The sequence below is a fragment of the Fistularia commersonii genome, chromosome 1 (genome assembly GCF_037954325.1).
Source record: "Fistularia commersonii isolate RoL2024-O1a breed Wild chromosome 1, RoL_Fcom_v1.0, whole genome shotgun sequence".
In the NCBI taxonomy this organism is placed as follows: domain Eukaryota; kingdom Metazoa; phylum Chordata; class Actinopteri; order Syngnathiformes; family Fistulariidae; genus Fistularia; species Fistularia commersonii.
In genome coordinates this window covers 22,204,834-22,276,922 of record NC_141284.1, presented here as the reverse complement: position 1 = coordinate 22,276,922, position 72,089 = coordinate 22,204,834, and the positions used below count along the sequence as shown (strand labels likewise).

Here is a 72,089-nt window from a genome sequence, read left to right as displayed (position 1 = left end):
GTATTACAGTCTGTGAATGCAAATGTGCCGAAGGTTATTTTAGGAACATGACTCCTGTGAAATTCTGAGCCTGGATAAAAAAAAAAAAACAACTTTGACTTGTAGTCTATTTAGAATATTCTGGTTTGTCTAATGTCAACTTTGAATGCCACGAAACGCCTCATTGAAGTCCAACTGTCCAGAATATTCCATGGTACAATACACTCTGGTGACGGGGCACACAGGATTTATATTCTAATCCAAATATAGAATATCAGAACCTACCCTTTTTCACAGACCAGCATTTTAATGCATATCATGCTTGTTATTATGCAGAATAATGAGAGCCGTCTCAACAAGACCAATGTTACTTGTGATGGGAGGGCTGTGGTTTTAACTGTTAGCGTCATGTTCAATGTCAAGTACATCTGACCTTGATGTGGAACTTTGTATTCAATTCCACATCCTTCCTGATATATATAAAAAAAAAACCATCATGAAGAGTGTACTCAGAGGACAACAGCTTCTTCATGTGACCCCACCCCTCCAGTTTTTTTCAAGTGAATCCAGAGATTTCTTAGCAGCCTCCTGACCTGCTATCTGAATATCATATACACACATTCAGCCATTCACTCTTACTCACACACCTGGGCAATTCAGGGTCTCCCATGAAACTCATGCAGACACATGGAAAAACATGCTGACCAAACAAAGAAAGACCCCTGTCGGAAGCGCTAACCGCTGTGTCACGGTGCTGCCCGATCCAATAAATGCTCCAAAGTAGCTAATAATCCTTACAAATAAACAAACAAAGACTTGTCGAGCTTTATATCTGATGGCCGATACTGTCAAATCTGATCATGGCAACTATACAAAGTCCAGTTACCACAGTAGGATTTGACAATGAGCCATATACTATTGCACTTGCTTTTATGTCGTATTATTCACAAGCGTCCTTTTTTTTTTAGCCAATTCAGCTGTGGTCTTTTTCACAGCCATATGTCCATAGGATCTATTCCCATCTATAGTGTAAGAATATAGTGTCATATGGCTGTTAATGCCCTGAAACCAGGGAGCAGAACAAATTCTCACACACTCAATTCATGTTCCTGCCAGCACCTACCCCCCTTTCTGTGTGTTTCAAATGGTCATGCAAGTGTTCTGTGTTGTCAATACACCTGAAGACACCTGAGTTAAATCAACTGGCGGCCAATCATTGCATGCTGTCTTCTTTCAAGGCAGACACAACAAGTCGGCGGGGTGGCAGATGTGCAGCATCCCAAATAGGAAATGCTGATGACTATTTGTGTGGTCGCATGTTTTATGCCTCTCATTGCCCCTTTTACTTTATAAATGTAACTGTATCTTCTTTTCCAGAACTTCCATCAAATAGTTTTTGTTAACGACCGATTACATCTGGTTCTATGTTGCCTCTCTGAGCTGAGACATAACAGTTTATTTGAAGATAAAGACCAGGATAAATTTTAAAGACATAACAGACTTATTTAAAGTCTTTTCTTTGACTTTCTTTTTGAGAAACGACCATTTCCTGATTAAGAGGAAGGAATACATACTTGTGCAACTTTAAGTTGTTCAAAGGTTTGTGGACAAGAAAGGCTTTGGCTACAAGTCAAAGTCAACTTTATTGTCAGTACTGCCATATGTTCACGCATACAGAGCATTGAAATAGCATTACTCTAAGTGGTAGAAAGGTACAAAAGTACAAAAAAAAAGCTATTATTTCTCACAGAGAATGAGTTATGCTGAAGAAGCGTATGAAAAAAATCTATGTTGATTTTAACAAATAGCGAATATTGACATTTTGTAATATGCCCAGACAAAGAGATTCACCAGCGGCTAAAGCATACATCCTTAGAGACAAGGAGGAAACCAAGATTCAGACTGAATTTAAGTTATGGCTCATCTCGCTCTGTTTCCCACAGAGTCTGCAGTCTCTGCCAAACCGCCTTGTCAAATGTCTATGGGTGTGCAGAATGATCTATAAATGCATTTTATATTTTCATCAAGAAATTACCACCGGTTTAATTTGTTCCGATCTGTTGACATAAGTGGAGACAACAGTGCGTTGATAGGTGGTCATATCAGATCCTCTGTGGTGATGTCTGGTCCTCCTGTAGATGGCACTAACTTTCCTCCTGAAGTACTGACCAGACAAAACATAAAGTAGAGGGTTCACGGTGCTGTTGAGGAAGGCCAGATATACTGCAAACTGGTGTCCAATGTCCAGTGTGTCGTTACATAGTGTGTCCTCCAACAGTGGGATGTCACAGAGCGTATCGATACAGGTGAGGACCTGGAATGGACCCCAACAAATCAAGAATGCCAGTGTGACAGCGTACAGTAGGGCTGAGGCCTTTGTGTTCGTCGCATGTGGCAAACCCACACGTTGCTTCCTCTGAGCTAAAACCCTGATTATACTAACAGCGCTGAAAACAATCACCAAGCTGGGAAGGAGAAACCCGAAAGAGTTCATCATGATCTGATGGGCCCATTTCCAAGGGCTGCCATGGCTGTAATCCAACATACACACTGTGAGATTTGAGTACTCATATAACTTTACCTTTCTGTTAACAATGGCAGGTGTGCTCAGGAGAATTCCCAGAATCCACAAGATGAAACAGATAACCCTGGCAGGCACCGTTCGTCTCAGCCACCGGGCTTTCATGGGTTGCACGATGGCCAGATAGCGGTCGACACTGATTGTGACCAGGGTGTAAACACTGGTATAGTAATTGACAAGTATGATGGAGTTGATTATTTTGCACAGGGCGTCACCGTAGCGCCAGTGGAAGTGGTTGAGGATGTTCATCGCCCAGAAAGGGAGGCAGCACAGAAGGGTGAAGTCTGCCAGCGCCAAGTTACTCAGATAGATCTCCGCTGCCGTCATCCGATCCTTTTGGGAGAGGAAAACTCCCAGGACAAAGATGTTTAAGAGGAGACCCAGCAGGGAGATGGTGAAGATGTACGGCGGAATGATGGCGTGGACGAGATCCCATTGAGTTGAGGCCAGGGGCTCGGACGAACTCGATGCACTGCAGTTTTCGGTCAGCGGTAATGCCGCACATGCATCCGTGGGCTCCATTGGCTACACGACAAAGGAATTAGTAACTCATCTAACTGTGTTTGAAATTGTTTCATCAAGTTCAGCATGTGAAGGTGCTTCTGTATTTGCACTTTAGAAAGACAAGAACAAGAACATGTCAACAATTATTGGATGATAAAATTCACAACATTATGAAAATTGGTATTTCATTATGGGGTCAAAGACCTGGAATTAGCAGTAACTGTTATTCATTTCTTTTTGTCAACTTTTACATTTGCACTAGCAAAATGCTTACATATGGTTTGAATTCACAAGCTAACTTACAGACCAGGGAAAGGACACTCGTCCACAATGTTGTGGCCGAGTACCTCAATATGCCAGCTTTAACCAAATTAGATGTAAGACTAATGATCTTGAATAGTTAAATTAAAAGCTAAAGCTTCTGTCAATTTCAATTTTAACTTTTGCCTAAAAGGATCAAGAAATTTAAACGTTTTGGTATCTTCTGCCTTGGCAATTGAAAACCTCTTAATGTCCAGTTTACATAACATAGGTTAGCCTACACAGATTTACAAGCTTACACAAAGAATATGAACAAATTAAGAAAATGTAACTGTTTGACAAACGTTACTTCTTCAGATAGAGGAGGGACTGATGATAAATGGGGAGGATAATCTGTGCGCAGCGCTCACCCTCACCCTAATCCCATTTTATAGAGGTCTGCATTTCTGTTTCGCCAAAGTCTGAATCTGTGTGTCAGAGGGAAAACCTGCTTTTTGCTTTTTGTATGTATTCCCACACATATTTCCCAGAATCTAACACATTCAGTTTTAAAGATTTTTAGATTTAAAGTTACCTGATGAAGGGAATATGTTATATTTTAATTCCAGTTCACATTTCAACTCTGTCAGCTAACAACACCAACTGAGAAATAGATGAAATGCTCCTTTAGGACTTTCTAGTTTATTAATTCTTGTACTTGTTTATGTACTGAACATTTATAGTCACAACCTTATCACCCAGTCCATTATACACAGAAAAAAGTATAAAATGTGCAAGATCCTTACCGTATGCGTGGTATAGAAATATCCCTCAAAAGATCAGACTGCTATGGATGAGACATATCACTGTACACTGAGCTCCTCGCAAACATACACAGTATGGAGAGAAGTGAGTTTTGTATATAGAACCGCATTCCTTCGCACACCCTCAGCGAAAGGAATTCAGTGTCTCCCCTTGTATATGAAAGGGCCAAGTTTGGTATATAAATCACCACTCCTCCATAAATGGATTGGAGAAAAGCTTTTATTTTTTAGAGTTGACGAAAAGTGCTGACGATTTCCTAAGGCGTGTGAAGTTGCTAGAGTTCAATGACATATGTTCAGAATTTACTGATATCCGGTCGACTCGACACGCACCACTTGTACCTGTAAGTGCCTTCAGGAGCCACTGATGTTTTCATCTTCCAAAAAGTCTGATACTCCTCTCGATGCACTGATCCATGCCTCTCCACCTCAAAAGACTCAACAGTGCTTTATTTGGGGCAGTTGAAGCTCAGTAGGTACAGCTGGCATCCCTCCTATTAGAAGGCTGGTTGTTCAGTTCCTGGCTCTTCCTTTGCATGTTGAGAGGTCCAAGGGCAAGACGCTGAGCCCCAAGTTACTCCCTTGCATGACAGCTCTGCCGCCTCTTGCGTGTGTGCGTGTGCATGTGCGTGTGTGTGTGTGTGTGTGTGTCTGTGTGTGTGTGTGAGTGTGTGTGTGTGTGTGTGTGTGTAATTTAGTGTAAAGTGCTTAGAAACTGCAAGGTGTGAAAGCAATATATGAGTAGAGACCACTTACCATTTTTTGTGATTTGGCAAAATGCGTGACTTAATGTTCCGATACTTATAGCGAAAGCTTTCGTTCTAATGTCAAAGTTATAACAGAATCCTTATTATTTGTCCGGTTAAGATATTTACGCAACTCCTGCAAAAATAACCATTGTCAGACAGCATTTATAACTGATAATGTTTTTTATGGTATTAGTCTTCTTCAGTCAGAATGTTTACATGAGCATGATGGCAAATTTCTTCAATTCACATCATTGAATTTTTGGTTCATAATATGTTGTACTATGTCATATCAGTGGAGAAATGTCAGCTTTGTCAGCAGATCCCTCAGTTTTAACGATAAACAGACAGGAATATAAAGAGGCACAGTAACACATAACCAAAGGACAGTATGTGTGTGTGTGTGTGTGTGTGTGTGTGTGTGTGTGTGTGTGTGTGTGTGTGTGTGTGTGTGTGTGCGTGCATGCAAAAGTGCCCACACACAGATATGAATATGACACATTTCTATTGGTGAAAAGTGTGACAAAAAGTTCCAATCACACAGTTTCACATAACTGTCACCTTTAATTGTTAGCTTTGTTTTTTTTTTAGGTTGCTTGCTAATCATGTGAACTGAAGATACACATGAATGTTGATCGACTATAAGACATGACGCTTAACTTGTGGCGGTCTGTGAGAAATAATCATTAGGTGAAGGTTAAACTTTTGTACTCCCGGTTTGCTTTGTCGAGTTGACATGAGCGGCGGAGGATCTGGACTTTCCCCACTGTTTATTCTTCCTGCACAGCACAATTCTGATAACCTCCCCTGCTCTCTGCCTGAAACGTTTTCCTGCAATCACATAGAGGAAAGGATTCAGCGAACTGTTGCTAAAGCCGAGGTACGTAGCTAACTGGTTTCCAATGTCCAGCACGTATCCCCATGTACATCCAGAGATAAATTCGTAATAATCCAAAGTGTCCAAGAAGACCAGTATCTGGTAGGGCAGCCAGCAGGAAATAAAGACAGCCAGTACACAGAGCACAAGGAAAGATGCCCTCCTTTCAACGATCCCCCTGCTGCTTTTCCTTATTTTCCTGCTGCTTCGAAGGACTTTTGTGATGCGGTAACAGCAGAAGGATATGATGGGGACAGGGATGAGGAAGCAAACAATGCTCACGGTCATGTTGTAGCGCACTCTCCAGCCTTCGTGAGGATACGCGAGGTAACACGCATGAATGCCCAGATTGGGGAAGAACTTTACCGAGCGAAAGAGGACGGCAGGAAGGCTTAGCAAGATTCCGACAATCCAGATACAGAAGCAAATACCGTGGGCCCAAACCACTTGTCTCTTCCGTCCTTGGGACAAAGGTCTGGTGAGAGCGAGGTATCTGTCCAGGCTAACAAGTGTAAGGAACAGCACGCTACAATAATAATTCATACCGATCACAATGTTTACAAGTTGGCACATAGCCTCTCCGAACGTCCAGTGGAACTCCTTCGTAACAGTTGCAACCCAGAATGGCAAGCAGGAAACCATGAGTAGGTCAGCTGCTGCCAGGTTACCGAGGTAGATGTCGGCCACAGAGCTGCGTCGCCTCTCGAGACAGAACACGCAAAGTACGAAGGAGTTTCCGATTAATCCGAGAACGCAGATGGTGGTCATGAAAGCGGGCTGCATGGCGTAGACCCAGCTCCACACGTCGGTGTTGTTACAGTCCAGCTCTGCGCTCGCTGTGCTCTCCATGAGTGCCCGAGTTGGAGATGGCCGTTCACCACATACACCGAATTTGAAAGGAGGACAAGAGCGTTCTTACAAAGGGGCGGCGGACACATATCAGTTGACCCTTTTAACTGTGTACACATGTTTTTTTTAATGTATTTGTCATAACCTTTCACATCTGATTTGCATTGTATGTGTCAAAGAACTGATCCAACAGAGGGTGTATAATGGAGCTACAATACACACATACCACCGTCAAGACAGGACATCATAGCAACACCGGGGGGACGCATGCGAATGGCAGTTTAAATGCGCACACAGTTGACAGATAAGTGGATACTGAGGCAGAAAAAAATAAAAGTAAATAGAATAACTGGAAATCCCTGCTGAGAAACAATGAAGAAACTTGCATTTAGAGGATTTAAAGTTACTCATTGAGGTAATTCGATCTGCATGAAAGTCATTTGTTTCTGACTCTGAACAGAAATTTCCCGTTTGGCACTGCGTGCCTTCATTTTGATGACGACCTGCAGTGCGCCTCCGACCACAGCCTACTGAGTTGACATCGGCCAATTTAATTGTGGTGCAAGGAAAAATATAGAACCAGACAAGCAACGGCTACACGGCCAAGAAAAGCGAGTATGTTTGTGTGTCACCACTGGAAACTTTTTGTAAGAGGGACTTTTTTTGTAACACAGACAATGAGTCAGAAATACCAAAAAACACCAAGCAAGCACTTGTTGGGGCTCTATTGCTCAACTAAACATGTGCTATATGATAGAATAGAACAGGACAGAGATGCGACAGACCATCGAACTCCTATTTACATAAATCCGTTCGCGGTGATTGTCAACATGGACGTTTCACTTACTGACATTTGCCATTGTTCCATTCCGGAGGTGGGCAAATTAAGGCCCACAGGACGCATTTTGCCGGTGGCATTGTTTTACCCAGCCCGGCAGGCATTTACATCAGTGACAATCCCATCATATATTTATCAATGTAGCGCTCGTTGCAGTTTTCCCTGCAGTATGAAACTGATACCACCAGATGGCACTACATCGGGCATTTTTCCGACATCAAGTCTCTTTCCTTCTCTTGATCCGATCTCCACGTGCGCATAGGTGATATTGCAGGTTGGCCAGCAAAGATGTTTGCCCAGCACGGTTCACAGCATCTGATTGAAAATCCCACAAAACACTAAAAACTTGCTTTGCGGTTTGATAAGGCATTTTTTCTGTCCCGCTACATTGCAAATATGTCCTTTGCAAAAGGTGAATAGGCAGATAAATCATTTACACACTTTCCAGGCAAAAAGTGCCTTTTATGACCTTCAAGCTGTGGTCTTCAGTGTGGAGGAACTGTTTGAGCGTGGCGAATCAGGAGTCACAATTCTAATGAGGCCGCAATCCTTTAATACTTCCCAAACTTTTTTCCGGAAGTTCCTCCCTACAATGACATACAGGATGGGATTGAGAACGCTGTTGAAGAAGGCCAAGTAGGTGAAGATTTGGTTGCAGATTTCCAGGGCTGTATTGAGCTGACACCCGCCCAAGACCTCAGCTCTCAGGAGCACATCCAGGATAGTGACAAAGTGAAAGGGAACCCAGCAGATCAGAAAGGCCAGGAGCACTACCATCATAAGAGTGGTGGCCTTATGCTCGGTTTTCTCTGCGTTGAGCCTCTCTATCGACTGCTTCGTCAAGGCTTGAAGGATCTTGACGGTGCAGAATGTGATAATTGAAATCGGGATGGCGAAACTAAAAACAATCAAAATCCCATCGCAGAAAAGCTCCAGAGGCTGATTGTAGTAGTCCAAAAAGCATGCATTGATATCATACTCGGGGAAGTATTTCACTTTCCTAAAGATGAGCGTGGGTATACACATGCACAAGCCCAAGCCCCACATCAGCAGGCAACCCATTTTGGCGTACTTTGGTCTCCGCATCCTGCCATGAGACATGGTGTGCACCAGAGCCACATACCGATCGATGCTAATCAGAACAAGGAAATAAATGCTGCAATAAGCGTTCATCTTGATGCCCAGGTTTACAGCTGTGCACAAAAACTGACCAAAGGGCCAGTTGAATTCATTGGCGATGTTGACAGCCCAGAAGGGTAAACAAGACACCAGGATGAGGTCAGCCGCAGCCAGGTTGCTCAAATAGATCTCGGCCACAGTGCAGCCCTTCTTGTGGAGGCAGAAAACCAACAGGACAAACACATTGAAGAGAATTCCCAACACAGTTATGATGAGGATATACACAGGCTGACTGCTGTGAAGCCAATCCCAAGCATCTGTATCGATGCAGTCACTGCCATTGGTGTAATTTTGGTCTCCATTTATAGCTGTGGGGCTCAAGTCGGGAAGTCTGCGGAAAGACACACAGAATATTAAACAATTCTTCAACTTTGAGTTTAAAAAAAGTAGTCGAGACTGCACGCTGAAAGGTAAATATTCGCATTTTGGCTTGGGACAATCAGATACAGACATTTGTAGAATTAGCAGATTATAAAACGGGACGCAGGACGAAGAGAGACTGATCCCTAAAAGGCCTCATCTTGACTGGTCAAACACCCACCAAAGGGTCTTCTCACACCATGACGCTTCTTGCGCACACAAAAATTCCACCCTACATGTTTTCAATCTTATATGAAGCACAAGATGTTTCAACGAGTCAAGAATAAGTCCTGACTCGGCCAGTCATACTCAACACTGTAAAAGGCAACTCGATCATTCGACAAGCACAAACTTCTGGCGGTAGATGCTTTTACCTGATTTTTACTTGTTTTGATGTCACTAAGGATGCATCGGTTGAGGACTTGAGACTTTTATCTCTTTTCCTGTCTACTAATTCCACACGTGTGATGTTGTTTTGACGTTGTTGTTGCTAATGTTGTCACCTTTTGGCTTTTGCTGCCTCCTGCCTTGGCAAGGACACTCTCATGGAAGCATGTCATTGGGCATGACGTTCCACACTCTGCTAAAGCTGCAGGAGAAGTCACTATGAGCATCCCGTTATACTGTGGGTGAGCTCAGTGCTTCTCTGACTCCTGAAAGTGAGTTGCCATCAGACATGAGTGGACTTAAACTCCTGCTATCCGCCCCGCTAAACCTTCACTGTGCCACATCGCCTACTTGCAAAGCAAGGGCAAGCCAAGTTGTAACATGATTTGCTTTTGGTTATGTTTGGGTGTGCCTCCACCCACTTGGGAATTTCTTTTTTTTCTTAATCACAGACTCTACCCCTGGCTGTGCCTCCATGTTTCCCAAGGGAGCAAAAGAATCAGAATTTGAGAAGCTCATTACTGCCATTCACTGAATTACTAATCACAACCTACAAGCCTGTGCACTTGTTGCCAAGATCCTGTTTCCTATCTGGTACATGTACATGTGGTCAGATGCTGCTTTGCTTCATTGATGCTTCCTTTGATTCCAGAAAAATGCAGTAGTTATACATTTTGAAACTGCTGAAATGGACATATATGTTAAATTATAATATAATATAATATAATATAATATAATATAATATAATATAATATAATATAATATAATATAATATAATATAATATAATATAATATAATAAATACTTGTCTAAGAGCTTTTCAGCAGTATATTCATTTCCTTTCATATATTAGAAACATGCCTAGATCTGCTCTCTCAAGAGTTTGCTCTGCATCAATTATACGTCCTTATTACTTATCCAACAATCCATGTTGCGCCCGACAGATATAGCACATTATATAAATGAGTATTACAACTCTTTCTTCATATGTAAAAAAAGGGAATTGTTCAAATAGTTAAAAATCATCCGCCAATGTCAAGCCAGATACAAATGTCAACATAAATATGCACTTTGGAGATTCTCACATTTTTAAGCAACAGTTATCAGGCAAAGGGCAAATCAACAGTAGTTGCAACCAAGTCCACTTTCCTTTGACTCCACTTATACTGAAAAGAAAGGACTGCTGAATGTATCTTCCCTTGTTGTGAGAAGATGCCAATTCTGTATCATCGCCCAAACTGAGTGCTGCTGTCCAAAAATATAACTTAAATGTCTGCCGGTGCTGCCAGCTGGCACTCTATACTAATGATGTTTCCAAGTCCCAGGGTATATAGCTTTAAAAATAAAACAAAAGTTTGGAAAATATATAAAATACAATAACAGCAGCAGCTTTTGACACACATATCTTTACATTGTGGTAAAGCACCTACACAATCATAAGGACTTTAAAGCTCAGAACTATAACTATACTGCTCACTGAAAATTCCATTAATGAAATGAATTATTAACCTGGTAGATGGGAGAGCCATTCCTGCTGAGTAAGTCACCACGTAAAATGTCCAACTTGTACTCTTGAAAGTATCCTCTCCCCTTACGTCGACTTGCTCTCTTAGAGGAAACCGTCAGCTCTGTGTCGGCGTCAGTCTCCCTCTCTCTTTCTCTCTCTCTTTCTCTCTCTTGTTCTCTTATTCGTTCTCTCTCCCTCCCTCTCTGTCTGTCCTCCAGTACATTGTACTTTTCTGCACCGTTAAAATTCCTGCACCGCAATATTTTGTGTTGGACATTTGTGGGTAACTGGTGTAGATATTATATTGTAGAGTCACCAGTCACTTCCCAAGTCCAGCTTTTGAGCAGAGACATGAGTTCCTTTCAGTATACACTAAATTGTGTTTGGTATTTTCAGAACGCCACAAGCATTTGAAATGGATTGTTTCTGTTGCTACAATTCAAACCACAAATCACCAGTCACCTATCGAGTGTGAAAACAATATCAATAATTTGGGCTTTGTGGCGTCTGAATGAGTAGGTAGCATCTATAGGTGGTAAATCACTGACTATATCATGAAAAACATTAATATATATATATATATGCCAAAGAAGAAAATTATGGGTGCTCACATTTATATGCAGCATTTTCTCAAAAAACATTTGTTTACTCACCTAAAAAAAAACTACTTTGAGACACTGCTGGGGCCAACATGAAATGTTGTTCTTAATGCTGGCAGACTCACAACTGTTTGAAATTGATAAATTGATGAAAAAAAATATTTTCCCACAACTTTATATTTTCATACAAATTATATTTCACCACAGGATCAAACTTTGGTGTACTGCTAATTGCATATCATATGCAAGGATTTATATCTGCCCTGCTTTTTTATGTCACTTCTGAACAATAGGTGAATCAAAAAGACACATAAGGATGGATTGCCTGTGCCGTCATTCTTTATGTGCGCTTGCAGGGAAAGTCTCAATTAATCTCTTGAGATAATACTGAGAGAAACAAACAAGACAGTATTCATAGCATTAGACAAGAAAGCACTCATGTTAAGAGCCATTTGACCATTAATGGACAAGGGAGCGCCTCACAAAAGTCATAACCACATGCACATGGAGAGTGCATGTCATATGAGTGAGTGTCATATTAACAGTGCAGTAAATTCACAACCATGAGGAAATAGTGATTCAAAACCATCTGTTTCCCCATGGTCTGTTTAGGCTTGGAAACATTCGTGATAAGTACCTGGTCTGTTTTGCAACTCATTGAATACATGATTTAAGGTCACATCCATATGAGGCACTTTGCGTTCTCACAGATTTCCCGGTGGTGCTGAAGCCAGTATTTTGTCAGTGTGAGTGAAGGTATTTGGTGTGAGAGAGGAGGATACAGAGAATAGGGTTGGATGGAGAAGGTGAAGATGGTGACCCCTGAACGGAAAAGCCGAAAGGAGAAGAAGAACAAGCAGAAGCTGAAGCCAGTATTTTGCCACTCTCAGGTCTGCCATACAGTCCATTGACAGCAACATAAAGGATGGGTTATTTCCACCCCCTCCCATTCACTTATTGCTCATTGTTTTGGGAGTGATAAGAATCACAATCAGATTTCACAACAGTTGTGTTTTTCATCAAATGATTCAATGCTATGCATTACACTTACTTCCCCTGTGCTTTATAAAAATACTTGAAACATAAACACACACACACACACACACACACACACACACACACACACACCCATGAAGTTTCTTCAGAGTTTGATGCATGCAAAGGGGAACTGGAAATCCGACAAAAGAAAAAGAGCTGTTACAAAACAAGTGGAAAATTACACAGGGCCATCTCGCAGCTCGAGAGGCAATCCGAGATCTTATTTTTACTGATTTGTATATCTTCGATGTTCGACTGGTGAGTTTAAGGACAAGAAACATGAGTTACAAATGGTTCATAATCTGCCCCCTTGAAGTTTTGCAAAGTTGATCCAAAGACCGTTCTGCCAAACTTGACAAACAAGACATCACTTACAAAACAGACTTAATTCTCAATAAACAAATTGAAATCAGACAAAGCGGGAAAAAATGTGATGAAAAGAAAGCACTAGCTCATGTATCAAAGTTTATATTTCGGCACTTGAGAGCACAAACGCCTCCCTTATGTTGATCTTAAAGTTGAAAATTAGCAATATTCCGGACAACCGCCATCCATGTCAGATCACGTTTATCAAGGGAAAAATTCAAAACCAAACATGTGAGCCTTGTGCGACACTAATGCTCAGCTCGCCTGATAGACAAGCTTATTTAAAATCAAAAGTCGTTTACTTTTGATTTGATTGAGTGATGCTCACCCGTGAATTATATTGCTGACTTGAGACCAGTTGCATCATGAGACGAAAGTGTTGACAGTAAATGCTCCACCATGGCCAGTTTTGCAGACATGATTTATGTAACGATCTTCCCGCTCCCATGACTTTCACCACTTCGAAGTGACAACAGAAGTTTCACGTATTCATCCGCAACAAGAAATAAAACTGTGACGGTAACAAGGGGGCAAACTTCTTTGTTTAAATATTAAAATACACAATGACTATAAGAGCTGTAACATCACCTTTGTTATTTAAACTCAGATGTATGGCCTTAATGATAATATATATATTCTGACGCCAGATTTATTTATCACAGACAATTGAGAGGCGGCTGAAGAATATGAAACAGAGTCTGTCTGCAGTTGTGGTAATGTCTCTGTGGTGTTTAATGAGGTATATAACAAATGTCTGGACACGGGGGCGGCGAGGCCTCAACTCACTCATTCACGCACTCAGCTCATTTCCTGTCTCGCTCTTTGTGTCTCTTAATATATTTTTTATTTTCCACCCAGTGGGCTTCAGCTCTCATTCCACCCATGCGGCTTCTGTAACGTGTGACACACGGCCTCGTACGTCGTGTTTTTTTTACAGCAGTCCCGTGGAATCGAGGCTCTGGCAGGCGCGAGGTGAGCGCCCATTACAGATGGAATGAAACCAACCCGGGGGTTTGGCTCAGGGTGGGGCTGCAGGCTTCAGAAACCACAAATGCTTTTGCGCCGAGCGCTATGAGATTCCCCCAATGTAGCCGGGAACGATACAAAAAATCCATCACCGTCGGCCAATTCTTTTTGTGGTCCGTGTGTGTGTGTGCGTTTGTGTGTGTCCCCAGAAAAATCCTCCTAGCTGGAGACGCATCGACAGCCACGGTGACCATGTCTTGCTGCTTTTTTCTGCGAGTCCAAATGCCAGAAATCATCAGATCTGGATGAGGACCGAGCAATTTTAATTCTGAATTTATACGTTCTACATTTACCACGCATGGGATGGGGACACATTAAACTTCTTTCTTGTAATTTTTCCATGCCGCTTTACCAGACAGACAGACTATGACCGTCAGACATAACCAGTTTAAGAGCTGAAGGTGCGGTTTGTGTAATTTTTATAGGGTTTGTTTCTACGACCAAATTTGTTAATGGCGCCCTTGTTTTCGATGCTTTTATGATATCCAGCCCTTCTCTGTGAGCGTGCACTTAGCTGTCATTGAGAAAAAGACTTTTGATCAGCAGTATCTATAAGGATCCCCATCATTTGTTACCTTTCTTTTTTTTGAACAACTTGCCGTTTGGCACTCAAACAATCGCAGATGTGAAGCAACAACGGATTTCATATTAATCACTTTTAGTATTAAGAAAGTGGCCATCTTAAGACATTATGCAACATTCTGAGTCATTGAGTTGTGGGTGTTTATTTGAGATGTGTTTTCATTCTGAGCTTTAAACACAGGGAAAACTGGTGAATCTGGGAACCTGAATGTTTGGGAGGAATATGTCTGTTTGTGTTGGCGAAAGGCATAATTTCCCGGCAGTGCTTGAGCTAAATGTAAACTGTGCAAGAAAGCAATTAAAGCAATGTCCTCGTCGTTGAACATTAACATTCAGTAGGTAGTTTGCGGCAATTTAAGGGTTTTTTTGGTAACTTGCAAAAGCCACCTTTGCAAGCTAGTAAGCTGTATGACAAATTGCATGTGAACCATTAATGGTGAAAAATAATATGATATAATATAATACGCAATAATAATCTGAACATAAAGATATTAAAATCCCTGTGCTTTCACCATCTGAATGCGAAATATTTTGCTCCATCGGACCTTGCTGTCTTCAACAAAACCAGCCGAGATACAAGTAAGAAATAAATGATTACGCAACACTCTTTTACGCCTGATTCATTTTGGGCAGATAACCAAGGTCGGTTGTGGTCTTCTCCAAGCAAAGCAATGTTATTTAAGTTGCCTTTGTAACCGAATACATTTACAGTTTCATTTTCCATTTCTTTCATCTTCATGAGTCACAACTAATCCTGTCTGTTGCGAAACCATCAAATGTTATGTTTCTTGATGTTGTTGCACACCTGTTATTTTCACCGCAGGCGAGTGAATGTAGGTCTTAAGGAGGAGCCGGGGGTTGTAATCTGCAGCTTTACCGATAGATGCCACCAGACCCATGCAGTGCGAGCTCTACAATAACACCGGGAAAGCCTCTCGTCTCTTAAAGTTTTTGCCTCGCACGCTGATGAGGACTGACAGACAGCACCGTCAGGCCCAAAGAGACAAAACCCAAGACTGCTTGCTTCACTGGATGTCTTCTGACAAAGCAGTGATACTAACAGATAGGATGTAACTGAATGTGTCCAACTTGCCTCTTTGATTTCACCGCGACACGTTTAGTGGCAAAAGAGGAGCAGCTGTACGTTATACAAACTGCCATATTGTTTGCTAGAATTATTGAATAAAAATGGATATGACTGTAATTCTATCCATCCAACGTCTGCCAGTTGTCCTGCACTCAGGGTTGTGGGGGATGGTAGAGCATCCGAGCTGTCACCGGGCGAGAGGTGGGGCACACCTTGAGCTGGTTCACAGTCAACCCCAAGGCCCATATAGAGACAAACAGCCATTCGCTCGCTCATTCATTCAGGGAGGAAACGCAAGCACGGGAAGAACATGCAAAGGTGTGGCCCGTGTCGGAATCGAACCAAGGTCCTTTGTGCTTCGAGGCCGAATTCCTAGCCGCCTGTGACCGTAATTGATACATTCAAATCCATTATTTAGTACATAAATCCTCATTTTTTTTATTTTCATTTTTATTTTTTAAATCCCAAAGCAGGCCAGAGAGAGTGCCGCTCTCACATCCTCAAGGTCTATTTCCATCATCCACAGACCAAGCAACGCTTTTTTGTGCAATCCTACAGTAAACAGTTTTTCATTATGAAAAAACAATTACACATCACTGAGGCGCCTCTGATTTACGAAGGCGTCCCATTTGGCCGCTTTGCAGTTCTACATCCACTGAAATTCATCTGTATAGTTTTATATATGGTATAGCTACTATGTGCAAATGGTATTTGGGATGACAGGCGGGCTCACTATCAGTAAAAACTATGAATAGAAATAATGCATTTAAATATCTTTATCCCTTTTTCAATTTCAAATATATTTGTCTCTATTAACGTTGATTAATTTTCAAGTGAACCTTATGACAATAATATCAAAATACAATATATGGAGCCCTGTACTGGATTGTACTGTATGTCTATGAGTACTCTCCACAGATTAGATTAATTTTTCTGAGGATACATTAATATTCAATCCACAGATGTGCATGTCTGAAAACATAGGCTCATTGACCTGTCAAAATTCTCTACCCCTCCCCCCACCAACAGCATGAAAATCTCTAAAAATAGGCATCAGGTACGTCACACCGAATTGTTCGAATGTATGATCACGTTTTTTCAACATGGTCTGAGGTCAAATGATTTGGACCTTTAATTTAGAAATCCGTTCTTATATTTCTTTACGTCGACATACCACGAGAAATACGTCGTATGATTTTTAAAGGTAAGCGTTTCACATTTCGGTGCTGCTCTTTTGAATGAAATTTAATAATAAATAGCTTCACTGTCTCTAAGTTACAAAGACAAGCTCTCTGGTGTCATGAATAATAAATGTCGCGGTAAGAAGTGAATCTTGCCGCAAAAAGAAAACAATCCCCCGTCCTCCCTGACGGAGCGATGCGTCCAAGTCCGAGATGACAATAATCCAAATCGATCCGTCTCATCTCTGAGAGGAAACCTGTCAAATGTTCTTCACGGCAGACCAAAATGGATTGAAGTTTTCACTGTTAATCCTGATCTTTCTCCTCCCGTTCTCCTACTTCTGGGCTCTTCTCAATCATCCTGTCATTTTCTCTCAGCATAAGAATCCCTTGCCTTTCTACCTCTTTCTGTCTTTCTCTCTCTCTCCCTCCATTGGCCTCCTGTGACGTTACTCCCCTTTAATTCTGGCCAGCAGATGGCCAAATGAAATGCGACTGTGTCTGCCAGTGGATGCGTCTGATAAACTGAGTGACAGATGTCAGTCTCTACGGAGACAGGCAGCTGGTTCTGCATGCTGATGTGATATTAAATCTTATCAAAGGGTGAAACATCCCACTTGGAGGTAGAACATCCCATCAGTTCTTATGCATACATATTTTATTCTGTTTGGGACCAGATGAAAACTTCAAGGAGGAAGCGAGAAGCAAAGAGGTGTATTTTACTTTGATAGTAAATGTTATTCACCATTGATAATATGAGTAGTCATAATGGCTGTACTGGAAAGGAAAATTCCTGTATTGGTCAGGGATTTGTGTTAAATAGTTCCTTCATTTTCTATTCACAAATCTTCCACACATCTATCCAACCGGTTATTTGAGGAATTAGAAAAAAAGGAACTTGAATATTTGATTGGATTTTGTTGCAGCCTGACTTTGTGAGATGTATTTATTAGAATTAATTCGAAAAAATAATCCTCGTGAGAAAAAAAAGAGCGGATCCATCTCGGTAGCCGAGGTTTATTTTCATTGGTATTCAAGAAATACCAAACTGTCAGACCCCTCTTAAATTCAACCTTTAGTTTTATTTGACATGCGGTAATATCAAGTTTCTCAAGTGACTGAAAAGCCAATGATGGCACAGCTTAGCTCATTTATCCAGAGGCGATGACATTAAATGTTTATTGAGCAGCTTTGGGTGCAGAGTCCACCCGTTACCGGAGGACATGGTTATTCATGCCAAATAGAGAATCGAGATCTCTTATTATTTCTGTCCTTATTGAGCAGGATAGAATGACATGGGCTGTGAAACCAAACCCCCAAACTCAAAACCATGCGGTTCAAATTACATTTGGACTTCAGTGCTTTTCCCCACAAATCCTAGTGATCAGCATGTTTCAGCAGTCCTGTATTTCCTTTATGGTCACAGAGTGCTCACTGTTTGGAAAGCTTTGGTCTCTAATCTAAATCTCATTATCGTTAATATGTAAATATTTGTATTTACATGAACCTAAGGATTTCTCTTGTATTAGACTAGAATGGCTGACTCAGTGAGCGCCTCAATAACCTTAATTATAATTACGTTGTCATGGTGGCCCTTTAACACAAAGCTCCATCACAAGCGACTAAACCAGATCCGAGATCTGCAAGATGACATATAAGATTTAAATTGAGATTCTTCAAAATATACTTTAAAATCATAAATTTCAGGCACTAATTCAGTTCCATACTTGCAGACACCTGACACAGGCTAGAGTGAGCCAAATACACATTTTTTCAAAATATCTCTTTTTTTTTTTCAAACATTTGCGTAATTATAATATTCATTCATTTATTATCTACATCGCTTATCCTACAGTTAGGGTCCCAGGAGGGCTGGAGCGTTTCCCGGCTGCCATTGGTCAAGAGGCGGGGTCCACCCTGCTCAGGTCAATTGCAGGACCACATATAGTCTTCTAACTTCATCTTCTCCTTCACCCATTTGCACAAAGGTCTCCGATGAACCTCCTACATGTTTTTGGACTGTGGGAGGAAACCCAAGCAGACGTGGGGCGAGCATGGAGACCCCACACAGAGAGGCGCCCCGTTGGAATCGAAACCAGAGATCTTTTTGCTGCGAGGGCAAACCACTGTGCAACCATTACAATGTTGGATAATGATTTTGCAGATTATTATGGCCTCGACACACTGGTTATGTCAAACTGTGGCTGAAGTGGCTACAACATACCAGTTAAGATATTTAAACATCACCCATCCTCACACATCCTCCTGCGCTTGATTTTAGAACAGGTTCGTGATTGTAATTTGTTCTATTAATGACGCGTGAGCCGTGAATTCTAGTAACTTCAGCAACATTGTGAAGCTGTGTAGCAAGTGATTAAATGTTAATCGCAAAAATCAAAGTAAAAAGCTTACTAAAAATAAGGCTCAGGGCACATGAGGCTGGCGGTGGCGTGTCCGTTCAAAAGACGGCTCCCTAAGATATGCCTGCTCTCTGCTGATGCCTCCTGTGTGTGAAGACTGAGAAACCCGAGACAGACTATTTTCTGATTTCAAAGAATAGAAGAGAAAGCATCCTCTTGAAAGCGAGATAAGATCAGACGAATAGGACTGCTGCCTTTTGGAATGACAGGTATTTCTCAGCTTTCATCCAGGAAAGACAGTATCAAAGCTTTTTATAGAAGCCGCTGCTGCATCGGGGCGCAGTGAAGCCGTCATGATTGCACGAATCCAGCCAATTTCTAAACAAGCCCAGCAACTGCATGAGGTGAAAACCCCATCAGGCTAGAATCATTTCCAGGTATTCCCTTATCGAACTCAATTAAAGTTTAAGGTCATAAATACGGTCTTAGTTTTAGTTTCGTTAAGTTGCCTGGAGAATTACGTACAAATACCTGCTGGTAGGAGAAGATAATATGGTAAACAACAACAACAATATTGAAAAACACTTATATACCTGTATATGTCATACTTACATGCATACATACATACATACATACTTACTAACATATATACAAGCACACACACATACATACATACATACATGCATACATGCAGACATACATCAGTTGAACAGAACATTATAGGGTTAAAAACCCCAACATTTGGAGCAACAGGAGAGCATCATGTGGAAATGTGCATCATCTATTGGCATTGCAGCTACGCCTAATGTAACAATGACCCGGACAATTAGACAAATAAATCAGTGGAAAGCCCTCATTTATTAATCAGTTGGGAGGGAAATTAACAATATGATTCTTATATGGGATAGAGATTAATGTCTATCCACCCCATGTTGGTGTCCGCATGAGATCAGATAATCACTTTGTGCCAATTCTAGCAGGATTGTTAATACTAACCCATTGCAGATGATTTTGCTTGCAGAGCTTATCATCTTGTTTAATCATCCTTATTAACCAGAGCAGTAGATGCTTGGCCCATGAAATGATAATAGGCTGGATTGACAAGGACCAGAAATAAGCATTGCAAGTGTGTGTGCCTGTGTGTGTGTGTGTGTGTGTGTGTGTGTGTTGACATCTGCACGAATTGAGAAGAGAAAAAGGATGTAACACCATTAATGTCCAAAAATATGTGGTACATGCCACAAGGTACTTTCCAAATCCATTACAGCCTGCTGTTGCCATGGCAGCAATGATCTAAAATAATTTTCTCAACAACCCGCCTCTCTTCTTAATTGTTATCAAGACAAAGTCAGACAATTCCAGCAGGTTCACATGAGGTTTACCATCAGTTTACCTTGTTAAAGTGTCATGTTAAAAATCATGTTATATTCCAAGAACTCACTTTATCACAGACAATATTTTAAGCCGTTCACCTGAACCCACACTGTCTTTAAACAGAATACATGGTGACAAAATGTTAATCATTCTGATTTGCATCAGGAAAAAACCTGCGCAGAAGAATAATCCTCAATTTTTCTTGCTGTGCTGTGAAATTCATACCGACTCAGAAAAAAGATTTCCAAAACAAGTGAGCTTGTTGTGTCTGATGCAGCAGACGATGCAAAACATTTGGAAACATTGAGAATTTCAAACTTCACTTTTAACCTGAAATGAAGCGGCCCTGCTCGGTCCAAAAAACGTTTTTGGAGCGTCTGTCCAAGCACAAGAAAATAATAAAAAACTAAATATAAAAGCGATGAAATCTTAATGACATTCAAAGGAGATGGGGATCTTTCAAGGCGAGTGGGTGATTGAAGATTTTCAAGGCTTCGGGGCAGTTTTCTCAATCCACTGCACTGCCCTCCACTGAGGAGCAGCATGGAGGGCAGTGGATCTGAAGATTCGGGAGAATAAGGCAGAGATCACTTGGTGTCAAAAATGATTATTTCACCATTAAAGTCAGGCTTGTATTTGACTATTAAACAGAGTGGAGATGACAGTAAAAGTATTAGCAAATAGTTAGATCGGTTACTGGTAATCTAATCAAGACCAAATGAATGCAGAGACCACAGTGAAGAATATAGCTTTGATAGCTGTGTGCTCGTCACCGGCAACCCACGGCACCTGATTCTCAATGTATTGATCAATAATAATAATAATTATGATAATAAAAAAAATAAATAATAATAATAACAATAACAATGTAATTGTTATTCATGATAATATTATTGTTATTCGCAGCATATATTCTTATTGTTATTGATTTCGTAATTAGAAGAGGAGTATTTACATGAATGAAATAACATATCATTATTAATCATAAAATTTGGGGAATTACAGCCGCCAGGCAGGTCTCGAGGAAGACCAAAGAGAGGATTTCTGGATGTGGTGAGAGAGGATATGAAGGTAGTTGGTGTGAGGCAGGAGGATGCAGAGAATAGGGTTAAATGGAGAGGGTTGATTCGCTGTGGCAACACCTGAAGGGAAAAGCCGAAAGGAGAAAGGAGATTAATCATAAAATTTTAAAAAAGGAAAGACTGGTAGAATTGGCTATCATCTAGACTGCCCCTTTCTTTTTTCCTCAAAGTAACCCACAGAACCCTTGGTTCTATTATGGGAAATCTACACGTTATCTTTCGGCACCGTACTTAGCAGACTAAACTGACCACCGGCAGGTACAAACTGTCCAACCGCCTCCAGTCTAACTTGGCCTCTCTCTTCATCACCACTCTCTTCAAATCTTGCCAGCAGTTTAAAACCAACTTTGCTTGTAGGAGAGTGAGATTTTCCCAATCACCATTTATCATACTCTGTATAAAAAAAGAACAATAATGGATAATAATAATAATAATGATAATAAAAGTGATGAAAATAATAATAACAACTCTCAGTGTATCCTAAGAAAGCTAAAAGGATGACAATGATGATATTTATTCTTGTTGTTATCACTATATTTAGAAATAGTAGTACTGTAGTACTTGTCACAGCATTGAATTACTTGGGGAGAAGAGTGTGTCATAGCTGTGGTTCACAGATGTCTGAGGGGTCTTGATGATACTAAAGAGGATTACTCACTCCTTCACACACACACATCCTATCCACTGACACTTGTGCGCTGCAATGCAAATCCTCTCCCACCTCTCATCCAGCCGCTCTAATGCTTTCCCCACAAATAACAAGTTCCATTTATGGTCACATTTATTAAATAGATGGCAACGTACAGTCTTTCTCGTGCCGTGGAGTAAGACATAAAGTGTACATCCTCAAGTGTCTGAACTGACAGTTTGACAAGATGTGTTGCAGCAGCTTGGCCTCCATTAGCATACAGCCCGCACCTCATCACCGAGCTGTCACTCTCGACCGGACAGGAGTCAGGCTGAAGTGTTGAATCCTGTGAGACTCAAGGGGGCAACAGAGGAAGAACCAATCAACCTCCACAAAAATCCATCGTCATATATTGTCCTCTGTCCCCACCCTTCCTCTCCCCTTTTCCTACGGGATGATAAATATCTGCCGTTTTTTTTTTTTAATTAACTGCATTATCTTTTATGCCACCCTTAGCCTTAGCCACAATGGGAACTCAAATAATTACCATGCATTAGCATAGATTAGCCCCAGTAAGGTAGCAAGGTTATTCATTTCATCTCGCGCTTTCCGGGAGATTTCTCTACCGTGGTTCTGATGCCTCATTGGCCACCTGAGACTTTCCCTTTCCCATAATTGAGTTGCTCGAGAGGATATGAAGATGCGGCGAGAGCAGCGGGTGCGTCGTTCGAAGCTCCCGTGAAGCTGAGTCCACTTCCATTCCTATCACCTCCGCAGAGGAGGAACAGAGAGGCCCGTGGCAAATCGTAGGAGAGCGGATCCTCGCATTATCAAACCGTGTTGCCATTTCAGCGGGGAGGCGGCTTACTCAGTCTGCAAGGTGTAACGCTAGAGAAGTGCAGTTTCATGGAATTAGAAATGAGAACCGCGAATGTGTCCAACGTGGCTTATCCCGAGGACGACGGGGATTTGCAGCCCCCGCCTCAAGAAGTCATTCTGGGTATTATATGATTATGAATGTACCTGAGATGCTTAGTATGTCAGTAAATGTGTGAAGACTGTGATCAAATGCCCCGCTGGGGTCATGACAGCTTTTGACCTTCCCCGAGTAGTTGTTATCAAAGTCGATTCAGCAGTCGTCTTCAAGTGGCACACGGTATTGATAACTCAACTGATGCCATGGGGAAAATCTCAAATGATCCAAATGCCTTCTCTGAAAGGCCCTAGGATGTTACGGCTGCGATCGAGTGAATTGAAATGGACCCAGGAAGAAGACCTTGCATGAAGACGCAAACTTTTTGTTCCGTAGCCTGTCATCGGTGGTGTCTGCGCAGTCAAGCCAGGGATTCTATTTGTCCTCTTATGTTGAATCTGTGCAAAAAACAAACATCTCAATTGCTTAGAAACCGAGAGCCGGTGCGAGTGAAGAACCCAAACATAACTTGCAGGTCCCTTTGAAGGCTGCTCGGTGAGTGTGCTGGCCTGAACTGCTCTGGGGCCTCTTTTTGTTTCTTGATGAGCAGAAAACAAACAAGTACTGAAGAAGCTCTCAAATGTGCATTTGTGCAATTCTATCCCATAAATATGAAGCTTTTTAGACAATTTCAAAGGTGCTGTCTCAACGGCTTAACACCCACAGCTTCTGCAAGAAGATGAAACCTGACATGGATGATTGCCACGGCAACTAGGGCTAGACATGCAGGAGTTCACGTCTATGTTGCGCAGCAGTAAAAGTATCACATTCGAGTTTACTCCAGAGATCCAATTTTTCTTTTCCTATCTCTCACTTAAGCATACATAAAAAGACTCTGGAGTTTGTCCTCAATCCAGATGGGGGTCCAAGGGGCAAAGGGACCAGCGCTTGAACTGATTGCAAAGTGATGCAATCACTGTCTTTTCCATCGGGGCTCTGAAAATAAAATAAGACTTGACAATGTTAAAATAAATAAACAAAATTAAAAAAAATCAAAGGAAAACGCAAGGGATGAAAAAATGGCATATCGGTCACGCAAACCTCAATTCGCAGGGAAATGAATTGACTGTACGGTACATGACTCGAACACTAAAAGGCTTTTGTTTCGTTCAGGTTCTTAATTCCTGCCTGCAAAAAGGAGAGAAAGCAAATAAGTGAAAATAGACTGCCTGCATCTAAATGACTGATGGCGCCGTCTCATTCCGAAATGAATCTCACCTGATAGCAAACCCCCCCGTTTGTTAGCGGAGGAAAAACAGTGAATAAGCTTGAACAACTTAATTGTAGTACGTCTGCCAAAAAGAATTATGGTGTATTGGTTTGCGACATGTCGATATCATTTGTTATGTCAACCAGTTATTAGAAATAAACAGGTTGGGAAAGTTCTGCGTTTATGAACCAACTTCATTTCACCGAGGTCCAATTTGATCACATGGTACGGCCATTACCACTGGTGCATATTGTTTATAGTATTGCACCGACGACTGTACTATCGCTGCTTTCTTAAAATAATCGCAGAAGTCATTTTGGCAAAACGCAGAAACGCAGGTGTTAGGGCCTTTATGCAAGAAGGTCAATGGCTCAATTCCAACATGAGACCTTCCATGAAATCTCCATGTCCTCAGGGTGTGCGTGGGTTTCATCCAGGTTCCTCCCACAGTCCAAAACATGCCGGAGCTTCATTGGAGACCCTAAACTGTCAAGATGTGAATGCCAGGATGAATGATTGCATGTCACATGAGATATATATATATTTCAACCTAGAGAATACTGATACAGCTCTCTAAACCTCAGAAGAAACACAATTTCACAGAACAGATTTTTCACTGTCACAGTCGCTCTCCGGCTTTTTGTTGAAACGGAATAAGCCGTTCAGCTGGTTCACGTGATTACGTCCATTTGAATTTAAAAAGAAATCAGCTCGAGTTTACATTTTGAAAAACATATTTAATGCAACCCTGCTCAGCTATCTTACTGTACGTCTCAAATAGGGGAGCAAAACTATAAGCACAAAAACATCAACGGGTGGACTTTGCATACGAAGGCGACAAGCTGTTATATTCGCGTAAATGCACAGAACATCGAGTAAATCTTTTTTGTGCGAGGGAGAAACTGTATGATGGAGAATCGTATCCTTGGCTCCGGCTTCCAGAACAATATGAAAAACCAAGTGAAATGTGTTCAATTTAGAAGGTTGACTTAATATATAATGTAATGTATAATGTAACAAGCTACACGGATCAAAGATCAAAGAGACATTAGTAGCGTTTGTTGCACACAGTATTAAGTCCCAGTGTCGGGAAAGAGATCATTTCGAAGCTGCACTCAATCTAATACAACAAACAACAACTGTACAAAATCATTAGGTAGGTAGGTTAAGTAAAGTAGGATGCATCATCCCGCGACTGGATTTGTGCTTCTGTCTGTAGATCAACATCTTAAATCGGAGGTTTTCAAAGTGGGAGTTTCTCAAGCGCAGCTGAGGGAACAGAGGTGAAAGAATAATAATTGTTACATAAGCGATGGAATGGACGTCGAAGATATAGCTGAGGAGAATCAGAAAACACATAGTAGTGTTGGGAAAGTTTCCCCATTGCTTCTCCAAAGTCAGAAATCCACAGATGGTCAATGATGGACCATTTTACATGTTGGATGAAGAGGGTAATTCGTTGATATGCGATCTGAATTGCCGAGATTCTGCGGGATAGAAACACGACGCCCCCACAGGGCCTCCGTCTCCCATGTTGAACCCCCGACCTGTACAAATGATCGCACCGCGGCGGAGCAGATACATTTTCCTGGAGTTCTGCAGGGGATTTGACGAGGAGAACATCCATCTGATATTATGTTTTACACACAATCTTTCAGAGGGTTGTTTTACACGTTCAGGAGGTGAATCGCATTCAGCAAATCCACTGGTCTGCTCTATTTTCTGTGAATATGTAAAAAGAAAATGACTGTGTGTAGACTTGTTCATATCCATACTTGGTTTCCCCCAGAAAGCATTCCTTCGATGAAATCTAATGTCCCAGGTCACGGAGCAGACTCAGATGAAAATAATTGTGGCGCTTTCAAGATGATTTAACATTCACTATCTCTGTTCAGTCGCATAATTAAACAACAGCGGCCCAAATTGCTCAGCAGCCATGAATGTTGGAGATGGCCAAGATCAACCCAAATCTCCAGCCTTCATTTGATCTCTGTTCTTGTGCCGGGATTACAAGCGAGAACGTCGTCCAGGGGGAGAAAACACAGAAAGAAACTTAAGCTGAATAAAAATGTGTCTCATTTGGGGGCTGAGAGTGCAGGTCTGTTCTGTTCTGTTTTTAAACAGAAGGACTTTTATTTTTTTTATTTCAACTTTCAGCTGGTTCCAAAAGCACTCCCCGCCAAAAAATGCTGCCGAGTCCCAGTCCTCCCCTCCGACGGAGTAATCTCCAACTCTCTCTCCCTCTACACATGATATGGTTTCATGGACTTCCACCCTTCCAGGAACCCAAGACTCTTCCAAAAGCCGAAAGAGAGTGAGACAGAGAGCGAGAGGACGTGGTTCTGTCTATAAAGTGTGGCCTCACACAGGGGTCTAGAGCTCCACAGAAAGGATGTGTGTGTGTGTGTGTGTGTGTGTGTGTGTGTGTGTGTGTGTGTGTTTGTGTGTCATTTGTCTTTGGAAGCACATGTTCATCAGAAAGTGCAGGCGTAGACCACGCCTACCACAACTATGTTTCCAATGGTGGCAACAATGGCGATCCAAAGCCAGATGGCATCACTGGACATGGACTGCGGCTCGTCCTGCTGGCCGTGGACGGAGGCGGCCGAAGCGGCTGCGTGGACACTGGCCGAGGAGTTGAAGAGCGAGTGTTCACCGCTGTAGTCGTCGTTGGGCGAAGAGTCCATGAAAGCTCCAGTCATTACTGGGATCTAGCAGGGAGGGAAACAAGTCGGATTCAGTCACAGTCAGAGTGACAGTGTGTTTGCAGGGGGACAAAATATTCAGCTGCAAAAGAGAAATAAGGTGGAAAGAAGGTTTTGCTTTCTAAATCTATCACTCTACAAAGAAACAAGAACATAAACCAAAATTAAAGGGGACAGTTGCTTTCCTCCAGCTGTGCACCTCTTCTTGCTCCGCAACTGCATTTACAACCACATGCAATATTTACAATTTGTGGCAAACAAAGTAACAAACTTTTAATTGTCCATTATTTTCCAGTGAATGTCTGAATTGAATTTGGGTTAACATCAGGTAATGTAGAAAATCTATTTATTTTTTCCCACAGGTCCCAAATCAGTCATGAATCAGACTCCGAGCCAGCTAAACAAATCACCCAAAGGTGAACGTAAACACATCTATTCTTCTGCAACCGAATTTGCCTTTTACCGAAATGGTAATTCGATTGGGATGATGCGTTTCCCTGATTTTGATGGTGTGTAACGCAGTTAGTGCCGGCTGGGACGGATTACACATCACTGAGAGCATCACGAGCAGGAGCCTGAGGCCAAGTGAGAGGGTCGGAGCCTGGGTACAAAACTAGTGTTGGGAACGGAAAGGAAGGACAGACAGACAAACAGATAAATGGATAGATAAAGAGATTAATATATATATATATATATATATATATATATATATATATATATATGCCGGAGCTTCCTCGGGTAAGACACCAAGTTGCTCCCGATGGCCTGGTTAGCGCCTTGAATGGAAGCCACGGGTGTGTGAGTGCGCATGTGAATGAGTGGATGCCATCAAGTGTCGAAGGCTTTGATACCGTAAGGTGGTAAAGGGTTCTATAAAAGTGGACACCATTCACCATTTCGTTGCCCATGAACAGCGGAATTTGGCCGTGTCTGTGTTTTAGACAGATGGGGACAATCGCATTGCATTCAAACTGGCAACGAGAGAGACACAAAACAGTGAGTTGCATCCTCACAGTCCCTCCACAGTCGTCTCGGTGCGTTCACTGATGTTTTTACGGTTCAAAGTTTGTTGTCGCTGCTGTGACTGGCTGATGACTCGCCAAGTTATTTTGCTGCTGAAAAAAAGAGAGGGTTTGCGCAATCTGTAGCTGCCGCGTGTTTCGTGGAAATCGCCAGGCATCGGCTTATAGCTTCACATGACTCGACCGATAGACCTATGGTGGCATGCTGGAATGTGACACTTACTTTACCCTCACCCACGGACCCACGGAGCAAAGGGAAAATATATTTAGGCAAGTGCAAAAGGCTAATGTGCAACGGCTGTCACACTGATATAAAATAGTCAAAGTCAAACAAAACTATAAGAGACATTGGGTTCTGAGAACAGACTGCACTTGCTGCAGCATCCCGGCCTTTCTGACAAAGTGGTGTTATTCATTTATTTTAAAAAAGGTATGGAGGGACGTCAAGTGTGTCACTGATATGTCTGTGTGCTTGTATTATTATTTCAGTTTGAATAGATACCAACCCGTAACAGTGCACTGGCACAAACTTTCCCGCGCGACTTTGGCTTTCTACACAATCCTAGCCCTCGTGCATTGGCAAGAAAGAGTGATATATCTCCATAGAGACGGGAGGAAATTTATCCCAGTATTAATGCAACAGGAAATGTTTTGCACAGAGGAATGCCGGCTCCCACTTCGCCTCACATAATACTGAGCGTGCGTGTCCTCTTGCATGCATGTGTATTTATGGAGCAGAGCTTGATTAACATGGAATTAATATTTCAGAAACGGTAAGTGAAATGATTTATTGCTTTGGACATTCTTAACCTTGAAAAGGTTATCTTTTAGAGCATAAGGAAATGCGTGTGCATGTGTGTATGTTTGTGTGTGTGTATGCACACGCGCCTCCACAAAATGCTGCAAGATTGAGAAATGCATGTACTACACTCAAACGTGAAAACAGACGCTGCCGAGGATGTCGAAAACAATGCTAAAAATAACTCGGAGGGATGTCGAGCTCTCGCATACATGGTAATTCTCTCTTGCTACCTCATGTGCTCACCTTCACTTTCTTTCACACTGCTATTCACTTGGCCTCTCGCACAGGCTAATGAGCACAGACAACACACACGCACATGTACATCAGCGCACACACACAGTTGTGGGCTTCCCTCCTACGAGCGGGAGGTGGGGGCATGCTTTGGAAAGTATTCCTCTCCCTCATTGGCCCCTGGTGGTGAATAATGACATGACACATCCTTTAGAGCGCCTGTTGTTAACATGAGCATGATGGAGGCAGACAGGCATGTATGAAGTCCAGCAACCTGCATCTTCCAACCCCCGGCTCATTCAGTAGAACCGCTGATTCCCTCTTTAGAGCATCACCGTGTGCACCTTTCATCCATCTTCATATCTATATATTTATTCATCTGTCTTGAGCGTATCCGCCATCATGAAGTATACCCAAAAGCTAGTATACAATCATAATTTACCTTGTCAAAAGACATTTCCGGCATCCCGGGGGCAAATGGATCGGAACTGAATTGGAAAAAAAAACATGCTTTTCATGCAATTTAATAACTCCGGGTTTTAATTGTGATCATGTTCATCGTCCAGTAAGATATGTAGGACGGTGGTTGTTTCTGGAAAAGGACATTTATAATTCTTTCCATGGCCTGAAATTTATTTATCACAGTTCATCTTATCAGTATGACACTCGAGCTGATCTTTGATGGGAACAAAAACTGAAACAAGTGAAAGGCTGCTTAGACTCCACCGCTGCTTAGCTTATCTTAATGTACAATCTCAATACCGAACCTCGAATCAAAAAAGGTGACGATAGAACATCTTCTTGAAATGTTGACAACCTCGTTATACATTCAGCTGGACAGTGAATTAAGCTCCAAACCTTGTCTGCATTCTTTATATTTATGTTTTATTTATAAGCGAGTCATTGTCCACGGGGGAGGGTGGTGTTTGCATAAATGGGGAAGTGTACCGAATAAAATGAAGCGATCCAGGGAATGTGTGCCTAACAATACTCCTGTAAAAAGCAAGACTCTAAATATTTGATTTGGTGGATTTCCTATTTTGGGCGGAGATGTTTTGCCTATGTACGCATAGATGGGTGTTTCAATTACACATCATTTTCCACTAGGCTACTTTTCCATCTTCTCCTCAAGCCCACAATTCCCCTGTGCATGACGCATTTGACATAAGAAGCAGCAGGAGTTGACTCGTAATGGAAGAGAGGGAAACAAGAGATCACATAAAGGGCTATCCCGAAGCATCTGAGCACTTTACTCGGTGAAGGAGGCCACCCCCTAAACATCACTGGAAGGAAATCCCTTCGTATGGGCACTTATAGATAAGTGAATTCACGAATAAATGAATGTAATGAATCAAGGCGTACATGTGAGTGATGGCCGAGGCGGAGGCACACACAGGCCTCCTCTTGGATTCAAATCCAGAAAATAAGCAGTAGAATGGAATCAAGTGTTATTCAGGCAAATGGCAAACAAGACATATCTCTGCCAAAACAAAAAGTGAACACACCCCTGGTAAGTAAAGAGGAAAGCTGGAAGCTCAACCCGAAACAAAGACAAATTGAAGGCAAATTGAATTAATCTTTTGTAAATCACACAAGATAAAAGGTGAAGGACGTGATGGAAGGCCGGTCGCCGATTGGAGGTCAAAAATAGGAGCAGGACAGATGGAGGCTAATTAAGTGACAAAACAAAAGGTGGAGAGGATAATATGAGAGAGCACAGGAGGAACACAATTACATAATGAAATGAGATTGAACGAAAACAGGACCTGGCAGAAGACAAAGCACTAGGAGATTAAACACTAAATGCAAGAACGCAGCAAATCAAAAAGCCCACGAGTCCGAAGGAGCAACACTGAGAAATACTGTAATTTAAGCCCTGTTAAAAGTGCTACTTTAAAGCATAGAAAAAAAGATTCAAAATCCATCCATCCATCTTCCCTCGCTTATCCGGAGTCGGGTCGCGGTGCCGGCGACCCGAGCGGAGAGGCCCGGACCTCCTTCTCCCCCGCTACATGGTCCAGCTCTTCCAGGGGGACAAGGCCAGCCTTGAGACATAATCTCTCCAGCGTGCCCTGGGTCTTCCCCGTGGCCTCCTCCAAGACGGACATGCCCAGAATACCTCCCCTGGGAGGCATCCAGGAGGTATCCTGACCAGATGCCCGAGCCACCTCTTCTGACTCCTCTCTATGCGGAGAAGTAGCGACTCTACTCTGAGCTCCTCCCGGATGACCGAACTTCTCACCCTATCTCTAAAGGAGAGTCCAGCCATCCTACGGAGAAAACTCATTTCGGCCGCTTGTATCCGCAATCTCGTTCTTTCGGTGACTACCCACAGCTCGTGACCGTAGATTAGGGTGGGAATGTAGATCGACCGGAGCCTTCTGGCTCAGCTCCCTCTTCGCCACGACAGGCCGGAACAGAGTCACTGCAGACGCTGCAATGATCCGCCTGTCCATCTCCTTTCCCTCACTCGTGAACAAGACCCCTAGATACTTGAACACCCCCGCTTGGGGCAGGACCTCTTCCCCGGCCCAGAGTGGGCACTCCAACCATTTCCGGTTGAGCACCATGGTTTTGGATTTAAAGGCGCCGATCCTCAACGCTTTACACTCGGTTGGCTTCGGCCAGGCCTGGAGATCACGGCCTGATGAAGTCAAAAGAGCCACATCATCTGCAAAAAGCACAGACTTGATCCTGCGGCCACCAAACCGGATCCATTCGACGCCCCGGCTGCAGCTAGAAATTCTGTCCATAAAAGTTATGAACAGAATTTGTGACAAAGGGCAACTCTACAACCGGCAATGCGGACCACGCTCTGACAACGATCATACAGGGAACCGTACAGCCCGTGCAACAGGATTCGGTACCCCCATACCCCTGGAGCATCCCCACAGGATTGCCCGCAGGACACAGCCAAATGCCTTCTACAAAATCCAGAAAACACATGTAGACTGGTTGGGCAAACACACATGTCCCCTCGAGGACCCTGCCGAGGGTTGGTCCACAAGATTCAAAATCAGGACCTAAATATATAACAAGAACTGGACAAATATTTTTTTAAAAAGGCGGGAAAATCAGAAAACAGACATCTTGATTCTAATGCTCACTGCTATGCGGTAATGGGAAAGGGGTGATTTATTTTTGCAGTTTTCACTTGAATTAAGTTTAAACAAAGGACAAAGGAGTAGTTTTCAAACTTATTGTGCTTTGGTAGAATAGAATATGGAAAAGTTGTAGTGAGTTTGGGAACATTGGAAATTCTGATTTATGTAAATGTGAATTCTCTGTATCAGTACACATACCTGTGCATCCTGTGAGATAGGACACACAACTCTGCGCTCACAGACCTCTGAGGCTATAAAAACCTCTTGGCTCATATTTTTCACTTTCCACTAGGATTAGATGGCTTTGAGCAGACAATGCATTCGCACGCGCGTGCACACACACACACACACACACACACACACACACACAAACATGCACCAATCAATTGTAATCAATGCTGCATAGTTCCTTCCACCAATTCCACCTGCTCCGCTCTCTCTCAGCTTTGATTTATTGGGCCAAGCTGTGCCATCCTACGTGGATGAGCAGAGTAACTGTGCAACACAAATTACTTTAATTATCTCCCTCAGCCATCGGTAGACACTCGACAAACAATCTAGCAAAAACATCCGATAAGAAAAGTGAAACTTAACCGATAGGCCGTGGCGCCGGGTCACGGTGACAAAAATCAGACAGGGCAAGTGGCATCTCTGCATGGAGTGATAACGTAGGATAATTTTCAAATCCAATATCCTCTTGTGGGACAGACTGGATGTAGCCTTCTGAATGGAACAGATGGTTTTGGGAAAGAAAAGGCACAGAGCTGCAAAGAATGCACTGTGGGCTCCACATCACTCGCATGTTCAATTACAACACATGGCTGATGAGGGTCACAACCGGCTCTGCTCAATTAAGCACACGACTGCCTGAAAAGGTGTTATTCTCCCAATTCATCGGGTTTCACGTTTGTTAAATGCCCGATTAACACCCGGAATTTAGAAGCACCGCTTATGCAAAATGGATGGAGAAATGATCCCCGAATGATTGGATCTCGAGTCAACACGGCGTGCTCCCTTAGCTCACGTTTACATTTGTTTGTGAGGGGGACAAAGGTGTTTTTGACCTCTGGAATGCAAAACATAAAAGAATTCAAGAGTGCTGATCCATCCGTGGTCGGTGGCATCACCATCCAGAACCCTGTTGCAGCCCTGATGAAAATCTTACTCAAACGTAAACAGAGCGCAAGTTTTCTTATCTGAAAGACTGTTGCTGGTAAGACAAGATCAGTATCATTTACACATCTGTCCACAGCGTCCTCCAAGAGTGCTTGGGCTGAATACAGGAAAAGTCCATCTTCTCTGTCCATTTACCCGTGGCGCTCTGCAGTAGTCAAGTACTATTCGCATGGAAAGAGATCCCCCAAGACTGTTTAAAGACAAACTGTCTTCATAGAGGAGACCAGCCGGTATAGCAGAGAGCAGATTTTAGCTGCCAGGGGTTGTTACGGTTTTGTTTCACTGGAGTGTTTGGGAAACAAAATCCAAACAGTCAGTTGTTTACATCAATATGATACGACGGCCTGTTTTTGCAGAACACTCAGCAGTATGTCTGGAAATGGTTTAATCTCATAAGCGCAGGTTCAAACTGGGCTGCAAAATCAACTGGTTTATCATTATCCAAATTCTAAACTCTGACAAACATGTGTATTTCTCAAAACTTCAGTTTTCATTCATTCATTAACTATTCTGCTAATCCTGCAGTCCAACTGTCAGTGGTCACTCCACATATGGCGACGGACAACCTTTCACTCGTTCATTCACACCTCGACTATTTAGGTTCTCCAGTGAACCTCCTGCATGATTTTGGAGTGTGGGAGGAATGTGAAAAACCTCCGTCCTTTTATAGAATACATTTGATCTCACTTTACTGTTTCATTTTGCTTTATCCTACATAATCTTGCTTGCAGTTTTCATCATCCTATGAGGTCATATCAAGTCGACGTTTTCCGGCGGGAGGATAATAAGTAACGTCACTTTCTGAGAGAGGATGGTAAAAGAATTGCACTGCAGGTCAGAGAACAACAAATCAGGAAAATAAATAAAATGGGATTACTGTGCTGAAAAAAAAAAAAAATAGCAGCAGACTAAGGCGGTGACGGGGAGCAGCATTCCATCTGCAGAACAACAACCACTTACTGGAAAAAAATGGATGTCACCTGTATAATGCCATATTTCAGCATATTGCATTTATCTTGCCATAAATCTGGACATGCAGAGGCTTTAAGGAAGCTTGTTCAGCCACAGAGAAGTGTCGAGACCACAGGTTTCAGTTCCCGTTCCAGCCGGTCAGATTTATGGCTCGACTTCCATTGATTTCCCCCTGTCTCAGTAGCCTAGTAGCATTTTAATAAATCTTATAACTCAATACAACAAGTGTCGTCCAAATGATCCCAGCATGACACCCTGGTCAACCTGTCAACTTCATTTAAATTCTCCGGCAGCACAAAGCATACACTCGCTGTTTGATAAATGCAGGCCTCCGAGGACTCGTAAGTCTGTTTCATCATTATGAGAAAATACCACTGATGTATAATGCTTTAAATGCACGATGGGATGCAACCAGATGGATCTTCTAAGAAAAACTTGAATCCAGGACAAAATAAATGTTTTCCGAACCAGGATTTGTTTCATGTGTTCTGCCTTGTGCAAGCAATAACTTATTGATCAGTGAAAGGGATTTTACTGACTCATTCTCTGACAGATTTTAGTGACCTTTTAACCTTTCATCAATCAAGTCATCATGACATTGAGCTAGGTGTTCATATATTCTTTTATGTTTACATATAAATGCTTTTGCACCCAAGCCAAAGGTCAGTAATAATTCATGGAAGCATATATTTTAAATATGTATAAGCTGGGTTATGTGTAGCATGTTTTTCATGCACATTTCACACCAAAGAACACACCACCCTACTGCAGCAACAGATTTCTGTCGGTGCCATATCGCACACCATCTCAGCACCTAGAATCAGACCTGCGTCACGTACTGTGCCTCGCTTGCAGTTTCAATTAAAACTCACCCAGCAGAGACACACACAACCTCGAGATGTGGGTGAGCGGCGAATGGATGGGGCTCTACGCGGCGTCCCAACCTCTTGGTCTTTGAACGGACTCACAAAACTTAACAAAGCAAGTCTTACTTCACCATAGGAGATGACGGAGCCTCTGCTTTGTCGAGGATTGTACTCTGAACAAATAGTGTGTTTCACAGACTCCATAACGGTGCTAGGCTGTTTGTATTACACCCGACTGGAGAATCGATTGTAAATCAAAACATGAAAAACAACATTCTTTCTGGAGCAGATTCGACGCATGTCATTCTAACTCTAATATGCAGACTCCACCAGCTTTGGAGATGTTTTCTTACATTTTACCTTTTGGATAAGATTCATTTACTTTCTTCCTGTCTGGCCTCTCTCCTGCGTGATAACCTTTCCTACCACTCATACGTTTCAACTGCTTCTCATCACTTGCCATCAGCGCGGTCTGCTCTCGTCCAATCGGCTCCTTGCTCAGGAGTCTTGTCTTTCGCAGAGCTGATGTTTCACCTCCATCCCTAGCGTCACTTCAGCATCAGACGTTTAGGGCAGTCGCTCTGATGCCTCTTTGCTGTTCCAGATTGTACTCAGATTCTATTCCGTTTGGCATCTTACTACTCTTCTAAAACTTTCTTTTGTGAATCATTCAGATCCCTGCTTGCTCACCTAGCATTCTTTAATCTGCAAAACATGACTCTTTGAATGCATTTGAGGTGTTTCAGTTCAGTTCAAGAACTAAAAAAGAACTTGAAGAAAAATGAGAACACATACACAATAGCTGTCACATGACACATGACAAGGTGTTATTTTCCCTTTTGCCAAAATCCTAGGTGAAAACATGCCCAATCCAGGCTGTAGGGATGCTTTCTGAAACAAACAAGTCATCAACTCATCAACTATTAAGTTCCTCTTTTCTGAAACTGTTGCCTTACTCCACACCGGTTTTCTTAAACCAACCCCAAGCCTCCACGCCTCTGATATCCCTGATATGTGCTTGCTGCACTGCCTCCTTTGGGTTCCACTTCTTCCCTGGTCTAACTACAGGTGCCACACTCCTGACCACTGAGTCCTTTGAGTGAGAGTCATTTTTAGTCTAACCTTACCGCACTCGTACTCTTTTGACAAGTTTGAAACTGGCTTTTCCAATACAAGGCTGCGCTGCTTAAGCAGTGGGGGAATCCGAATCGTTTCCTAATAACTGAACTTAACAGCCTATAAACTTTCTCTACCTCTGACAGGGGAACCTCATACATCATTAGCAGCCACATCAGCCGAGGCAATAGCCCATACTCTAACACCACAACTTCAACTTCTCTGGGAACCCTGACCTATCTATACTTTAAATGCCTCGACTCATTTCCTGCCTCAACTGCTCAAATTGTCCCTTATCACTAAGTCTTGCATCGAATCATCTACCAAGACTCTTCGGCGGTTTCTCTAATACCGAAGGTACCACCTCACCATTAATCATTTACCTCTGGATTTCTACCGAATTCCTCTTATCTGGAATGAAGATTCCCCCTGCTCTGCACCAAGTCATGGGAGTAACTTGCTTCTTCCAAACTACCTTCATCAATTTCCACAAAAACCTCAACACTACTTCCTGGTCCTCCTTCCACCTTGGTGGACTAACATCACACTAACTATCTACCTCCCACTCTATCTACCTCCCCTTCCAATAGCTGGAATATCAGAGGGGAGTACCCTATCTCTATGTCTCCCTTTCTTTGTGCATCCCCTGCAAATACTCCCCAAGCTTCTGCTTCTCTACCATAAGAGTACAGCTCTTCTCTTTACAAAGCAACAACTTAAATCTAAATAGGTCCTTAAAAAAAGCTATTCTAGCTCACGCTTTCCTTTTCCTATTTTTCCTAACATTCTCTGCTCTTCTTAAGCACTGGCAATCGCCCTTCAATTCTAGCTGCAGACAATCAGTTCTAACCTTCTCAACCTCTGACGCTTTCATCCACTGCCTCTTAAGCTGTCCTGTCTCTTGAACTAGTCTATCAATCTCTTGTTGACACCTAGATCTAACTCCTTCGTCTCCTCAACGACACCAAATCTTTCCCTACCAAACTCATACATGAGGTTGCCTATCTTCTCCACCTTGCTCTCAGCAGTCCCTTTAAGCCTATCCAACATCCTAACGAAATCGCTATTAACACCCTCCCGCATGCTACTTTCTGCTGCATCTGACCACCTAACTCTGGCTTTCTGAGCACTAATCTTCTCCGTCTTTGGCTGGCTGGCCTCTTCGTCTGCCTCAGTACTCGGCTCTGCCTCAACATCAGGGGAACTGATGTCCTGCGAGCTGCGGGTTTCTTCCTGTCACTGGACTTAACTCAACTGACTTGATACACTTCTTAAGAAATACTTATCAATGCAGGGTTCTTGTGTTCCCTCTACCAGGTACTTCTTCCTCCCGCGATGGATTCTAAGCCCTTTAAAGGCATTACTTTCTGCCAGCCACATAAACAAACCTGTTTCTTCTTCCCATCTGCACCTGAACTACTGGCTGCCACTGGCATGTTGTTTCTACTCATAGTCAAATCCGTTCCTGGCTCAATAGCCGTGTCATCTTCCGCCCCTGCTCTCACAGACTCCAGGGTTTTTTCTCTGATGTCTGATCTCAGTAGGGTTTAACCAGTGGCCTATTGGCCCTGGTTACTGTTGCATTGAGGTGCTAACCCATTGCAGGCCTGTTGGGGTCTTTCAAGAATAAACGCATTAGAGGTGCTGCAGCCAAAGACAGGAAAGAAAGCTGGCAAAATAATGAGACAAAGAAAACAATTGCATATTTCATTTAATGAATGAGCTGCTACTCTTAAGGCACGTCAATGAATCTCAATATAACTGTCATCCCGGCACCAGTAGCCCTGGCATCTATTACATCCAATTTTTCCAATGTAAAAAAACACAAGGTTTAGGTGTTTTCATCAGTCATTGTGTTTGGCCTAATTTACCTCAGGCATTTAACAATAACTTTGTTTTGCTTGCAGATGACATATTGATCTGTAGTGAGAGCAGGGAACAGGTTGGGGAAAATCTTGGGCAAAGGAGGTATGCTCTGGACGGGAGAGGAACGAAGGTTAGTTGCAGCAAGACGGAATATATGTGTGTGGATGAGAGGAATCCGGGTGGAGCGGTGAGGCTACAGGGAGTGGAGATCAAGAAGTTGGAGGACCCTAAATACTTGATGTACTTAGGGTCAACAGTCCAGTGCAATGGATAGTTTGGAAAAGAGGTAAAGAAATGGGTTCTATCAGGTTGGAATGGATGGAGAAAAGTGTTAGGGGTACTATGCAATAGAAGACAATCAGCCAGAATGAAAGGAAAGGTGTACAAGACAGTGGTGAGACCAGCGATGCCCTATGGTCTACAAACATTGACAATGACGAAAAGACAGGAGGCAGAACTGGAGTTCGCAGACATGAAGATGTTGAGGTTCTCTTTGGGAATGACGAGGATGGATAGGATCAGGAATGAGTCCATCAGAGGGATGGCACATGTTAGATGTTTCAGAGAGAAGGTCAGGGAAGCCAGACTGTGATGGTTGGGTCATGTACAGAGGAGGGATAGTGAATATATATTGGTAGACCAATGCTGGAATTGGGGCTGCCAGGCAGGAGGTCTAGAGGAAGACCAAAGAGAAGATTTATGGACGTAGCGAGATGTAGTGTGAGAGAGGAGGATAGAATAGGATTAGCTAGAGAAGGTTGATTCGCTGTGGCGATCCCAGAAAGGAAAAGCCAAAAGGAGAAGAAGATGAAAAGAAGAGGATTCAACTATAACATTGTTAAATTTCTGATTGGTTTTAATTGACCCTAGATTAAAGTTTACACGTTTGTTGTTCTTTTGATTGAAAGTCTTGCAGCACACTTAACTTTTTTTTTTCATTTTGAGCTCCTTTCTACCTAAACCTGTCAATGTACAATCGAAACAAGGACCAGACGCAGCTTGAAAAACACCTGAATCTGTTAAACTCATTTTTCAATCACTCTTTATGTCCATAATCCAACGCAACCAACAGCTTTGCATATCCTGGGCCAATCACAACCAGTCATCACAGGCCGGCTGGAGAAGGGCCTTTTTATGGCAAAAAGATGGTTGTCTGAGTTAATGAAGCAATTCTTTGAAGGTCTTTCCAGTTGTGTCGAAAGTGGTCTTCAGTTTACTGCAGCCAGAAAACTGAAATCTGTTGGTGGGTGATGCAGTCTGGTGATGTCCAGCTTGCCAGAACACACATATTGTAAGGGTCAAGTTGTCCTTTGACATATTGCTGCAGAAAAATCCTTTGTGTCAGCCAAAGCAGGCAGGTCCAGTAAGGAGGCAGTAGTGTTTAGTTTGAATCTATTAATCTATCCAGTGAGACTTGATTTTGAGATTTTGTGTGTCTGTGTTTAGTGTGCATGATACACACACACACACACACACACACACACACACACACACACACACACACACACACACACACACACACATACACACACATACACACACACACACACATACTGAGTGTGACTTTCCTGGAGAAAGTGCTACTATGGCTTAAAAAGACAGGGACTGTCAAGGTTAACAAATGAAGCCAATGAATTAGCCCATATTGGATTTTATTTGCCATCCTAATGACTTTAAAAGCCACTTTTAAAGATGTTCTCAACCATTCTGTTTACACTCCTGAACACATGCAGTGACTAATGGTTTTCATATTGATAAGTTGATCACCGGACAACAGCCGTCTACAGGGAAATCTCTGCTTGACTAGATGTATTTGGGATGCGACTCAGGATCCAAATACACAGCTGATGGTCATAATTCATAAACACCCCTTAAAATGGATAATAACGGTCTTCCCACGTGTAATTTTCAGTCAACCAGTGGGTCCTCAGTACAGCCTCTCTGGATATTAAAAGATACCATTGAAGGTGGATTGTTAATTAGATAAAAATCACTTGTTTTGCTTTTAACTCATCGGCACATATAAATTTGATTCCAGGTGAGCCGGGCCTAGAATTAAATTTGTAAACAAACAAAGCCATCTAATATTGTTAATGAATCGAGATGCTTCCTGCTCAAAAAAAAAAGTGCATTAAACCATATAAGTGTTTTCTATAAGGCTGAGGTATTGATTTGGTTGCTGTTGGGACTTTGGGTCCTCTGAGCCTCAAAGTCAGAGCTAAATGTAAAATATCCTCTTAAGATGTGGTTTGCAATATAAGGTGTTTTAACTGCAATTTCAGCAAAAGGATGCAACGGAGGGGCCTTGACTTCAGCTTCTTTAAATTCTTCTCATGCTATCCCCTCCACAAACACACACACACACACACACACACACACACACACACACAAACGTCCCCCTCTAAACATATTCAAATGCCAACAGGGCTGACACACCAAAGCACTCCAGGTTATGGCGCTCAGCAATGGATGCCAGACCTACACTCAACCATCTGTTTGAGCTCTCGCTACTCTGACCTTGTTGTCATTGGTTTCCAATCTTTCCCCGTCTGACTCCCCAAGGCTGCAATGACATCAGAACCTCAGCGTCACCCCTAATAAGAGCTCTCGATATGAAATCTCACATCCTCCAGAAGTGTGGCACCTCATGTCACCCCTCCCGATGTTGATTCATATCTAGTATCATAGCTTGTGTTTGTCAGGGGGCTTGGTCCAACTGCAATCCTATCTTTCTGTCTGTGTTGGATGGGGTGTTTACACATAATCCCACCTTTTTCCATGGACAGCATAGTGCACAGCACAGCGCAGTGGAGTTTAACGGGCGAGGAATCTTTTAGCTTTAGAGTCAAAACAAGCATCGTGTCTCTTGTGTTACAGTTAATAATCATATAGAGGTTTCAATATAAGGGCTCTGCAATTGCATGCAAAATGTGAGTTGTGAACGTCTTTGTATGACGGCGTCTGATACATTTTTATCAGCTCCTCTCCATTATTCATCTCTTCAATCTGCCACTCGGCGTCATTAATTAATGCAAAATCTTAGTGTTCTGAGCCCGCTGGGATATGGAAAGTACATGAGGAAATTCCTTCGGTTGCATTTGTGGCGCATGTGTGAGTAAACAGACACAAAAGAACACAGAAAGAGATAGAGATCAACTAAATTACCTGCCGTTTCGCAAAGTATCTGATATTAAAAAACTAACAAAAAAACAAAACAAAAGTCACCTCTTAGTGGTTGCAGAGTTGAATAAATTAGACAGCGGGGGAACACTTATTCACACGTAGCCATCTAATGTCTCTTTTATGAGTTATAGTCTCTTGAATGTGGGATTAAATGAAAACCCACAGTAGATCTCTGGTCAAATCAGTGCTGATGTTCTCATGCAATCTGTATGGAGCATCACTCAGTTAGATTGGGATAACTCATTTATGGTCTTACATCCTCCTATTTTTACTTTCTTCAGCTTTCATATCATGTGACAAGGGGTGGAAGGGGTGACGCGTTACCCCGACGAGTTACCCATGCACTCGCAAACAGGCTTCCCTCTTAAAGACCTTGGGATGGTTTATCTGTTTGTTTTCTTCCCACAAAAAACATGCAGATGTCTCTCGGTGAGAAAAAACAACCCGGGCAATTTACATGAAACCTCGGGGAGCGCGGACGGCCCGAAAGAAGCAATTAAATTGGAGGGAAGATCCATTTAAATAAAAACTGCATTCTGTAATATTAGAGTCAGCAGAGGTGGAGGTGGGTATGGAGTACAGTCATATCAGCAGAAATATGCAAAAACTTCTAATCCTGTTTTCATTAACCACAGTACTAAAATTTAATATTTCTTTCAATAAAGTGTATGTCTCGGGGAGGCTGTGGCCGTCCAATTGCCACAGTTTCCTTTCGCAACACACTGAACACTCAAGTTGCTCCTGGCGGCTTGGTTATCATGTACATGTTATGTGTGTGTGTGGGTGGGTGTGAATCTTTTTGAAAGCGTTTTGAAGCGTTTTGAAAGCACTATACAAGTTGAGACCATATATAGGTAGATGTCATTTATAAAAACAAATAAACAGAACATGGTTATTAAATCCATTATCATTTGATTTTGTAAAAAAATGAAAGCAGCCCATCACCTCATCCCGATGTCAATGCACTTGTACAGTGTGTTTTGCTGCAGGTTGGCATCAGCAGTTGTGAATGGTTACAGTTCTTATTTCCCTTTGGGGAGATGAGGTGGGTGGGGGTGTTATGAGTGTGTCACATGTGTGCCATGTTGGCCTAGTTACAGTGTTTGAGAGAGTGCTCAGCAGTGCTTCCTCACTCCACACGCCCTCAGTCATGAATGTTACAGTACGTATATGCCTCTGCACGTGTTTGTGCATAAATGAAGTCATGTTTATTCATTTTAAGAAATTGTGAAAAAAAAACATCACATCAAATGAAAAGTATTCTATCACATACTTCTGATGTGATGACTCATGTGTGCATTAATGCACATGGGCAAACAGGGGCTCTTTAAGGCTTTGCCTGTATTTGCACTGGCTCCTCTGACTATGAATCACCGTGAAATAAACGGATTTCTGAGTCTTTCATACTCTGAGAAATATATATACGTGACATTGACATGCGGTGATACGGATGGGGTCAAGACACTGAGGGCAGCCTCCACGTGTGGTTTTCAGAATCACATTCTAACACACTACTCACTTGGAGTCTGCTTGCACGTATTGATTAGTAGTCCGACTTTAAAGAAAAACACACAAAAAAAAAAACATCTTGGCTTCTAAATTATAAAAAGGTATTCTTAAACATGGATGGGGAAACGGGACTTCTACCTACACAGCATCAACCTCTTGGAAAGCGGAGAGATTTTAACGAAAGCCCAAATGGATAGGTCTCATTAATATTTCAATAATATTTCAATAATGCCATTTGAATAATGCCATTTGAGGTGAACCAAAATGCCTAAAAACAAAACGATGGTAAACTCACAAATAGCATCATCATAAGGAATATGATGAAAGTAAAAAAAAAACAAAAGACTAGTCATGCTCATTGCTCAATAAATAAAGTTTTTAAATGGGAATTAGAAAAAAAGAAGCACAAACTAACTATCAGAATGAAAATGACATTAATGGAAAGTTGACTAATTTACAGAGTAGTGGACAGAGCTTGAATCTGTTCTACCCCTTTGTGGGTGGTATTATTATAGACCACACTCTGCAGTTTCAGGAAGGTGTGCTACCCGCACTTCTTCTAAGTGGGATTTTCTGCATAAAACTTTGAGGTGAAAATTCAGAAATTTCAGTGAGATAAAAAATGAGAGGCGTTTTTCGGGGAATGCTGCTCCAAAGCATCCCTGAGTACAAGAAAAAAAGTCTGAAAGCCTGTTTTGGTGCAGCATATGCCGGTAGCTGACGGAGTGCGACTAAATTTGGGGAACAACATCACTCTGCAATTTGGCTATTTGCTCAACCAGCCTATCTGGAGGGAGACCAGACATGATGATGGAGAACATACGACCTCGTGCAATTTATTGCAAAACTCACTGCCGCCTGTACAATGAAGTTCGAAGTGGCATGACACAAAAAAAAAAAAAAAATCAAACATTTTAAGCAAAAGTAAAGTTGTCGCGTAGGCCGGCTGGCACCGCAAATGATTTCTGTAGAAAATACTCAGTGTACTGTAAGTGCCTGATTCATCACTCAGTCATTAAACTTGCATGCATCGGAAATGTGATGGCCGCAGTTAGATATTCCTTATATGAAACATCACCGTCGTTGTCCCGGGCACAACTAGAAAGATGTAAATAACTGCTATAAATCTCATCGGGCAGCAAGTACATTAGCTGAGAAACTGTGACTCGTCCATTTATTCGATATTATGGATGTGTGTGACAAAAATGAGCCATCAGACTGAAATAATTGAGATATAATAGAGGAAACATGTCACATTATCCAAAATAATGACACATGGATGCGCTTGTCAGGGGTCTGTCACGACGTAATGAGACTGCCAGGCAGACCTTAAATACTGCTATGAACTTGACATTGAGGGCGTTTATTTGCGGGGCAATGAAGGCCTGTGTGTGTGTGTGTGTGTGTGTGTGTGTGTGTGTGTGTGTGTGTGTGTGTGTGGGATATCATCTCGACTGCTTTAAAGATTAAAACAAGAGAGAATAGGGAAAGAAAAAGGGAGAGCAACACAGTGAGGGAGAAATGGAAGAAAGGAAGAAAGAAACTGTGGACTGTGTCATTCGCTCCAGGGCAGCTCGCTTTAAACTAATCCAAGGTCAGACTCAAAGAGAGATAAAATCAAAAAGCGTAGTTTTGCCACTGGGAATGTTCTGGATGGATTGTTTGAAGTCACCAGGTATTTAAAGCTCAAAAGAGGTGAAACCCAGCACATGCGGTTGTGAGAGAGAAGAACAACCGCCTGGGTCCAGAAAATGAAATCTAAACAAATCTGAAGCTTGCAGGGCTTTTTATCGTTGTTTATCTGTGCGAACGCGCAATATTTCATTTTTCTCTACTCTGCCAACCATGCAGGAGACAAGCTACGTAACACTGACATCATTTTATTACTTTATGTTCAGCATGCTAATGAGTCCAAAAACCCATAACGATGCCAATAAATTAAAGCAGCAAGAAACCCCGTTTGACTGCGATCATAATTCATCTGTGTTTATTTGTCGAATCCTGTGTAATCTGTGGGTACTTCTCCGCCCATCACCAAAGCGAAGCAGCTACCCACAGTTTAGCATTTACAATTCCCACCCATATTTCCTTTTTTCATCAAAAGAAATGCCCAAGAGCTGAAATTCAGATTTGCATTTTATGTAGGCTTTAATGGCCGCCATGTTACACCGGAGCTTTTTCATCTTAAGCAGGCAATATTCATTAATTTTATCCCAAATCATACATCAACTTTACTCAGAGACATATCAATATACGGATTAAGCTGCTTTGAAATCATCTGAGGATGAGTCGTGAATAGATTATTTATGTGGGAATGCATAATTCATCCCGGCTGAATATAAGAGCCACAGTTATATAGGAAGCATCATGCAGTTAGCGGGTCAGGTCTATCATGGAAAATGTTATTACTTGATACTTTGCTGTCACAGTCCATCAAACCTCCCTTCCATTCTACCCGGGACTCCTTTTAATATGCAGCCACTTATTGCAGGTACAAAAAAAGCGGGGGGATGTTTGCGCCCACAAAGCAAACACCTCCCCAAGACGTGCAAACACACAGGTAAGTTATTGGGTCAACCACAATGTAATGGCCGAACAACGTAATTTCACCGACCGCTTGGTTTTGTAAGGCATTCTTTATGACGAGGGTGCTCAGGTTTATGTTTATTTTAATACCTCGATGTATAATTAATGTAGTATACTTTCTGTCAACTTTATGAAATGGCTTTCTATTTTATGGTACTCTGCAAAAAGTTTTTCTATCCTGGAAACCATCAGACAACGTATTTGCAGACCGCAGCTCTACGACAAAGAACGTCTACAGGGTAGGGAACCTCTGAATGGGATGCAGCCATTGGTTAGCGACAATGGGATATATCAGCGGCGTCTGGGTAAACTTCACATTTTGGAGCAGCTCTCACAGGACCACATTCTGACAAGATCAGTGCTTAAAGCAGGTTCGAAAACGTGTACATTCTTCAGTTCTCACTCCCAAAAACGCTCTGAGATGGGAACATGTTCATATGGTCAGTCTGTAAGATTTAGGCCTTAACGCTTACACTGTGCCCTCCACTATCCTGCTCTCAGGGTGGGGGGAGGGACCGGAGCCGATCCCAGCCGTCATAAGCCGAGAGGCAGGTTTCACCCTGGACCGGTCGCTGCTCAATCACAGGCGCATACAACCACTGACTCCCTAATTCACACTTAATATAGACACACGACAGTCGCTCATTCACACATCTGAACAATTCAGGGTCTCCAATGAACGCCCTGTGTGTTTTTTTTGGCTGTGGGAGGAAACCGGAGAACCCAGCGGAGACCAAAGCAGACATGGGGAGAACATGGAGACTCCCCATGGAAAGGCCTCCTGTCAGAATCCACCAGGGACCTTCTTGCTGTGAGGCGGAAGCTCCGCTGTGCCGACTTATTTCTTATTTCGACACAGTTTCTCAGATGTGACCGAACGGTCGCTGTTCAGGACCGGGTTTAGAGAACCGTTTAACTCCCAGGCTGTTTAGCATTTACTCTAGGAGTAAAAAGAGACATTTATTTCCGAGTGTTAACTCAGCGGTTGTAACGCCTTCCCTGAACACAGACGCATCCCTTTCTCTGGGATGTTTGAACCAGAGGACACCCTTAACACAATCACCAGCAGCGGCACCAGGACTCTCCACAGTCAGCGAGCATAAATTAAATTTTCATCCCGTCGGTTTGATCATGGTTGGGATACTGTCGAAGAGATTCAGCCACAGGCAAACCTCGTTTAAAAAAACGGAGCATATCATGTTTACTCTTGCCTCGTGTTTATTCTCACTCCCTCAACTTGAGATCCAACATGAGAGGAACCTTCCAGGGCTGCCCTGCTGTGAGGAGCCTGACCTCCCCTTGAACCCCCGCCTTGAAAACCAGCTATTAATAGGCCTGTTTGTTGCAGGGTTATATCTTCGGCACTTTGAGGCTTTCTCTTTCCCCCTAATTAATGAACTCTTAATTTGTGCTGCTGCCATTTTGCAAACTCGTGTCTGTTTTGGCCACACCGAGCTGTGATCCACACACACTCAGATCGTCGCACTAACCAAATGAACTCTCGTTAGGTTTCATCAACACTAGTCTGTTAGATATGCCTTATTTCGAAAGCCCGAAATATCAGGAGGAAAATCCACAATTAGCTCCTCTTGGAATGACGCTAACGTTTTAAAGAATGATAGATTTGCTCGCTTTTCATCTACTTAGAAGTATTGATTATTCTTTGCTTCTAATGGGTTCCCAGTAGCTGTTATTTTATCGGCATGTTTACAACATCTTACAGTCAGAGTGCCAAATTTAGGGTAGTTTCAAGATCTCAGGACGACGGATTTCACATCAAATCAAACTCGGAGTGCTATTATCACATTCTCAAATAAGTCTCTGTAGAGATCCACTGTATTTGAAGCTGTCTTTGCATGGCATATGCACAGTGAGATAATACAATTACATTTTGTAATGCAACTGAAACAGCTGTCTTGAGGTAAAGTTTACTTTGAAAAGAGAGTTAAATGGAAAAATAATCACACCTCACTTCCACATCGCATCTTCTGACTGACTCCATTCATTTGTTCAATTCTTAGCATCTGCGAAACAATAGCGAAGACCGGGGTTTGTAATTCGAGATAGTGCCACGTGAACGCGCACTGTGCTTTTCGGTAGTGAATCACTGGCTGTCATTGCCGCGTCCTGTTGTTTGGCACCAAAGTGCACTTGCTGTTTGCCCCGGTCTGTCTGAATGTGGTCAGGAGGAGAATAGAGATGGCTCTCTGTCAGCCACTCCCTCCATTTTAAGCCTATCATTCTCATCCGTCTTCTCTGCTGCTGGACAACAGTGTCAAGAAAAATGACTCCAGTTCAGTGAATTAGTAAATGAGCGATGCTATACCCTAATGGCCTGACACAAAATCATAAAACATCTGTACGGGTAATAAGGAAAAAGGCTTCTCTTACATGTGGAGGGAACCAACTTAAACGAGAGGATCCTAAATGGCCAAAAGCAAGTGTTGAGATGCATTTAGATAAAGTTGACGGGTATTGACAGCTTTTTTTGATGGATAGTTTTCGATAGTCAAGAGGCTTCTCAGCCAGACTCTGGTACAGCACATATGGGATCGGCCTGTTCAATACCAGACCAATCTTCCTGATCGTCCCAAAGTAACCAATTTTCAAGCGCTTGTAGAATTGATTAAGGTTGAGCTATGTTTTGTTTAAAACTCCTCCCAGCTCATATATAATCCATAGAGGTGTTCAAGGTGTTCAATATTTTGGAGCATTAAAACATCTGTTCAACAGAGGATTGATAGACTCCAGATCAATGTCAGATTTCAAGATTAAAAAAAAGAGACAAAAAGCCAAAGACAGCAAAGCCAGTGGGCCAGACAACATCAGCCCCAGGGTCCTCGAGGTGTGTGCTGGGCAGCTTGCCGGGGTCTTCCAGCACCTCTTCAACCTCTCTCTGAGGTTGCTTGAGGTGCCTCACCTCTGGAAGACCTCCTGCATTGCCCCAGTATCTGAGAAAGGACGTCCATGTACTCTCAGTGACTACAGGCCGGTGGCGCTAACGTCACATGTCATGAAGTTGTTCGAGAGGCTTGTACTCCAGCACCTGAAAGACCGGTTATCTGCTTCCCCCTGAGCCCTCTGCAGTTTGAGTAAAGACAGCAAAGGGGTGTGGAGGATGCGATCATCTTCCTCACTCATAGAGCCCTAGGGCCCAACCCCATCTTGAGGGTACAGAAAGCACTGTGAGAGTCACCTTCTTTGATTTCTCCAGTGCCTTCAACAGCATCCAAACCCTCCTCAAGGACAAGCTGCTGGGTATGCAACTTCAGCCTGACATCACTGCCTGGATCCTGGACTCCCTCACAGGACGGCCGCGTCCGGTATGTCAGAGTGGATGGCTGTTTTTCCGAGGCCGTGGTGTCTAGCACAGGAGTGCCCCAAGCTACTGTCCTGTCTCAATTCCTCTTCCTGCCACCTCCAGAAGTTCTCCGATGACTCTTCCATCATTGGATGCATCAACGATGACGACAAGGAGGAGCACAGAGGTCTGATGGCGAGTTTTGTTGAGTGGAGCAACCAGAACCACCTCCTACCCAACATCTCCAAACCAAGGAGGTGGTTGTGGACTTCCAGAAGAATCAGAGGCGACAGGTACCAATCACCATCGAGGGTGAAGAAGTGGAGATAGTGGACTCCTACAAGTACCTTGGGGTCGACGTCAACAATAAACTGAACTGGTCACACAACACTGATGCACTCTACAGGAAGAGTCAGAGCAGGATGTTCTTCCTGAGGAGACTGAGGTCATTTGGCATCTGAAGTGGGCTCCTCAAGACCTTCTACCAGTCTATGGTAGCCAGCCCACTCTTCTTCGCTATAGGCAAGATGGCGGGCGGGAGGACGCTGGCGCGTTTGGCTGCCGCTTCCCGCTCTCCAACCAATCAACCAAACCAAAGACAAAGGCTCACCTGGACAATCTCCAGCAAGCTACCAAACTGCCAGGGGAAGCCCGCCGACCTGAGCAGGCTGGCTGGCTGGCTAGCTAGCCGGCTAGCCTCTCGAAACTCTGGATCTCGACGGTGACCTGAGCTGGCTAGCTAGCTAGCCGGCGACCTGAGCCGGCTGGCTGGCTAGCTAGCCGGCGACCTGAGCCGGCTGGCTGGCTAGCTAGCCGGTGACCTGAGCCGGCTGGCTGGCTAGCTGGGCTCTCGAAACTCCGGATCCCGATGGCGCCTAGCAAGACGGCATTTCCATCGGCCGAAATCTTCTTGCTCCTCCGGCTCCACCATCTCTCCCTTCACCAAAAATCCATCTCCTACATCCAGCTCCAGCACTTGCCTCCTCACAGCAGTTCGACACTCAGCTGCACACCAGCGAAGCTCCTCCAGCTTGTCCCTGGACTGGCGCTCATCGCCACACTCTGCAATCATGGACTTCTTCCCAATAATTCTGTGTATGTTCTGTTTCTTCTGTTTTTACTTGTGAAGCCTCTTTGAGTGTCATGAAAAGCGCTATAAAAATCCCATGTATTATTATTATTATTATTATAGTGTGCTGGCAAGGGCTGGTGAGGTCATTAGGCTGAACAAGATAGTGAGGAAAGCCCGCTCGGTGGTGGGACTGAACCCGGACCATCTTCAATCCGTGGCATCAAGGAGGGTGAAGGACAAACTGGGAGCTATCCTGGACAATCCTTCCCACCCCCTGCATGAGGAGCTGTGGCTGATGGGCAGCTCTTTCAGTCAATAGGTCATCCCAACTGAATGCTTCAGATGCTCCTTTGAGCCAACCGCCATCAGACTGAACAAGAGCAGTCTGGACGACACACAACTCTGACCGCCGTGAGGTGCATCCGTGCTACCACAAACTCACTACCTCACCCCATTCACTACCTCACCCATTCACATGTCATGCCCTAACTCTGCTGTCTTTTTTATCCCTCTTGGTCCCAGTCAGCACGCATCCTTTTTTTTTTTTTGTTTATTTATCTTATTCTTGTCATCGCTGTTGTCACTCTATTTATAGTGTTGTTAAGTTTTGGTTATCTATTTTTCACCCATACTGTTCCATTCAGTTGTCCATCTTGATGTTGTTGCTGTTGTTGTTCTCCCTGCTGTCTATTTATTCATAGATGTCTTTACCATTTTCTGTCTTCTTACTGTCTCTCTATTCATATTGACATTCAAAAATATTTTTGTCACTACAACTGTTACACTGCTGTGACAAAAGAATTTCCCCTATGGGGATCAATAAAGTTTATGTTATCTTATCTTAAATTGATCATTGTGCAACTCAAACATGTGCAACGCATTTGGTTTGAAACTCAAAGGAAACCAAATGAAGGCTGGTGGTAAAATCCGACCCTGGTGCAGCAGCTGCCGTAAAGGAAAACAAAGCAGGAAGTGACAAACTTTGCAAACAGAAAGAGAATAAATCGGCAAAGTAAAAGCATGAAAATTAGACAACCAAATGAGAGTCAAAAGGACACAAAAGTCCCCGAACCGCCAACGTGTCGGGTCTTTAAACAGTCATGACAAGTATCTCATCCGACCAGTGAAACACTTCTCACTCTGTCTAATGAAGTTTGGAGTTCGGTCTAATGAAATTCAGTCTGGAGGACTGTCTCCTTGCCATTCCTCTCCGAGTCTCAGGCACCTCCAATCAATCATTTCCCACCATCACTCCCTGACAGAGGGGCCATGTAGCCATCCATCTCCTTGCTCTAAACTTAAAAGAGTTCTATCTCTGCCATCGTTTTTGTCGCCTCGGCTCTGACACCCCACCTTTGGGCAGCCTCCGCCGCTGTCTTTCGAGGTGCACCTGCAGAGATCCTGGCATTTCTATCTTGCTTTCTTGACACCCATGAATGCATCAAAACAACAATGAGACTTTCAGCCCCACTCTTGGATTCATACACATTCTAACATTTATCCTGCTTGGTCAACATTCTGTTCTATCCATAAATCCAACTGCCTTTGCTTCTCACTGAGTGAATCTCAGGAAACGTCGCGTTACGGCAGCCGGACTCCTGTTCAAGATCACGCGGATACGCATTTATTTGTGCTTTAGAAGTCTGTAGAGCACCAAACTTTCAACCAAATGCCATCTAACAGTGCTGTGAGAAGATATTCAAAGCTTTTGTTGTGGTGCAAAATCACCACTACCTTGTCTTTGCTAAGCACTTCTTCGGGGCACATGGGAATTAACATCCTCGATCATGGCTGCTACCTTCCCCTCCCCTGTTCAATTTTACTTCTCCAAGACTTCAGGTCTCTTTAAAAACACTCCTCCTAGAGGGTGGAAGAACTCCGGCAACATCCGTCATCTCTCAGAGACAAAATGATGGGCGAAGGTCCAGTGATTTGCAGGCAGCAGAGCTACGGCGAGATGGATTGGCACAAAAAATCATCCAATGTGAACTCCACTTTCAAAACTCGGGGGGCACCTCACTCTCCGCCACCATTGCTGAATGAGCCGCGGAAAAAAACGTTCATCGGTAAAACGAGCCATTAAAATCCTGCCATTTCCAAGCTTGCCAAATAATGTTGGTCACGACAATAATGATAGAACCGACTGTCTTTTGTCCACAACAAAAGCATTAAACATTTGGCTGAAAAGGAAACTACTGTGATGTTGACAGACCACAGCATGCAGAATGTAACTGCAAGAGTAAATATTTCTAACTCTCTTATTTCTACATTGTTTTGTCCATGAAATATATATTAAATGAACCCAATGCAGTGTTTGATAAATCACTGAAACCAATGAAAACAGAAATATGGAATTCACGACAACATTCTAGCTTTTCTTTCCCACTTAACTCTCCATATCAAATCTGAGCGAGAAAACAAAATGACACAGTGTTGAGAACAACTATTCCAAAAGTCCGGATTTTAACTTGTTTACGTTGTGACAAAGGTCAGTTTTAAATTAGGTTTTTATTAGTGACATTCTCGCTCTCGGCAATTTGTCTGCCTTTTTACCCTCTGGGACCAGGTCTTGCATGGCAGCTGTTATTTTCTCCGCAAATGCAATTTGCAGCTTTCAATTTGCTATTTGTGGTGTCAAACGTACGTCTAAAGACTTCGGGTGTAACATCCTCGTACGTGCACACACATTTATTCGTAAAAGTTCCCTTGAATAGGACGCCATGACCTCGACTAAAACAGATATTCACTTTTCAGCAACGCAGATACTCTCCGATGTCGTTCGATGTGTAATCAGTATCTTTTTATTTGAGAAATTGAAGCGACAGAGACCCGACTTCTTCCTCTCAGTTTGCTACGCAGAAAAAGCGGGGAAAGGCGCATGCTGCCGCTGATTGGTTTAGAAAAACATATTCATTCAATCATTCATTATCCAAAATGCTTATCCTGCACACAGGGTTGTGGGGGGAGGGCAGGGAGGGGGGGCATAGGCTTATCCCGGCTATCATCGGACGAGGGGAGGGCTTCACCCTGGACCGATCGCACGGTCACATATAGAGACATACAATCATTCTTTGTCATTCATGCATCACATCAAAATGCTCAGTCCTTTGCCCTCTCATTCTTATGTCATATTCACTCTCACTCAAACTTTGTACAAAAGCATGCAACCGCTCAGTCTCTCATTCAGATGTTTGTGCAATTTGGGGGAAGAAAGAGGAGAACCCGGAGGAACCCCACGGTGACACGGAGAGAACATGAGCAATGATACCTTTCTTCGTGTTTTATGTCCTCCGCTCCAAAATCTCACCGGCACACATTTTCACCGTTGAGTTGTTTCCTGTAAGTTTTTCACGAACACAGATCATTCACGCCTTTCACACATCTGCCACCGTTCCTCTTAAGCAACAGTAGGAATGTTATGATTCGCCCAAGTCTTCCTTAACAGTAAAAGCTGTACCGTGAGGAGGGTTTGGGGTGCATGCTCCACTGCATTTCTATTTGAGGCTCCTTGATTAGAAAAGATTTCGGAGCCTTTGGTTTAATCTGGCCTTCAGAACAGTAACTGGCAGCAGGGATAGTGTCGTGAACGCTTTAAAAGCGACAGCACATAAAATGGCAAATGAGGCAAACCATTAAGACGCAGGTCGGCGGAGGTGTGTGTGTGCGTGCTTGTGCTGGGGGGTGAAGACCTCCTTCAGACAACATCGACGGTGAATAAAGCTCCGCTTCATGACGACATGCAAAAACGTGACAAACGTCTCAAGTCCAGTTATTCGACGGGTTGCATCTACTTGATAAACTTTGGAGTGGGTTCTGGTGGGAAGCCGTGCGTGCAGGTGAGCCATGCGTTCATCGTCACTCACTGTGTGATGGCTTTCAGTCAGAGAAACAAACCAGCTGGTAAAAGTCAGTGGGACTGATCTTAAACCTTAGACAGGCAGAATAGGGAAAAAGTAGGAACATTTTTTTTTTGGGGGGGGGGGTTATGAACGGTCGATGAACACGTTTGTCTGGGTTGACGAACACGAAACATTTGGCTCCGTCGATCCGACGGGGCGTGGCGGATCGACGGATCGTGGCGAAAAGTTCAGAAGGGAGCAGACTCACCTGCGCAGCCATGAAGGACAGATCCATTCTGTTGCTCTGGAAGGCACTCAAAGACAGAAGCAGCGTGTCCTCCCGGAGAGCATGTGTCTTCTCTCCTCCTGCTCGTCCTTCTCCTTCCTCTCCTCTTCCTTTCTTCAAGTTGTCGGACTTCACGTGTGGAGCATGACGAAGATGGCGAAGGCGCGACAAGACGGAGGAGCAGGTGGAGGAGAGAGAGGAGGAGGACGAAGAGGAGAAGGAGGTGGAGGAGGAGGAGGAGGCAGTGGAGCTCAGTGACAGGAGAGGAGGAAGGAGGAGGAGGAGGAGACGCACGGCGGACGGAGGAGCTGAAGATGCTGGTGAGGCGGTGGAGGAGAGTGAGGTGCTGGACGCAACACAACAACCCCCATTTTTCTCTCTCTCTCTCTCTCTCTCTCGCTCTCTCTTTCTTCCCCCTTGGTGTCTTATTTCTTGTTCTTTATTTGTTTCGATCTGCTTTACCATCCCTCAACACACATGCACACACACACACACTTTCCCCTTCGTGGGTGTCTTTGCATGGACTGTCACAGAAACGAGTACACTAATGTATGTCAAACCCCATGGGCAGGGGCGTCCTGCAAACCCAGATACCTGTGTGTGTGTGTGTGTGTGTGTGTGTGTGTGTGTGTGTGTGTGTGTGTGTGTGTGTGTGTGTGTGTGTGTGTGTTGAGGGGAAAATTTTTTTACCACCAGTTACTGATCCAACAAAATATTGTTCCTTGATGCAGGTAAAAGTAACATGTGCTTTATGCATTCCCAGAATATGGTATTAATACCCTGGAAGGTACTTGGACTTCTTAGGGGTGTGTGTGTGTGTGTGTGTGTGTGTGTGTGTGTGTGTGTGTGTGTGTGTTTGTGTGTATTTAAGAGGACAAAATGTTACCACAGGGTACCAATCCAACAGTCTTTAGAAAGAATATTGTTCCTGAATGCAGGTAAAAGCAAAACAATGCCTGTATTCCAAAACACGTGCTTCACCAGAATGCAGTATTAATAACCTGGAAGATACTTATACATTTTGTATTTTATGAATATATGTAAAGTAGTCAGCACTCTACAGTAAGTGGTGTCGACGGGTGAAGCCCATTGAATCCTTGCGTTCGGTCCTCCAAACTTACAGGAAGGACCAGTTGCGTGACGGTACAGTCACCGCAGACATGTAAAGGAGTAAAATATTTAAAGAAAACTCAATGTTTAATAATGATCACTTATCAACAGCCATCTATTTTACCCTGAGCCTGTTATTGCCCTGAGCCTATTATTGCCCCTTTACGAGGCTCTGGGTGATTTGTTTATGCATTCACTGTTGCAATGTTGATTTTGCTTTCGCAGCGACGTCTTGGTTGCGGAGCGGCTCCCCTCTTAAAATGCCGAAGGTCGTCCTGCAATAAAGTTTAACCGACTCGTTGTCAATAACTCGCTGAATAACAAAAGAGCCGTCTGGAGCGGAAGGCTGTAACACAATACACATCATAATTTCTGCTTTCAGAAACTAAATTACTCATGAATGTCCATTGGTTGTAATTTGTGCAAGAGGAGCATCACTGACACCATTTTTTATAATGGACTTCCTCTCAGAAAGACTTCAAATAAAGATTACCGTAAACAGTTGGTTTTAAGGGGTGTGTAATTCACTTAATTATCCGGATTCTGTTTCTCTTTGTCATAAACTTGTTTTGTTGAACATTGGCACTCGCTCTCGGGAGCAAGAGGAACAGTCGCCGGTAACCTTCTGTGACGTTTCCCCTGATTTGCTTTGTCGTCTCCTGACAGAGACATGAAATGTCTTAAAGGTTTGTCCCCTGGGTCTTCTACGTTCCAAAGATGATTGTATCCAACAAGATGTATCAAATGTGCGATCCAACACTCTTTGTTTTCTGAAACGGCCCGTGTGATGAAGTCCGCCGTGGATTCCATCATCTCGCTGTCATCCCAATCTTCTCGCGGGCTATTATTCACAACAAAACCCCATTTTCAGGATTACTTTAGTAGGAAACTCATCTACTTGATCCAGCTTTAGGCAAACTGTAGCAGCAGTGGTATATATCCCAACATTTGTTACCCTGGTTAAATTCACAACTACAGGGTTGCTTAAAAAAATCTCCAGATATTCCTCCAGGGGGTAGTAACTGCATGGGAGGAACACTAAACATAGACGGCACCAATCACTGTAATTATCCTTTACAATAGTAGAGAGAGGAGAAGAGTTGAGGAGACCTTCAACACTCACCATGCCAGAGCCTGACCCGCGGAAGAGGGTCTTTATCGAAGCTCCGGAAGTGGGTCACACCTTTGCTCCACTAGTCACTGCAAGTTTGTTCTGCTCCGTAATATCTGCATCCCTAATGGAGACTTCCTGCAGGCGAGGGAATCAGCATCACAAACTGGCAGCATGACCACAAAACCACTCACACAGACTGTTACCGCTGGAAATATTGCGTTTCGTCGCAGGATGCTTAAAGTCAATGATTTAGGTACGTTAAGGACAGCCCTCTTTGCTCAAGATGAATCAAGATCTTGTCTTTTGCATGAAGCAGTATTATATGATCAAAGCATTTTGTGAATATTAATACACTTCCTGTACCCGAGGGGACTGCCGTGTAAGCTGAGGAGCAGCGATTGCAACGTCTTGCAGGAGCCCGGCTGTTGTGCGGGAGAGCGGTGATCGGTCAGGTCTTGAAGAAGTAGTAGCTCAGGCCAAAAGGTTTTCTTCTTTGGCTATCGAAAGCCTTCCTCAGCTTAATGCAGTCACCGTAAATCGAAACATTGAATTTATGCAACCTTGTCACGCGGTGATTTTATACCTCTGCCAGAAATACCCAGAAGCCCATCAAATGCAGCCGTGCTTGACCTGAACTTGAATTTTTTGGGTGAAATTGATGCTCCTATGAAGGTCTGTTAGATGTAAAACCACTGTCAAAATGAACTTTATAGTGTAGCATTTGAGTCAGGAAAAACACCTGTTTGACAGTAAAAACGTCTGTTTAATAAGCAATAGCCGTTGTTTGCTACAGCCGCGCCAAACAAGCCCGCAATACAACTCACTGTTCCCGCTCGATTTCAGGTTAAAAAAAAAAAACAGAATTCCTCGCACCCCAAACCACACCCACAAAATCCCAGCAACCCCCAAATCACACAGAAAACAAGCATCAACATAAACCCCAACATTTGTGACTCGCTATAATATATAATACTCCTTTCATACAACGGCTGCGGACACAGTGCTTCGGAGAAGTCGTGCAAAAAGAAACAGAAAAGTCAGTCGGCAGGTGAAATCTGAGCGGTCACATTTTGAGTGATTGCACCGACGAGCTCCTCGAATCTTCATCTTGTGAGAGCTACCTGCTCTCCGGAGTGCATATAGACCTGCGCTGCCAACCAGCAGCGCAAAACTCAAAATGCATTGAGCAATCAACTTGGCCTGCAGAATAGTGAATTCCACCGCTTCCCATTGGAGAGTCAAAGCTGAATAACAAGAAGCTCTTACACACAGTGAGGACCATTTCGCTTAATGGTGACCCGGCCTTCGATGGAAATGTGATGAAGAAAGTCAGACTCCAGCCACAAATCAGGTACAAAGTCCTCAGTATCTGGCTTTTTGCTGGGTTTATATTTAGTACTATGAGTTGCAACTCCTGTCTTTTCTGCTCGTCTTTGTGCTGAGCATTGATCCCAGTCCTCTAGAGAGAGGGACTTCACTTCATGACCCTTCACAGCTTTACTTGGAGTTTTTAAGACCTAATTTGACAGTTTGTTTGTTTTTATTAACCTCCTGAAAGGCTTTATGGGTCCCCTTTAAATTGCTATAATACAAAAGGGGCACACTTTCATAGTCAACATACTTAACTTCTGCTTTCAAGCACTTGGTAAGCATAAATTAGCCCATAGCTTCTTGGTTTCCCTGCCAGGAACTTGATGAAAAGGTTATTTTCCATTTCAAACCTTGACTGGAGTAAACTCAGTGACGGTGCCAGACCACAGACATTTCTCATCGAACCTCCAGAAATGGGAAATAAACACGGGCCTAAAAGCCAATAATCTTTTTTGCACATCTTTTCCAGCAATAAGAAAGATCCCTTGATTGCAAATTTGGTGACTGTAGTTTAAGAAATATATAAACACTGTGGAAATGAAGCAATTTTAAACGATTTGTACAAATACTGTATTTACATCATATTGCAGTTGTGTCTCCGGATATTTCACAGCAATGTCACGTTGAAGAAGAGTTCATAGGCCGCGTAGCTCCAATGACAGAAATAAATATGGAGTTTTTAGGGCGATGCTGCAACGACGAAACAAGTTTTGTGAAATCTGTCACTGCCTGTGCAACACCGCCAACAGGAAGACAAACAAACCTACAGGTGAAAATGAAATCACTGTCACTGGCGACAATTTAGAGAAATGTGCTTCACGAGCAAGAATATGAAAATTGAATAGAAGGTAATATGCAACACAACCATCCCGTATTGCACATTTGCATTTTTTGAATTATTACAACTTTAGCAGATAGCACTTCTGCCTCAGAAAATGAGGGTTCCTGGTTCAATTCTGACAGGGCGCCAACAAAAATAAAACCGTTGAAAGTTTCAGAACTACAAAGGATCAAAAGCGCTGCGTGTAAAGAAGAATCTAACTGTCTCCTGCTGACCATTTCAAACCAGTCTTTCCATCTTTTATACTATACCATACAGCCAAATGTCATGGGTCAGCAAAATGGCGTCAACCTTCGGAGGCTTTAGTTCCAACTGAGCAACTGCTATTAAAAACAACCGGGCAAAGCGATCGCAGCGATATTGCTCATATAAATCCAGAGGGGGAAGTTCGAGCACGTGACACCTGAAGATCCCACCGGAACCCGTGTCTGCCGTTCACAGCTTTGCGATCGTGTTCATGCCGCATCTGTTTTTCGGGGGTAGAAAAGCAGCATCTGGAAATCCTCTTATGTGAGTCTGTTTTTATTAAAAAAATCCAAACGTGTGTATCGGAATATAACCGGAAACGTCCACCAGTTTGTCAAAGAATAGGAATTCCTTCGGTTCTCTGTGGAGCGTATTGGTGAAATGAGTCCTTCACTGAATGCATACCTGGCAAATGTGGACGGGATTCAAGGAGATGGATGTCTTGGTCGCACCTTTAAAACACCTGGATTACCCGCGTCCCCTAAACTTCATGATCGATCATTGATTAATTGTATTTGGACATTAGTATGTGTTGAAAAAATGAAAAGTGGTACTTCCCCGACGGAGACATTATTGGTGATGAAGAGGTGTTACGATCACTTCCTGAAAAGCCCTAACCAAGTCCTCAGAAAGGTCTCCTTGCTTCCAACTTAATTTCACAGACTGAAACCTGTAATCAACAGCATCATGATGCACACTGAACCAGAAAGACCATAAGCCCGCATCATTAACGAAGTATATTTAAAATGATGGGTTTATGTTTCAAACACCACAACCCCGCAAATTGACTCATTCATCATGATTCGATCCGTTCGTTCCAACGATATTCGAGGATCATTTTATCCCCCCTCATGTTAGCTGAAGGATAAACCTGAGGTTAGCCAGTCGGGTCAGTGAAAGTCGTCTAGTTTGGCCTCACACCGGGGAAACTGATACAGAAAGCTGAACCGTTTGGGCTTCACACATCTCTGAGGTACTCAAATAGGAGCTGGCGGAGACATCTAACGCTGCGAGTCCAGTTCTCCCGGCTAAAACCAAAGGACAAATGTAAACCTTTTTAAACCACTATGTTTGGATTTGAAGTCATCTCAGCAAAGCAACCAGTGAGACAAGACATATTTAGAATATAAGCAAACTGCATCCTGAAGTATTGCCTATATCGGCATCTCATTGAGCCATTTATGTCAGTACTTACCTCCCAAATACCATCTTTTACATCTTCTTTCATTTTGTTGAGAAGGCGCTGTCGAGAATTCACTGGCTTCAATTCGTAGCGGGATGACCAAGGTAAAAATAGATTACTAACAAGCATCAAAGTAGACCTTGTCATATTACATCCCAGGTTGATGGTAATGAGTTGAAATAATGTCATGCCACCTCCCAGGCCGCACTGCTCAGCATTTATGAAAGCCTGTGGTATTACTGATGTGGTCTGTCACCACGGCATACACAGTAAACATCAGAAAGCATATGTTTGTATTTGTGTATTTATGCTCTGCCGGTGCACATTTAGGTGGGTCTTGTAGAAATCAGTCACAGTCTTTGAGTGATCCTAAATAGCCTTAATCTCGGAGGGCTTCTCTTGTAATTTTGGCTGTGACAGCTGGATGTCAGACCCCATGAATAGCATTAGCGCCGGCGAAAAGCTATTCCCAATCAATCAAAATGCAATGTTCCAAGAATCAAACAAAGAGATTTGAGGACACCCACCAGGGAGAAAATATGCACCCTGGCTCATTATCAGATGTGGAAATGCGGGTAAATACCTCCAGCGGAAACATGTCTGCACACATCTCCGCTGTTACATTGGAAGTATCAGTGCATTTCCAAGCTCTCGCCGTACAGTCGCCCTTTGTTGTCTAGTTGTCAACTGACGCATCAGCGACGAGGCAGGTGATCCATAATTTATCCTCAGTGGGATATATTGAAATTCATCATGTGTGTGTCTGGCTTGGGGAAATCCACAGAGATACAATCCTGACACACCACACCATGTGTGTCACCTCTTGATGTCTGCAGCCTGATATTCTAGGCGTTGGGTCAAGGGGTCCCCCTCCTGCTTTGCATTATTGAGCTTCTGGGCTTCTGAGTGCAGATATTTTAATATGAGATAACACATTTTATAACATTACTGTCCAAAATTGCGAAGCTCTCCTAGGTTTATTTAAATGTTTTTCCTGTGACACCACCACTCGCTGACAGGTCAGGTAAAGCAAAGACCACTGATTCTGCAAGCTAAAACCCACAGTCTAAGACTGCGTTTGTGAAAGAGCACGAGCCAACGTGAGAAGCGCTTCTACCGCAAGTGGGAGAGCAAGAAAGACAACGGTTTTATGTGTGTGTGTGTGTGTGTGTGTGTGTATGTTGTGCATTTGTGGAGATGCTCTCTGTCTTTGAGAGACAAAAATTACCACTGACTCTTTTACGGTTTTGGTGAAGTACAAGGCGGTGGCTCATAAAGCATTTTTTTGCACATTTACTGGTTGACAATATTACAGAGGGGATTCTGATTTAATTCCTGCTCTTGGGATTCAACCCTGGAGTCATTTAACCGTCCCTTGGCTGAATGTTGAGAGCGTGTCTCATTTAATCACAATGTTGCAAAAATCTACAAAAGAAAATGTGTGAACGCTTTCATCCTCAGCCCTTGTGAGAGTGAGGATCGATCTGTCGGGAGTTTCTGTCTCTCCCTCGTCTCACCGACCCAGACAACATTGTTTCTTCTCCTCATTCAATTAGTCCATATCAAAGCTTGTATTGAGCAGGGATTGACTGTCAGTCCGCTTCCATTAATAGCATAACAGAACAAAAATGGCTCATTTGAATGGTGTGCTATTAAACATGAACAAATCTACTAGTTTTAGCTTCAGTTCTGTTTGCAGAGCCTTATCCTTCTCTCTTTTTTCTGATTGGTTCATCCCGTGTTTGATCAACGGTTGCGTCTCCTGTACCCTTGGTCCTGGCTGTTCTCAACGCCTGCTGAAAATTCACCAAGGGGAGGTTCAGACCAGTTCACCCCATGTCAGACTGTTTTTGGCCTTCGCTCTGGGTTGAAACGTTGGGTTGCGGATGAATTTAAGGTCACACTGCATTATTGAATGCGAGACCTGGGATTGTGCCTTGAAGCAGGACTTCAGGAAAAACATGGATTTTAATACTTAAATACATTTCTGTGCCACGATCCATGAACCCGACTGACGACCCTTTTGTTTACCTGCAGTTACTTCCAAGTAAAATTCCGTGCAAAGCGAACACTTTCTTGCCTCTTCCACTTCAAACGACAATTAATCTGCTTAATACACTGAACTCAACCTCAGGCTGAGGAAGATTGCCAGTCACATCAAAAGCCCCCCATCTGCCAATTGGGACCCACTGGGATTCTCATTTTCATCCAAAGGAAGCCGGGAGTCAATCCTTTCACTTTTCTCCATTGTGTGCATTCACATCCATGTGTGACACCACAAAGAGCACTTCAATTTTTCATTCTACTCATACCGTGTGCATCGTGTGTTTTTCTTTGCTGAGCAGCGGCAGCCTGCAGATGAAGATGCTTTTGCGGCAAATCCGCCGATTTTGACGACACATGTTATCCATTGTTCTGCTGGAAACTTTTCGAGGGCTCAGCCTGGAGAACCGGAGAGTAAATGTACTGTTTGCAGTGTCACATGACCGTGAATACAGGAGGAGACGATGATTCATGTCTACATCCCTTCAGAGGAGATTGACTTATGCGCAACTTCACGCATTCTTACATTGGCTGTATCTAACCACCACCGGCCCTGACCTTAAACCAAGGCTTAACCCTCAAACTGAATATTTCATATCATGTGGTCTTGTTTTTCCTCATGATGGGAATGCATTATGGATTCTACTGGCTTGCTTTTATTGTTTTTGTCATCTGTGTTTCCTGTGTACTTTGGTAAGCAGTTTTGGTTGCCTCTGGTATGAAACAGAATGCTGAGTAAAGGGAAATGCCTTCTTCAACCCCTCCGGGTGATGGGGGTGGGAGGGTGGGGGGGGGGTTGATTACAGCCTTTTTTTTCACTCTCATCCATTCATTGGTGAAACAGTGGATTATGGATAGGCACTGGTGCCTGACAGAATAAGCACTGTTGGTTCAGAGCTCGGAGCTTTGGCGTTTGCATGCTTTCCCTTTGTTCAAGACAGGGTTACATCTTGAGGGTATCTCCTCTTTTCATCTTTACGATGACGAGAGAGACTCTCTTGCTCTGCCAAATGCCCAACGCAGCGAATAACGTTTACTTTCACAGATAGAAGTCAAGGATTGCAACTTAAAAAATGCTGCTGTATGTTTTGCTTGGATGGTGTGTTAAGGGCACTGAGTCACTGTTCATTATTAAACATATAGATAGAAAATGCATTATGTTGATATAACTCATTTTCCAATATTAAGTATGTTTATTATGGGTGACTTGAAAATTCTCAAGAGTAGCTGGAGTTTCTCACAAAATTGACAAATAGTGAAGTAAGAGTCATACTGTTGTCCAAAGCTTCAGATCTGCAGCTGGACTCCAAGATGTTACGTTGCAGGCTTTCTATTTTTCATATATTCCTGGGACGGATCAAATGCAGAGGATAACCATCCCCTAAGGGGTTCAATAAAGTGTGACTGGCCATAAATGCCTGCCCAGGGGGAAAATTTCGCTGGCTCGTCAGAGATAAAATATTCAGAGTTGAGAATTTAATTTGAACACCGAGACACATCGCTAATACTGCGCCCGCTCATTTATGAGCTAATCAAGATTTCTTTTTGATCTTATCCCTAGAACTCGAATATTTTGGCACATAAAGATCAGTGTGGTTTGGGAGGCAGACAATGTCTGTTTCAGATCTTGGGGAGCGGGCAAAGGAGTTTGGTATAAAAAAATGTGGGACAAATACTGATATCGAAATGAGCTGCGATTCATTCATAATGAATGAATGTTGACGACAGTAAAGTTATTGATAACAATAATAACAGTGATGACAGTTATACATCATAATTAAAATTATATTATTATTATTGTTGCTGTTGCTGTAGGATGGAACTGCAGGGCAGCTGTTGGCACTTCTGCCTCCAATCATTATCAATGTAGTGACTTTTCGACAAATCCGTACCCTCGATCAAAGTTTTAAGGTTGAACAGTAACGTGCTTGCGGTCCTTCGGTTGTTTCTTTTTGCTGCTTCTTGGGTCCCTTCACCACGGGGGAAATCATGTGACTCATTTATCCATCTTATTTGGCCTGGCTCTTTTCCCACGTCCTCCATGTGCTCTCACCCATCCCAAATGAAAGAAAACAAACCACTCCTCCAAACTCTATCGGTACGATCCTGTGATTCATTTCTGGTAAGTCTGCCCGGCTTATTCATTTTGCCTGAGGACCGGTCCCGTCCCACCCTCTTCCCCCTCCCAATAAATAAGATTGACTTTCAAATGTCCCTGTGTCATTTTCATGCCTCCCTGTCACTGATTGTCTTGTCCTCTGTGCTAATATATTCAAGCTGGAGTATACCAAAACAAATTACAAATACACACTTTTGTAATTGGTTTGATTGCATTCACAGACACCTCTCACTCTCTCTCTGTCTCTCCCCCATCTCTCTGTTACGGAAACATGCAAAAAAAAAAAAAAAATTGGACTCTTGGCGCCAAATCGTGGAGGAAGCGCCCAGTTCTTTGTCTAAGACAGTCGTCGGTGGAATGAGATCACCACTGATACTGATGCGTCTCGGAGGCACATGGCCCAGGTGCATGTCATGTAGCCGGAGTTTTTATGTTTGTCAGCGTGATCTGCGGTTAGACTCTTGAGTTCTCCCTCCCCAACCCTCACAGGAGTTCCCCATATCCCTTTGCCCCCATCAGAATACCCCACAAAACCATATGCGACAAGCACGATCTGTTAGCACGTCAAATCTCATCAAGTTATTTTTGCTCTTATTTGTTTGTAATTTTATATTCACCTGCCGTTTTTACAAATCTTGCTGATTTCCAGCTTCATGGAGAAGCCTAACGCCAACCCTGGAAACATTATATTGGTTGTTTTATTAGCATAACTTTTATTGTTTTTATTGCGATAACTCAGTGTAATTTTTACCTTTATTTTCCCGAGCATCACACTCATTTATCTATTGTTTTGTCTGAATTTGGTTGTATTTGTCCAGAGCTGTCCTGTTTCACATAGGAGGACTCTATTGACAGAGTACAGCTCCACCCTGTGTGTGTGTTTCTGTGTGTGTGTGTGTGTGTGTGTGTGTCTATGAATGGTAATCATCAGTTTAAACGCTACAATAACAAAAAGTGATTTTCTTTCATTAGACCGACCTGGCTATCATCATTTAGATTCAATTTAGCCGTCCTCTGGAGGAAGCAAAGACAAGTGTATTACTGCGTCCTTTGTGAGACTCCCCCCCAGAGCTTTTTGTTTTGTTTTGTTTTGGTTTGTTTTGGTTTGTTTTGGTTTAGCTTTCACCAAGCAATCGTCTCCGTCCATATAAGGAGAGGACTGCCAGAAATTGTTACTGCCAATTATCAGAGATGATAAGGTGGTGCTTTTTCGGACCTCGTGTCAGTTGGTAAAACGGCATTTGGCAAAGTAGAAGGTGAGGGGTTCATTAAACCATCAGCACTGAGGGATTGGGTGGTTGGACGGGATTGACTTTAGTAATGCTGTTTGCAGATAGGATGAGCCAAAGGCGTGTGATGAGTTTACGGGAGGTGTCCTTTGGTAACATAAATATTGAAGAAAACTGGGTTGTTTGTGACAGTCTGTCTTTGGTCACTGATGTCATGTGTTTAGCCGAATATTTTCCTCTCCTCGTGTTTAAATAAGTAATGTTTGGGTTTCTCTGTACTGAAAGAGCTCTATTGAAAATAGGAAAATTGCCCAGATGTGTGAAAAACAGTGAATGGCTGCATGTCTCTTGTTGCATACCTTTGTAATTTTTGTATCCAGTCCAAGGAGTAGTAGTAGTTGTTGTGGTACTCTCGTTCAATGACAGCCGGGATGGGTTTCTGCATTCCTGAGACCCTAAGTGGAAGATAAGCGGGAAATAATGGAAGAATGGATGGATGGATGGACTGTCACTTGGTTTAACAGCGCAAGTAGAGCAAAGAACAGGTGTGTTAATTGCAAATGTGGGCAGATATTTTAGTTTGATTTGTGAAATGAATCATAATCAACTAGGATCCCATTATTCAAGAGCGAGAATGGGTATTGGATCATGCTTAACATTTTTATCATTTTATTTTGGGGGGTTGTTAAAGACGTAGTCGCTCCACTTTACTTTTCTGCAACGCTCCGTCCCAGAAACACAGCCCTCGCTGCTGGCAGTGCTAATGCAACCTCTGTCACACAGCGGAACTGTAATGTAGAGGACAGACAGTACAGATGAAGGACGAACATTTCGTGGGTTATATGATTTACTCTCAGAAAATATGTTCTTTTTTTTTTTGTTATTTTACTTGTTTCCTGAGAATCAGCTGAGGACGAGGGGATAAGATGTGTGCCTTTCTGCCATACGAAGTTCAGCTCAACCTTGCTGAATCAATAAATCAGACTGATCGGGGATAATAAAATGTGAGACGATTTCATTTATTTGATAAAAAAATACAAAAAAACAAGCACGATTGAGCCATATTGATATAGTATGTCTACGAAGATCCCCCTCTCCTGGGGGGGGTTGTCGTGATCCATCTGCGATCAGACTCATATACATATATCCCTCTTCTAAATGCATCTGAGTGACAGGCAGTGGGCACGGCTGCTCCCGCCAATGTATATTTTCCTGTTTTTACACTCTGCTGATTTTGCTGTCGTGCATCCTGCCTCCGACCGTGCCATTATTACTAACAACATGGTGATGGGTTTCCCTTGCGACTTATGGGAACGCACATTCACAGCACGCCCAGGTCAAAGGTCGCACTGAACCACAAATTGCATTCAAGGACAATGGGTGATTCATCTCGCTGATCAAATCTGCCACAGTATGTCATCTTCTGGTTTTTGATTAGAAGTCCATTTTGGTATCAGTTTCTTTTATTACTCTCGGCGCAGCCAGAAATAAACCTGATGTAATCGGCTCAAGGTCGCTTTTCCAAGGGCCAGATTTTATTCTGAAGACACAGATAAATGCCAAACACAATACTCAGTATTAAACAGCTCCTTTTAATATGGAATCCTGAGACACAATTCCATTGTAAATCCTAATCTAAAAGAGTAATGCAATCACAGATTTCTGATGAGGACCTTTTGTTAAGTTATGTGAATTATGAACAGAACAAAGAAACACAGGAAACCAAAGCAAGAAGCAGAAATAAATTTTAACATCGGTGCTAGTTCACACATTTTCAGGCAGACCATCCTTTGTATGCTTTTTATAACGACCACAGAAGAGAGTGCAGCCATGTCCGGAGGGATTTTTTTTTTGTTATTTGTTTCTTTCTTTTCCACACAGTTATTAAAGAGGACCTTGAATCGATGATGGAGCTGTAGCTCCTGCTGCATGGAACAACCCGATGTTTCAAAATAACCAAAATGTATAATGTTTCCCTCCCAAACATCCAAAATAAAGCGTCATGTTGAGAAGTATTTTTTGTACTGCAAAACACAAGGCGCAGGATTCTTTAAATCCAATCTGATTTCTGAATGTCACTCATGGAAAATACGTTGTGCAAAATTAGGCCCTTTTTCGTGCCTTTTTTATTTTCGATAAGCAGAAACCCCCGGGAGTTTAGTCCGGAGTCCACGATTTATAACAAAAAACAGGCACTGTCTGTCAACTGGCACCCATGAAGTCCTTGACTGCGCTGCTTTGTGCTTATTGCCTGCTGTAAACCATAAACAGCAGCCATTTCTTAGAGTTATATCATGGACCTGCCAGCTGCAACCCCTCTCTGTGCTGCAACCGGCAGTCGACGTTTCTCCTTTCATTCTCGCCAGCTGCTCTTTTCCCCCCTTGCATCCCACATTCAGATTGCTGTCTGAATATGTGATGCTGCCTGATGATGGCGGGTGGGGGGGGGTCAAGGCTTATAGCGTTGAGTGATAGATGGGTCATGCAGAATGTCATAAGACATTTATTGAACATTTGAAGGGGGGAGATGATAAGTGCTGATGTGCCCACTCTCAAGGCAGTGCCCTTTTAAATACTCCGCATGAGTCAACTCTATTGTCTTCCATTAAAAAAAATCTACGCGGAATGCATCAAAATGCGTTTGTTACGGATCTTGAATGCTAGAGGCGGAAGATAACAGACACTCATGAGGAATCTTATTACATTTGGGGAAATAAATCAGAATCCAAATGTTATCAGGAATCTATTTGTATCGTGTGTGTGTGTATGTGTATGCTTGTGTGTGTGTGTGTGTGTGCATCTCCACGTGCATGACTGTGAGCGCCTGGGTCAGTGATGACAGGGGTCTTATCCTCTCCTCGAGGCTCCCCTTCAGCAGATTTCCCTGCAGAGGCTCTCCCTTTCTACGGTCCGTGTTGTTTTGCCGTCCGTTTGGGCCCGAGCGTTCTGCTCCCCGCTGGAGGCCATTACAGGCCTTTTCATCTCTTGGTCCTGGGCGCTTGCAAGTCTGCCGTCTCGGTCCGAGGGGATAGGAAAAAACAAATGAATTCCACCATATATTTTCGTATATACTTAATTTGATCCTTTGGAGCATGTCCTCAGCCTTAGTTTTGTGAGGAGAGGAGACACGCAAGAAGGAATATTAATTAGATCAGCTTTTCTTGGCCCTAATTACACTATGATTACTCTGGTGTAACACTGTCGCAGCACTATTGACTTTGTTTATATTATGCCTTATTGACTCCGCCAAGTCCTATCATTCCGCACGTCCATAATGTTCTGTCGCACTGTGGTGGCCGTATGAGTAAAACTCATCAAAAAGAAATGCGAACGTGATGTTTTGTTGATTGGCAACGTGGCACTTAAATGTGAACGGAAAATCTCTGCTGATACTAGAATTATTATTTTAAATCCTCATTAAGAGATTTCTTTGCAACTCGGGGCAGAGGGGATGAGACGATGGCTTAATTTGAATCAATGCGGTAAAATCATCACAGCCATTTGGAAATCCTGCAAATACAACAGGTTGAAGAACTACTTCAATGTTTCAGGGGGCCTGAAAACGCTCTTGTTCATTTTCATCCCATTGTTTCCTGAAGGAAATATCCGCTTCTCTCTAATTATGCCTTTTGTGTTTGCCAGCAAAACATACAGTTTTAAGTTTATCTATCCTGGAAACTATCAGACAACCTCCTTGCAGACCCACAAGCGACGTAATCTTTATGACAAAGGACTTCACGGTAGGGAATCTCCAACCTCTGAATGGGATACAACAGTTGGTTAACAGCGATGAAGTGCCATGAACATATCAGCTGCGTTTCAATAAACTTCTATGCCGGTTTGATGTCAGCTTTCAAATGTGCTTAATGCAGGTTAGAAAACCTGTATGGTTAGTCTGTAAAATTAAGGCTTTCACTAATACTTTGCCATCCACTTTCACTCGTTCATTTTCCACAGCGCTTATCCTGCATTCAGGGTCGAGAGGCCGCTGGCGCCTATCCCAGCTGTCATTTGGCAAGAAACAACATTCACATATGGAAACATACAATCAATTAATCTCGCATTCACGTCACATAGAGACATACAACCGCTCACTCTCTCATTGACGTCTGTTAGAGGGATGCAACCATTCTCACTCTTCATTCGTAACAATTGACACTATGGGATGGGAGCAGGTATTAAACAGCCCTTTAGGTTGATGCCAAAACAAGATATTTGTTTTTATGGGCATGTAAAATTTTTTTATTTCTATTTGGGACATTAAACTCCCGTTTGGGAGAATATTTATGCGCAATGGCAGGCAAAGTTTGTGAGGTCAGTTTGAGATCACAAGGGGGGAAATTTTTGGGGGGGATTTTGTGTGTGTGATGATATGTGTGGGCAGAAGGTTTGCCATTTAGCCTGTAATTAAGTCTAATTACCACCATCTATCAGCACCCTGAGGTCGGGGAGTAAAACTCAGATTTGTGTGGCTGGTTGCTGGTTAGTCTCCTCCCTGTGATTTATCCCATCAATCAGCCAGTTCCATTCATCCAACTTCTACCGCTTATCCTGGAGTCAGGGTTGCGGGGGGTGCTGGAGCCGATCTCTGCTGTCACTGGGCGAGAAGCGGGGTACGCCTGGACCGGTCGCCAATGAATCGCAGGGCCATATACAAAGACGGACCACATTCAATCACTCATTGGAGGCAATTTTTTGCAAATGTATCCAATTAACCTTTGCTTTTCTTAATTAACGGGGACAACATGCACTAACCACGGCCAATGTGCCTCCCCGATCAGCCACTTACAGTTCATATTGTTGCCATTGGGATAGGATGCATTTGGGTGATGACGTCTGGAGGGGGAGGAAGCAACGGCCGGTAATGAGCCTGTACGCCAGGGCAGTAATCTCATCTAGATGTATTCTGGTACAAGTTGGCATGCTAATTTATTCATTCAAATGTAACTCAATCAATCCCCCCCCCCGCCCCCCCCCCCTCCCCGCCTCACTGTGGGCTCAATGAGGAAGCACGTCTGAGGAGAAGTTGGGTGCAGAAATATATTCCACCACCACAAGAGTCACCGAGCAGAGGATTTTCTTTTTCATATCTTGCGAACCCGAGAGGCAGTGTGCGGCTTGCGAATGGGCTGCCATTGCTTCATATTTAATATGACAAACATGCAAGCGAGGTGGTGAGAGGCTGGCACCGACGGAGGGGGTGCTTGCGTGCCCCGTGTTGGTACTCTTGCTTTTATCCTTGTTGGCCTGTTTGCGGTATGCATTTCTCGTGTTTGCTGCAGCGGTGCATGAAACGTGTCGCCGTCTGAATGTGCCTCAGCACTCGCTATGGTCCCGTCTCCATGGTGTGTGTGTATGTGAGTGTGTGTGTATGTGAGTGTGTGTGTGTGTGCGACCTGCAAGTGTGATTCATGGTTGTGGATAAAATCTGTCTTAATTCAGAAACATATCTATTTTTAGAAACTAAAAGCAAAACCTGAAATTGAACTAATGTTGTTTTCTGTTTTCTTCATCTCAAGTGAAACAGATCGTAAAAAGTACTTTTGTTATAACACACATTTCTCTCTCAACCCATATATATAAAATGTGGGCTCCAGCCTGACATGGCTATATGTCTGTGCAGTCTTCAGTTTACCATCCTGTCTCACAAAATCCAACAATGGCACTGAATTGAGGTTTCGGTTCTGGGGCAGGACTTTCCCCGAATCCTCATCTATTGAACAAATTGACGGTTCCATCTCAGGGGTTCCAAGACAATCCGGGCAGAAATAAAGTGCATTGAGAAGTAGCACCTTTCAGGAGAGCGTGTAAGGAAGACAGAGGTTCACACAAGCTACACCCAGCCATGACTTATTTCTGTCACTACCTTTTGTGTCTCACTCTATTTTATTTATTCACTGGTTGGTCAAGAAGCAGCACTACATTCTCTATACATATACAATGGGAAGAACAAATGTTTGATACCCTGCTGATTTTTCAGCCTTTCTCACTTGCAAAGCATGTTGGTCTATAATTTTTATCATAGGTACTCTTTAACTGTGAGAGACAACTAAAACGAAAATCCAGAAAAACACATTGTATGATTTTTAAGTAATTTGCTTTTTAATTAACTAATAATTCATTAATACCCATGGGGAATTCATCATCTGCAACCCGTCACGGATGAACCATGAACAGTAGGCTGCCGTCCACCACCTCCAGGGGAGCAGTTTGGGGTTCAGTGTCTTGCTCAACAACACTTCGACACACTTGAAGGAGCCAGGAATCAAACCAGGAATGTTCAGGTCCAAAGACAAACATGCCGCCCCCTCCTTTGACATAAGTATTTGATACATCAGAAAAACAGAACTTAATATTTGGCACAGAAACCTTTGTTGGCAATTACCGGGATCACAAGTTTTCTGTAGTTCCAGATTCGCACACACAGCAGCTGGGATTTTGGCCCACTGCTCCATAAAGATCTTCTCCAGATCCTTCTGGTTTCAGGGTAGATGCTGGGCAATATGGACTTTCAGCTCCCTCCAAAGATTTTCTATTGGGTTCAGGTCTGGAGACTGGCTAGGCCACTCCAGGACATTGAGATGCTTCTTACGGAGCCACTCCTTTGTTGCTCTGGTTGTGTGTTTCGGGTCGTTTTCATGCTGGGAGACTCAGCCACCACCCATCTTCAAGACCCACCTTCTTGCTGAGGGAAGGAGGTTGTTGGCCAAGATCGTGCGATACATGGCCCCATCCATCCTCCCCTCAATACGGTGCATTCGTCCTGTCCCCTTTGCAGAAGAGCATCCCTAAACAACGAGGTTTCCACCTCCATGCTTCAC

At 43.1% G+C, this 72,089-nt stretch overlaps 3 protein-coding genes and 1 pseudogene across 3 annotated transcripts; all 4 read right to left on the bottom strand.

Annotated features, from left to right (window-relative positions):
- Window positions 1–1,675: 1,675 nt before the first annotated feature.
- bdkrb1 (bradykinin receptor B1) lies at window positions 1,676–3,082 on the bottom strand. Its single transcript, XM_086159347.1, has one exon. The coding sequence runs from the start codon at window positions 3,080–3,082 to the stop codon at window positions 2,003–2,005; it is 1,080 nt and encodes a 359-aa protein (XP_086015473.1). The 3' UTR covers window positions 1,676–2,002.
- Window positions 3,083–5,471: 2,389 nt separating this feature from the next.
- Window positions 5,472–6,699, bottom strand: LOC147237843 (B2 bradykinin receptor pseudogene; annotated as a pseudogene).
- Window position 6,700: 1 nt separating this feature from the next.
- On the bottom strand, window positions 6,701–11,006 carry LOC147237842 (B2 bradykinin receptor-like). Its single transcript, XM_086158697.1, has 2 exons — window positions 10,873–11,006; window positions 6,701–8,948 (listed from the first exon to the last, which is right to left on the bottom strand). Exons 1-2 carry the CDS (start codon window positions 10,890–10,892, stop codon window positions 7,910–7,912), a joined length of 1,059 nt encoding a protein of 352 aa, XP_086014823.1. The 5' UTR covers window positions 10,893–11,006; the 3' UTR covers window positions 6,701–7,909.
- Window positions 11,007–25,092: 14,086 nt separating this feature from the next.
- LOC147237841 (uncharacterized) lies at window positions 25,093–54,491 on the bottom strand. Its single transcript, XM_086158576.1, has 2 exons — window positions 53,995–54,491; window positions 25,093–27,087 (listed from the first exon to the last, which is right to left on the bottom strand). The coding sequence occupies exons 1-2, from the start codon at window positions 54,475–54,477 to the stop codon at window positions 26,851–26,853; spliced, it is 720 nt and encodes a 239-aa protein (XP_086014702.1). The 5' UTR covers window positions 54,478–54,491; the 3' UTR covers window positions 25,093–26,850.
- Between the last annotated feature and the right edge of the window lie 17,598 nt (window positions 54,492–72,089).

Bases quoted from the DNA above. Each gene is read 5' to 3' on its own strand.
- bdkrb1 (XM_086159347.1), bottom strand. From the start codon at position 3,082: ATGGAGCCCACGGATGCATGTGCGGCATTACCGCTGACCGAAAACTGC.
- LOC147237842 (XM_086158697.1), bottom strand. From the start codon at position 10,892: ATGGCTCTCCCATCTACCAG. The intron at 8,949-10,872 runs GTTAATAATTCA...GTCTTTCCGCAG, and splicing joins ATGGCTCTCCCATCTACCAG to ACTTCCCGACTTGAGCCCCA.
- LOC147237841 (XM_086158576.1), bottom strand. From the start codon at position 54,477: ATGGTAAAGCAGATCGAAACAAATAAAGAACAAGAAATAAGACACCAA. The intron at 27,088-53,994 runs GTGAGTCTGCTC...CCTCCCTGCTAG, and splicing joins TGTCCTTCATGGCTGCGCAG to ATCCCAGTAATGACTGGAGC.